Source organism: Hippoglossus hippoglossus, chromosome 9 (genome assembly GCF_009819705.1).
Source record: "Hippoglossus hippoglossus isolate fHipHip1 chromosome 9, fHipHip1.pri, whole genome shotgun sequence".
In the NCBI taxonomy this organism is placed as follows: Eukaryota; Metazoa; Chordata; class Actinopteri; order Pleuronectiformes; family Pleuronectidae; genus Hippoglossus; species Hippoglossus hippoglossus.
Window position 1 is genome coordinate 10,101,351 of NC_047159.1, and position 71,365 is coordinate 10,172,715.

The 71,365-nt window shown below is 45.2% G+C and overlaps 4 protein-coding genes across 6 annotated transcripts in view; 2 read left to right on the forward strand and 2 right to left on the reverse strand.

Annotated features, from left to right (window-relative positions):
* Positions 1 to 1,884: 1,884 nt before the first annotated feature.
* LOC117767978 (zinc finger SWIM domain-containing protein 6-like) lies at positions 1,885 to 45,352 on the reverse strand. The gene is made up of 14 exons (XM_034595965.1): positions 44,888 to 45,352; positions 20,364 to 20,720; positions 18,851 to 18,999; positions 16,640 to 16,790; positions 14,826 to 15,005; positions 14,161 to 14,331; positions 13,926 to 14,072; positions 13,342 to 13,488; positions 12,814 to 13,074; positions 11,781 to 11,916; positions 4,387 to 4,544; positions 4,033 to 4,196; positions 3,360 to 3,441; positions 1,885 to 3,262 (listed from the first exon to the last, which is right to left on the reverse strand). The coding sequence occupies exons 1-14, from the start codon at positions 45,318 to 45,320 to the stop codon at positions 2,397 to 2,399; spliced, it is 3,402 nt and encodes a 1,133-aa protein (XP_034451856.1). The 5' UTR covers positions 45,321 to 45,352; the 3' UTR covers positions 1,885 to 2,396.
* A 3,491-nt stretch (positions 45,353 to 48,843) lies between these two features.
* Positions 48,844 to 51,445, forward strand: smim15 (small integral membrane protein 15). Of its 2 annotated transcripts, none has more exons than XM_034595984.1 (2): positions 48,844 to 48,967; positions 50,674 to 51,445. In XM_034595984.1, exon 2 carries the CDS (start codon positions 50,705 to 50,707, stop codon positions 50,930 to 50,932), a length of 228 nt encoding a protein of 75 aa, XP_034451875.1. In that variant the 5' UTR covers positions 48,844 to 48,967; positions 50,674 to 50,704; the 3' UTR covers positions 50,933 to 51,445. The 2 variants fall into 2 exon arrangements, with proteins under 2 accessions (XP_034451875.1, XP_034451876.1); XM_034595985.1 differs by lacking the exon at positions 48,844 to 48,967 and adding an exon at positions 49,013 to 49,151.
* Positions 51,446 to 51,541: 96 nt separating this feature from the next.
* Positions 51,542 to 66,536, reverse strand: ndufaf2 (NADH:ubiquinone oxidoreductase complex assembly factor 2). Of its 2 annotated transcripts, XM_034595982.1 has the most exons (5): positions 66,290 to 66,536; positions 62,453 to 62,482; positions 55,716 to 55,805; positions 54,664 to 54,704; positions 51,542 to 53,133 (listed from the first exon to the last, which is right to left on the reverse strand). In XM_034595982.1, the coding sequence occupies exons 1-5, from the start codon at positions 66,402 to 66,404 to the stop codon at positions 52,891 to 52,893; spliced, it is 519 nt and encodes a 172-aa protein (XP_034451873.1). In that variant the 5' UTR covers positions 66,405 to 66,536; the 3' UTR covers positions 51,542 to 52,890. The 2 variants fall into 2 exon arrangements, with proteins under 2 accessions (XP_034451873.1, XP_034451874.1); XM_034595983.1 differs by lacking the exon at positions 62,453 to 62,482 and having other exon boundaries at positions 52,109 to 53,133; positions 66,290 to 66,519.
* A 106-nt stretch (positions 66,537 to 66,642) lies between these two features.
* Positions 66,643 to 71,365, forward strand: part of ercc8 (excision repair cross-complementation group 8) — a 12,739-nt gene continuing 8,016 nt past the window's right edge. Inside the window, exons 1-4 of the mRNA XM_034595976.1 lie at positions 66,643 to 67,007; positions 67,686 to 67,781; positions 68,303 to 68,404; positions 68,953 to 69,076. Of these exons, the coding sequence (XP_034451867.1) occupies positions 66,931 to 67,007; positions 67,686 to 67,781; positions 68,303 to 68,404; positions 68,953 to 69,076 (399 nt within the window). The 5' untranslated portion in view covers positions 66,643 to 66,930. The remainder of the gene's footprint in view (positions 67,008 to 67,685; positions 67,782 to 68,302; positions 68,405 to 68,952; positions 69,077 to 71,365) is intronic.

Here is a 71,365-nt window from a genome sequence, read left to right on the forward strand (position 1 = left end):
CTGATACAAAGAAGAAAGGTAAAAAGAAAGGCAATTAATGAGAGGACAGCTGAGCAGTGCAGAGGAGACACTGGCAATTCTGTGGTGGATGGAAGAGAGAACTGTGAATCCAGGATAGATTGAGCCTGTGCATAATTACCACTGCGAGCCTTATTGAGTTGCACGACTGTTAAATTGCTCCGACAAGTGTTATATTACTTCAGCCGAGATATGTCCTTAAAAGCATGTAAGGCTGGACACATAATACATGATTATTTTAACCGGATTCTTCTTCAATTAGCTCCTGTGTAAAGCACATTATAGTTTTTTTTTCCGCCCCCAAAGGATCCAATGGAGAACGAGTGCTAGTACAACAGCTTACATGCATAATTAAATACTTCAAGAAATCCTTTATTGTGTTTTTTTTTGTTTTTTTAAATCGACCGATGTCCTGAAGTAGTCGACCCCCTCCCTCCCTGTGCTTCAGTCAGCAGGAATGAATTTTTCTTTTCTTCGCCGCCATCACCGATTTGACTCAACCTGCATTTCTGACGGGGTCCAGCGTCTCAAGTATGAACACGTGCGGCCCTGCGAGTCCAAAAAGCCGTCAACGCGGTAAAAAGGTCAAGTCCTTCTGATATGTTCTGTTTTTCAACAAAAAGAGGAGAAAAAAAAGAGAGAGAAGACAAAAGAGAGAAAGAAAAGGAGAGCGAGAGAGAGCAAACTACAGCGGCTTCAAGTATTTCACATTACATAGAATACTCTGTATAAATTAGTTAACATATACTTTCAGATCCTCCATATTCAGACATATACTATGGCATATATACAGAGTACAATAAATGCTCGCTCATGTTGGGTCGTGTTTTTGTCTTTTCTTTTTTCCTGTAGTCAGTCGCTCATTTGTTCCGCCTTTTTCTTTTTTCTTCCTGTGTAGAGAAATCCCTGAGAACGTTCTGGTTGACAATTACTGAAGGTTCCACACAATGAACTATAACAGCAGAAAGTCTAATTTCTATGATTCACATGCACAGAGGGAAATGACACTGGCCTCGTCCGGAAAAAAAAATACCGTGCAATGGTGGCTGCAGAGATGAGAGGGTGTATGGGGGGGGGTGCTGACATACATCTTCAGAGTGCATCAGAGCCAATTCTTTTGTATTTGGGGGTGGGGGTGGGGGGGTGGTGTTGTGTATAAGTACCAATGCCAGGGCGGTGACGTACAGCAGAGCCGAGCGCGGGAATCACAATCTCCTCATAACCTTGGTCTCACTAGTGAATCTCTGGTTTCATTAACACTGTCGGCTCATCCGAGATAATAAATACCGTGACAGCCAAGAAAAACAAAACTGGGAGCAGGTTCAGTATCGTGTCATGAGGTAGTCGTCTCCCTCTGGGTGTCTGCTTCAACTATAGAAAACTACACTACATCAGTTTTTTTAGCCAAATTTCAGCTGTTGAATAAAAACCCAGCGGTACTGCATGACATTAATGTAACAATAATACTCAGTATCTGTGTCTAATGTGTCGTCACTGCCTCCCGTCCTCTGTGAAACAGGTTGAAACGGCTACTCATGATGTGGGCGGGGGACAACAACACGAGTCAGCTCAGAGCGTTGTTGTGTCTGTGTGTGTTTGTCTAATGAAGCTAATGCCTGGGACCCAGAGAAAACTAATGGCTGCTCAAGTGCTGTTGCTGTTGCTGCTGCTGCTGCTGCTGCTGCTGCTGTGTCTGAAGAAATGCTGATGCCAGCTTTCTGTCAGTGCTAAACCAAGCTGTGCCGAACCGAGCCGAGCTGTGCAGTGCTGCCCAGCACCCACCGGTGAGGGCCTAGACAGAGGGAGGTGCTCCGTGTGGTTTAAAGCCTTAGTTTCTCTTTGAGGATGTCGAGACGTTTTTTTTTCTTCGTTTTTTTTCTTGTTTGTACACGAGCGCTATTGTAGAAGGGCTTCAGCCACTCGACAACATATAACTCAATATACTCTAAAAAAAAAAAGGGGTGGGGGGGAAAAAGAGGATGTTTTAAAATCATAAAAATAACAAAAAGCCATTTCACTTTTCATTTTCCTCTCGCACACATGTAGAGAAATACGCACAACATTCACAACGTGACAAATTTCCTCTCTTCTGAAAAATAAAAACACTTCTGTACACGTAGTAGTAATAATATTATTAATAATAATAATAGTAATAATGTTTATAACAATAACAACAGCAAGAACAATAATACCGCGTGTGGCTCTGTTGATTTTTTGTCATCTTTTCCTTTCTCTTTTTGCTTCATTCTACAAGTCACATCCCTCTTTTTTACTTGTCTATGTAATAAGTCCAAAAGAAGTTCAAAAGGCAGACTCAAGTTAATAGAAAAGTACTAGAGTGAGGAGGGGGGAGCATCAGGTGACCCCCGGCCACACCCTCAGCCGAACCGCTCCCTCACCAGCATCATTAGTTTCTTTTTGCCCTTGTAGATCTGTTTCAGGTTGTCTATGAACTGCGTGAACTGAATGTGTCCGTCGTGAGCCATCATGAAAGTCTCCCGGGCTTTCCCCAGGAACTCGATGAACTCGCTGTAGTGGCGCGGGCTGATGTGTGTGAGGCGCGAGTGCGTGGTGTTGATGTAGGCCCCGATGGTTGCATCCAACAGCTGCCTGAGCGGCGCCTTGTCCAGCGACATCAGTTTCCCAGAGTTCCTGCGGCTGTGCAGCGCAGACACCATCCCCGGCGTGGTCAGCGTGCACCGCCGCAATATGTCCGAGAGCACGGTGGCGCACTTCACACTCTTGACCACCAGGGGGATGACTGCGGCAAGCTCATTTTTCCCCAGCGAGTGGCTGAGGGCACAGGCCCACAGCACATCGTTGATGGCCGGGTGTGTGTCCTGGTTGTAACTGAGGTTCAGATGAGCCATGGCTAACGTCGCCAGCTTATAAGCCCTCATTGGGTAACCGCGATGCTCCATGTAGCGTGCTATAGTGAACAGCTGCGTGTAGCTCATCCCCGTCGATGCCGCATCCAGTACAATCTGGTAAGCTGTCTCGAAGGCAATGTGGTCCTTTTCACAGAGTGTCAGAGCAGAGAGGGCGCAGTTCTGAGGGTCCTTCATTGCACACTGGAGGGCGAGGGTGCGCGCGGATGAGGCCAGGTTCTCCTGCTGGTGGCAGTCCAGGTGGAGGCGGACGATAGTGCTGTTGGACATGACGGTGGTGGCCACGATACTGGTGGCCTCGGTGGGGGTGAAGAGGGTGAACCAGCTCTGCATGATGCTGTCCAGCGCGTACACACCTGAAGGACACAAACAGGACAGAGTGATCAGAAAGGAACGGAAAAAGCAAAGAATACAACATTTAAAAAATACTGTGAACCATCTGCAGTGACTCACCAACTTCTGTGGCACATGTGACTAACCAGCGCACCATCTCTCTCCTCCTCCAGTTTAACGTGGACAGAGTTATTCTCATCACCTGAGGAAGATGGGACGAGGAGCAGAGGGAACGACAGGTGAGTTGACATTAAACAACATTACATTTTAAAGTAAATAATGAAATAATGGAACATATGTCCAAGAACAGTAATTAATTTTGTCCTTTGTGTAATCTTCAACCCTTTTCCAACATCCAGACAAAAAGAGTTTGATCAGTGCTGGCAGTGTAGACATCACGGGAGTCATGAGGTCTGGTGGTTGCGCTGCATGGCGGGAAAGGGCCATGTAATAAGGAGCAACCTGTGCACCCTGCAGTGCAAACACTGGTGTTCCCAAATTCCAAGACGATAAGTCCATCACAAGTTTTTTCCAAATTAGGATTCAAGAACACCAGAGTCGACCCAAGAGATTTATACATGGCTGAACCGCCGAGGCCTGCACAGGAGACTTCATCCTCAAGAGCTGTGAGCTAATTTCAGGAATTCAAAGAAGTTTTACAGTTGTTTGAAAAGAGAGAGAGTGGGACACACAGTATAGAGGCTTGTTATGAGTAGGATATTAAAAGGAAAGTTGTGTAAATTGGTTTGGTTTTGGTTTTCATTTGTCTGACAAACGCAGATTGTCTGTGTACCTGCAGTCCCAACTCCAGAGAGACTTTGAGAAGTGTGATGTCAGGCAGGCTGTCCATCAGAGTGGCGATCTTGAACGCGTCCTGTGCCAGTTTGAAGATGTGAGACGAGGAGTGAATGTTTTTCTGGATGGATTCCAGGACCGTCTCCAGCCTGCGACTGTCACCTAGAAGAGACACCAAAAGCAGAAATGATTTGTATGCACTTGTTTGTATGTAAATCATCCTCCATGTCACAAAGCAGCTACAGGTTCAATGATCTGAATGATAGGTGTTATGAGTGTGTTGCTTGTGCTATCTGAGAGTTAGCGTTAGTGTACGATGTGTTTATATCGGTTCCTGTGAATATATCTGTACCTTTGGCCGCAGTGAGCATGGTGGAGGCCAGCTCACACTGCTGAGACTCTATGTGGCTCAGGGTGAACCAGCGCGGGTAGCGGTTGGGCACCACCGAAACAATGTGGTGGGGTCGAGAGAGGTCACCGGACGAGGCCGTCGACTCTAACACCGGCAACCTTAAGCACACAGAAACGGAGAAAATTTATTAAACAAATCAATCAAATACATAAAATAAAAGTTGCTCATAATGACTTGTTACAAATAAAACAACTAGAATGCGTGTGTGTGTGTGTTTAGAATGACACTCAGTAGAACACATAGGCCCAACACACTCATAAATATCAGTCCCATAAACATGCCAGATTTTTTCCTTATCAAGATCCATGAATTATGTTGAAAGTTGATGTAACTCACAGTTCTAAAGCAAGTGCTAAACAAATTTCATAATCCGCCCCCCTGATTTTGATCTGCACCATAATTTAATTGGTTCCTCCCTGGGTCATCTCATGCCTCATGTCTCCACAAAATGTCATGGAAAATCAGTTGATTCATTTTTGCATATTCCTGCAAACAAACAAACAAACAAACAAACAAACTAGAAGTAGAACTCAGTAGAGCGCTTACTTCAGCGAAGGGCCCAACAGCCTCCTTAAGTTACATCAAGTCAAATCAAATTTCCCACTCATAGATATCAGTCCCCTTAAATATGACGGATTTTTTCATCAAGATCCATGAATTATTCTCTAAGAACCACACCAGAAGTTAATCCCTGACCCGTACTGCATCTTTCCACTAAGTTTTGTGGAAATCCCTGACGTTGTTTTTGTGTAATCTTGCTTACAAAGCAACAAACAGACCGGGGGTGAAAACACAACCTCCTTGGGCGGAGATAATAACCAGACTATGAAAAACGAGTGGCACTGAAATGAAAATCAGAGAGACACGAATCAGCCACATCACAGTGAGATCGTTTTCTTTCTTCTCACAGAAACAAGCAGACAGACAGAATTACTGTACAGACAGAAAGTCTTCATTATGACGCTCGGTCTGAAAGTGACTTCAAAATGAAAATGACTTCAGTGATCACAGGGGGATTACAGTTAGCCTATCCCTGCAATTTACTTGCAACCTAGTATTTAATCACCTAGAAACCAAGGTATAATTAGTATTTTCTTCACTCTAATTGGTCATAATGAAGTCGGAGCTGTGCAACACCTGCTAGAGGATGAAGGAGCTTCACTAGTTTCTCTCTCTCATTATAATAACACTGACAGGGCCGAGTCTTCGCCGGCACCACGAGCATCACCACCATTACCACTGTGGCCGGCTCATCTCCTATTCTGCTTCACTCCTCTTCCCTGCGCTACCACCTCAGTTTCAAAGGTCTCCTTTCCTTCAGAAGACAGCGCAACCTGGCCTTCTCTCAGCCAATCACAAAGCTAATTGAGTCCACGGGGAAATTAGGGAATTCACCTTCCAGCCCCGTAAGGCTGGACACACATCAAACAAATACCAACACACATGACTGAAAGGAGGCAGTGAGCTCACACACACGCTCAGACACACACACACACACACACACACACACACACACACACACACACACACACACACACACACACACACACACACACACACACACACACACACACACACACACACACACACACACACACCTGCCCTTTTGAAAACACATCAAAGCAGCCCAGTAAAAGCAATGTGATGCTAAATGCCAGTTTCAATTTCAGAGCAGAGTGCATGTGATACTGTTGCCACCTGAGTGAAGGCATGCACAAAAACAGCCTCCTCTTCTCTGCTCGCTTTTTTGCCCAAGAGGGCACGGGAGCGTCTCCGTGAGAGATGTGGCGACAGAAACCCGGTCGAGATGTGCGCGAGTGTGAAAACTCACACTCGGTGTAAAATTGAGATGTTTGGAAGCCCTGGCAACAGCCGCACACATCTAATGGAGCTGCTAAAAGCTTCAACAACACTGGGGCCTTCTGGAAGATTCCTGGGGTGTAGCAAAGCAAAAAAAAAACGGCCCTGGGTAAAGATGGAAGGCTCATCAACATTCCAGTCTTTGTTTGGTTTTCACCAGAGAGCCAGAGGCTTCCATTGGATGGGAGCTTGAGAGGCCTGGCCTGCTGAAAAATAACCTCCTCAAAATGTTGGGAGGAAAATCCATACTGGGCTATTGTTCAGTGAGAAACAAAAACTCATAAATGATAAGAGAAAAAAAAGATCCTCGTGGACTTCTCTGAGGGTTTCAGCCCGAGCACAAGGAGAGAGTATTCCCCGTGTCGGGTGCGTTCACATCGAGCACCTTGTAAACTACAGCTAAACGGTGCACGCTGTCTATAAACATGATCATCTTCTCTGCCAAATAACACTATACAAACTCTCAATTCAGTGTCAAGTGTGCTTAAAACATAAAATTAAAGTCATATTTCTTCACGGCGCTGCCACGGCTGGATATAAATGTGCATCATGGATGATATATAAAACACTAACAGAGGGAGCTGAAAAGAGGCAATCAATCCCCGCAGAGCGAGGCAGCGTGAGGAGGGGGGAGCAGCTCGGGTGTCAAACGGGTCCTGTGGCAGTGTAGCACCCTGTCACATCTGAAAGGAACGCGGTCGTACTCATCGCACCAGAGACAGTCAAGGACAACGGTGTGGAGGGCGCATGGAAGACAGACACCGTGTGGTGAACACCTCAGAGCACATATCTCCTCCCAGGCTCATCGGTCCCCTTATGAAACCACATTTAAATTCATTAGATCCAGATTTTTGTTTGGATCTCCACATGGATCAGTCCCCTAAACATACCAGATGTTTTAAATCAAGATCCACTAATTCTACGCCGGGAAATCAAGGAAAATGTTGAAAAACACGTATATCATTCCTGTTCATGAAGACCAAGTTATTTTGTTCTTACCCAGTCTTACTACACAAGTGTGTCCAATGTCACTCTGTGTGTGTGTGTGTGTGTGTGTGTGTGTGTGTGTGTGTGTCAGCAAGAGCAAGCGAAAAGGAGGTAGAGAGACAAGTCAGGAGAGTCTGAATGAATCACGTTCAGCTGCGCTTTGAAGAAAGATTTGACCAATTTAAGGAAGGCATCGATCATTATGTGGTGATTAGTGTTTTGAGCTGGTGGTTACAAACAAATCACAGAGAAGAGGAAAAATGCGTTTGATTCATAGTGAAACTGCAGCGGGTCAGAGGACGTCAGCTGAGTAGGGGGTCCTTCAATGTGGCGAGGACAACATTCGTGTTCACACTGCTAAAAGAATGTGGACACATGTGGCCCAGACCACATTCAGAGGTGGTCACATCTAACCGATCTGAGCGCTTCACACCTGTACTGAGAGCTGTCCACTTGTGATTGAATCCCAAACACCACATGTTAATACCCGGTGTGTACGGGGCCAAACACTCTCTAACATCTGGCTTTTGTCTGCCACAGGAATGGATACGACTCCCAGGTCACATGACTCTGCAATAGAAACGGGCTTTGATCAGCTGTGATGGAAGGATGACACCCGGGTGAACACCCCAATTTGGCAAGACAGCAAGTTCAGAGAGCGCCTCAGTTTCTAGCACGTTCCTGACGTTGAACTCGACGCACTGGGGAAAAAGCGAAAGGCAAACTCTTCCACTAGCAATAGAAATGGAGCCAATTGCCAATTTTACAAGGTTTACCCACGTTTAAAAAAATGTGTATACCCACTAATTTTGGTGTGAAAGAGTTATTATAGAGGAAGAAGAAAATGTGTGACAGGTGAAAGAGGAGAAGAAGGAGTGAGATGTTGATGAAGAGCAGCCCCTCCATGTTTTTACCCAAACTCCATGGCCCTTTGGATTTCTGGTCAGCATCACCATGACGACTGACCTCTCTGCCTCGTGCTTCTTTCCCCTCTGACTATAAACACCCTTCACTTTTCATAATCCATTAAGCGCACGTCTGTCAGCTAAGCGACACATCCGCTGGAAGACCTCCACTCTATACACAAACTCAAAGGTGGAAACCCTCACGATGCCTGACAGGAGGGAGGTCAAATCATTCTGCACACGACTTATGAGGGTAACCCCCAAAAATGTCAGTTCACTGCTCTTCAGTGCCAAGGATTCTTGAACTGACAGGATGCATTGTTCTCCGCACAGCAGGGAAGTCATCGTCGTCAGGTTGAAAATCTCTACATCCAAAATAGAAACTTTTCAGGGATCTAAAGCTGCATTTGGACCAAATGAACCTAGAACTTAGAGCCACAGGAACCGTTTTCAAGTATCTGAAAGGTGCCTGCAGACGGTTGGTCACCTGTGTTTCCACTGCGATCTCAATACCAGGGGAAATTAGACAAATTAGTCTGGGATTGAATTCAGACCCAGGTTTCTGTGGTTGAAACACATTGAGTCCCTGTAAAGGTTCATATAGATCCTGGGTTAAGTTCCTGTGGTTTAAACGCTGCTAATGAGACTGAGGTTTGCAGGAATTTTCTGGAACTCAGAGGAAAATGTGTTTTTCAATATAATCAGAACACAAACAAAGATTTTAACTACACACACAAATTGCAGCCACTTGAGTATATATTCATAGAGTGATGGTGCTACTTTAGAGTCAATAAAAGTAAATCCCAACTGTGGATTCCCAGCATCTTAATTTGAAAACATTGCTTTTTCATATCAACCTTTGCATGATCAAACAAAAATATAGAAAACATGTTTAGCGAGTATCCACTACATAAAAAGAGAAAATGATGTCGGCTACCTGCGAGTGTCAGTGACAGATCACTTCACTGTCTGAGAACAGCCTCTGACTGCTGCTATGATAAACTGCGCTGTATATATTCAAAGATTATGGATTATGCAGATGATCAGCAGCTGCGGATTACAGCGAGAATCCAGATTCATTAACATTGGAAGATTCAAATCTCATATGAAAATCTCAGATGATAACGTTCTACTCCTCCTTCTTCTTCTTCTGTGGCTGCAGTTGTATTCCGGGCAGCCCGTGAACCAGTAAGCAGCTCCTGTGTTACTTGTGTTGGTTGCTCACACCAAGCCATCGCACGGCACATGCTGCTCTCACACACTTGAATTAACCTCATCCGTGGTGCGTAAACACACACATACACACACACTTAAAAAACACTACTGGATAAGCGCTTTGCGCACGGAGTCAGTCTGACTTCCACTCATTAAAAAAAGAAGAAAAAAAAGAAAGAGCCGGTTTAAGAGCAACTGTGAAAGAGAAGACAAATAGAGAGAGCAGGCGAGAAGTGAAAAAGTATGTGTGTGTAAATGAGAGCGTGAGCTAGACTTTCTCTCTCTCCTTGTATCAATGATAGTGTTATAATAGGTCCATTAAAATAGCCCTGGTTCCTTTACCTCCTCCTCTATATTTAACTGTCCGCCGTCCCGTGGGAGCGGGGAGGTATATGCTATCATATTACACTACGCTACATTACACACATTCATTATGTGCTGAGTAGACACCCCTGGCTCCCAGGAGCACCCATAAGTGGCCATATTATTCTAAATCGCTGGTTTCACACCACAGTAGTGAGGATAGAGGAGGTGAGGGGAGGAAACGGGGAAGGTGAGGGGAGGTAGCGAGGGACGGCGGGGAGCGGTTGGCTCTGGGAAGAGCAGGTTTGGGATGCGAGTTTGGACACACGGCGGCTGGATGCGCAACCTCCAAACCACACCTCTCTCCAGCGAGAAACCCAACCGTGTTGTTTTGGGATTTGTTTCACTTCCTGATTCCTCCTAACTGGTGAACTGTGGGAACGTGTGAATGATGTGTTTGTTGTTCTTTTGTTCCCCGCTTGTCTCTGCAGGAAAAAAAAACTCCCCTCTCATTCATTCACTAATCATTTACCAGTTTTACAGCGATGGACTCAGAGAGGCCTCGCTTTATAGAAACACAACAAACATCCTCCCCACACTGCCCTCTCCCTGATGGCCCTGCATGTGTGTGTGTGTGTGTGTGTGTGTGTGTGTGTGTGTGTGTGTGTGTGCGCCTTCTCCTCATTACAGCCACACTAATTACACTCTCATTAATGTAATTAATATTCACTGATCCAGCTCCCACTAGTCACAACATCAAAACACTGCAGCGCAGACTGTTAAACACACATGCACATGTACACATTGTCCACAGACGAATACACACAGGAGCCTAAAGTGCCCATATTCTGGTCATTTAAAGATTCATGACTTCAATTTGGGGGGAGGGGGTCTACTGAAATAGGTTTACATGCCGTAATGTTAAAAATTATGCATAATTTGTCAAAAACACCACAGCAGATCCTCTTTCCACCTTGTGTCTGAAGCATTCCATTTTAGTTCTTCGCCTACTTCCCAAAAATTCCGTCTTGTTGTGACGGGTCAACCGCTTTGGGCGTGTTGGAAATATGCCTTACACAGAGGAATCCCGATCAGCTGTATACACTGTAGTGGCCATGGTAACAATGATGCTGTTGATGTGTATCAATTCAAGTCAGACTTTTAAAACCTGATCTCTAGAAACAGATTCTGTGAATGTGAATATGCAGAATCTGTAGGTGAAGGACAAGAGTTAGGGGCCACAAGCCTTCTGGGTTAGGTTTCCATTTTGACCAATCACGTTTGAGCAGGTTTTGGTTGCCCTCAGGTAAACAGTCCTTGTGTTGAGCAAAAGAGGTGGAAGACACTGACAGAAATGCATCGGCTATCGGCTTTTTCATTTATCTGCATTCATATACACATAGCTGTTTTCAGAAATTGGCCAAAATGTCATCTTGACCTAAAACACAACTCATTGCCACTGTTTGTGTGGAGAAATGTTCAACTCTTGTGATAGAAGAAACTAGTCGGACAGAAAACAGTGTTCAACCGACAGAAAGCAGTAGCTGATGGGCTCATAGATCGGGATGAATCAGCCAATAGATCTGAAACATTTTCAAGACTGGAGCAGGACATTACACAGAGATACGCCTTTTTGGTGTCGCTTTCTTAAAGTGTATATGTGACATTATAATTCTGTAATCTATCTCTGCCATAGAGAAAAACTGTATGTAGGCGAGGATGTTGCATGGTGGTATTGAAGCTTAGTAGAAAAGAAGACCAGGAATGCAAACAAGTCTTTTCAGGAGCAGTGTTTTAGGAGATAAAAAACATGCAGAGAGATCAGGATCTGATTTAGTATGAGGTGTCACAATAACAAACATTTTTAGGAGCTGGAATCTGGACGAATCTAAACGTGATCCCTCCAGTTTCAGGAGGTTAGAGGTTTTAAAAAGGCTCCATTTGCCCAAACGTTGGATGATTTTCTTAATCCAAAAGTTCAACATTTGAATTCTTCGAATCAAGATCAATCAAATTTGATTCAACATGATTACAGCAGCACACAAGCACGTAAAGGGACCTTACCGCATGGCTCTCAGTGCAATTTTGTACGCCAGTTCAGCGTCATGAGGTAGGAGAGAGGTGAAGAGATAACGGGCGAAGGTGTGCATGGGAACGCTCTCTCTGTGGACGATCTCTCCGAGGCCAGAGTACGGACCAGCTGTTTGAAAAAAAAAAAACAGCAAACAAAGACAAAAACAAAAAAGGGAGAGGCTGGCTTTAGTGACGGAACAAACAAGTGGAAAAAGTTTACAAAAAATCGGTCTCATAAATTCGATTAATTTATGGCATATGCAAAACAAACTATTAACAACAGGTGCCGTATTCTGAGTTGTTGTTTTTCCATTGTGTGCTGTGAGACTCATTTGGTTTGTGCCTTCCAGTCAGGAAGAGGCAAAATCATGCGGCATTAAAACAAACTGTGACGTCAAAAAACCATATGGTCGTGTGTGCAGACTTGGCCTCACGCTCGCTCCCTTCCCTCCCTCTCTTCCTGCACTTCCCCTCGTCTCTGGTGGGTTATTTTAAACCCCAACAGGCTCCGAAGCCGCAGACCACATCACACAGTGGCGCGGCTGCAGCCTCCTGGGGCCTGCGGAGGCCTCGGAGCCTGGTCTTCTATTAGTAATGGAGCCAGAGGTGGGTGGTCGTGCCGGGGCCGAGGCAGGGCTGGGGTTTGGGTGGGGACTGGAATGGAGATTGACTGGGCCAGGCCCTCCAGGATGTGGCACCTCCCTCCTCCCCCTTCTCCCATTTCCATAACCAAGCCCCATTCTGCTGCAGCCCTGTAAATGTACACACTGTTGTGTGCACACGCATGTGTGTGCTGACACAATACCCTTGGTGTAACTGTGTAAAGAGCTCATTTTGGTCTGGCCCAGGGCAGCTCAGCCTCTGTTTGCACCACAAAATGAAAGGATAATAAATACTGAGACAGAGTCCAATGTGTTTTTTTCCGATGTGAGGAGGTGTGTCTATGTATACGTGTGGGGACTGCGGAGATGCAGTGAATTAAAAGGAACAGTGAGCATGAAATAGAATCTCTCAGCTGCCTCACCCTCCAGCAGAAAGACGGCCTGTTTACGGAAGATTTTGACCAGGGTTTCGTCCACTTCCACTTCTTGCAGCTTGGCCAATAGCTGCTCTTCGTTGCGACAGACCTTTTCTTGAGCGTACAGTCCGTCAGGCATCACCCGCTGCTGGCCCAAGCCAATCAGAGCCGTCTCCACTGCGAGAGCCACGTACGATTCACCGTCTCCCAGCAATCGCTGCACGGGCATTCGTTGGAGTTCTGCTCGACTTATAACACTGGAGCAGTCTGCAGAGAGGAGAGAGAAGATGATCCAACAACGATCCGAAATAAAGATCAACGCCTCAGGAGCAGCGCTCTGTTCACTCCTCTGCCTCCTGTGCTATTTCTGGGAGACGCGGAGGCACTGAGGGACCGAGTGGTAGCTATTTTACCCATGTTACAATGTAGGAAACATCATATATAGATAAAAACAAATAATACAGTATGTGGTAAATATAATCAAAGCATATGTGTGAATTTGGTGTATGGAGGATTTTTGTTACACTGCAGTACCTGAGAGGTCTAAGCAGGTGTTGGAGCCCTCTTCTCCTGCTCGTCCCGACTCCGTCAGGGTGCTGAACAGGGTACCGATGGGATCCAGGGGGTGTCCCACCCAGCCCTCCATGTTTGTTACGGAGGTGTGGCCTTTATGGAGGATCTCTGAGAAAGGAGAGGCCAGATACACACATGGTTAAAAGACAAGTGCTGACACTACTCATGTATTTTTTGAATGAATATTTTGTGATTATTCAATGGCCTTCACAAATCACAGCAGATTGAAAAATACTAGAAAATTACTCATATTAAAAAAAGGACTGAAAAATATGAAATGAAATTCTTACATGAAAAGAATGATGACAATGAATGACAAATAAAATGAAATTTTTTTTACAGCCACACAACATTTTTTCTCTTTGCTACTGACAACTTCACCTTCTCTTTTTTCTCTCAGCTTTTCCTGATTCTGTGATGATAAAGAGTAATAATATACAAGTTTTGTATTTATAATAAGTGAACTTGTGAGGATGGTGTGCTTATGCTTGTTTTTTATATTCTGAAACCAAAAGTGAACCTATAATAATATTAATGAAATTAACCTTTCTTGTGCCGACGGAAGTGCTCCAGCTGCCTCTGCTGTTGCCGTCGTAACGTGTTCACCACGGCGATGGCCAATCGGAGGGCTTCTCTTGGGTAACCATGTGAACGCAGAGCATCCACTCTGGCACAGGCGGTTGGGACATGTTCTGAGGAAAAACGCAAAAGGTTAACCTGCGACATTCTCTCACTGGGTACGTCTCCATCCACCCGACGCTTCTATACACACAGACTCACCATGCCACAGGGGCCAGCCACGAGAGTCGAAGAGGGAACCCTCCTGGTTGTCATGGTAACAGTAGTTGGCATAGAGGTCACTGGCGATAATGTGCTGAAGGTGTCGGTCCTGCCAGTGCAGGTCGCAGGCCTCGATGGCCCGAGTGAACACCGTCCTGTGGGGCCGCATCTCTGCAGCAGAAGAAGAAGAAGAAGAAGGAAGGAGGAGGATTTAATGCCCGATCATGTGGTGAGAAGAAGGCAGGTAGGACCCTCATACATGGTCAATTAACAGCTTGTTTGTCCTGCTTACTTATATATCAAATTCATTTTGGAGCATTTGCATAATTAATGTAAATAGACAAAACCATCAACCTATAAGATTGGCAGCCTGAACAGGCTGTGACAGAAAATGTGACAGGATGATTAAACTGAACCAAAGCTTTCAGGGTGTAAGTGCTCCATGGAAAAACAAGAAGCAACCTGTTGATGGTCTTGAGTAAATCAGAACAAAACAGATTATTGAGTTGAAGTGTCAGTTTTCTACACACTATAGGTGGAGGCTTCACAGCTGATGCTTTCAGAAGCTACATGTGGAACCTCTCACCTTCACAGTTGCGAAGGAGACACATTATTAGAAAGTAAACACGTTATTGACAGACATACAAAACTTGTCAATCTCTGACCTTGGTTGCCATGGGCACCCTGAGGCAGTGAGTGGGTGAGGTTGGGCAGCTCGTTGCCATGGTTACCATCCTCCCAGGGGCAGACGTCCACACTGTTCCATCTGCGCAGCTGGCGCAGCCACGATGACTTCTGCTCCGGTTTACAGTGGGGGTTCAGTACGATGCACATCCACAGGGCACCTGGACATAAACAACACACACACACACACACACATCAGTTACCTGCCCTACTTTATAATGTGCGATGATGTAAGCAATGAGTGATGCAATGCATGAGGGTGTGTTTTTCAAGGAGATTTAAAACATCCTAAAATACAGTTATCGTGCAAGATTGAAAGCTGGAGGCAGTTTTCAAAGATGTGCAACATCATAACATTGGTTCTTTTTTTCACATTTTATGCTGCCGCCATCTTGCACTGGAAGACAAAACTCTTTGAAAACAGAGAACTTAACTAGTCCCGAGGCAACACTGACTGCACACACATCATTTTGGAGTAAATTGGAACAAACAGAATATGAAAAGTGGCTAGGTCTCCAGGGAGGAGAGCACATTCAGGGATTTTACTCTCAAGACTGCTGGAGATATGTACACTCCACAGCGAGTGTGTGTGTTTGTGTGTGTGTGTGTGTGCCAGAGAGAGATTGTGTTGTTCATCTGCATGTGTGTAAAGGTACCGGGTTTTGGGAGGAAGGACGAAGACAAGGACAGAGACGGTAGATGGAGAGAGAGAAAAGGAACACAAAAGGTGGAGAGAAAAAAGGAGAAGCAGAAAATGAAATGGGAGTGGAGATGATTTGGACAAGGAGACATGGGTGAGGAGAAGTGAATGAGGCATGGCTTTGTGTCTGGAGGAGATGAGTAGAGCTGCGGCTCAAAGAGGAGAAAGACAAAAGAGGGGCAGAGAAAGAGAGCGAGTGAGCGAGCGGCGCCGAGAGGCAGCATTCACCACACATCAGGGGGAGTGATAAGGACTTGGGAAGAAGGGTTTGAAGTGTGGACTTCAAAGAGACCGTGCACACACTTCCAAAAATACGTGGGACTGAAACAGATGAGATCACGGCGCTGTCCTCACAATGTGCAGAACAAGACCAAAGGGAGAAAACGAACATCATCATCAACAACAACAACAGCAACAGCAGCAGCAGCAGCAGCAGCAGCAGCAGCAGCAGTCAGCGGCGGCGGCTACGGCAGCAATATCAACCAGGACATTAGAGAGAAACAACAAAGACAGGAGGCAACACGACTGCTGTCCTGGTGACGGGCTTGTTGGTTTTTGTAAGGAAGTGTTTTGCTGTAGGTACAGTACGTCTGTCAAAAGAACTACACACACACACACACAACATCAAAATCAAACGGCTGCGGTGGCGAGCAGGACTCTGTCACATCAACTAAATATATAATTTTAGGTGTTTGAAAACATTACGGAGGTCATAATATTTGGGGGTTTTGATGAAGCGTGATGTGCGGCGTTAAACGGCTTCTAATTCACAAAGACACTCGGCTGAGCTGCCAAACGTACATTCACAGAGAAGGGAAGAAACTGGGCTGTCAGCGATGAGTGTGTGTGTGTGTGTGTGTGTGTGTGTGTGTGTGTGTGTGTGTGGGCTTTTATGGAAACGAACGACAAAAAAAACAAACAGGAGAGAAAAAATATGTGTGTGTGCCTTTGTGTCAGTGTCTGGGCTTCATCACACACCTTGCTAAATCTATCCGTGCCTGTTCACATTTGTAGGACAATCGGTAGGTGTGTGTGTGTGTGTGTGTGTGTGTGTGTGTGTTTGTGTGTGTGTGTGTGGTGTGTCTCCCCACTCACCCAGCTCATCCCAGAGCTGTCTGTACTTGTCGGTCATGGTGGTGCCCTGCTGTCTCCACAGTGCCAGTCGAGGGTCGGCCATGAACTGTTCTGTGATCAGTGTTAACATCCTCGCTCCGTTGGAGTCACGCATCTTCAACATCTCCCTCACCTACAGGAGGAGACAGACGAGGGGACAGGGAGGATTTCGGTTACGCACAGGTCTGCGTGCACACACATACAGGTGCACACTATAAACACAAACACACACAGGAAAGACAGGACACAACACTGGACTACACACAAAACAAATGACAGATGCACAAGCATGAGAAATAAGGTAATAAAGTGAGAGCCAGTCGAATCTTTTTTTATTCGAATCTTCCAGATTGATCTAGTTATTCATTCATGTGTTTATTACAAATGTTTTAAGATTACTGTATATTGGATCTTTTCCTCTTTGTTGTGTGTGAGCTGTGGCTCTATGAGGGCAGATGCTGTATGCTGTTGAACTTCCGGGTATAAATAAAGTTTTATTTAACTGAACCGAATGGAAAAAATGCCATACAGGCCTCACACAGAGTGCAACATGCTTTATAAAAGGACAGGCTCATATCGTCTTACTAAGGTTTTATCCATCTCGCAGCTTCTGCACGTCACATGCAGGTCAGAGGTCATTTGTTATTTAGGGGTGGTTAACATTTAACTTCTATATTTGAAAGTGTAAGTGATGAAACTGTGCATACTGACAGTGTGAAACTGTGACTGCAAATGTTTGTTCCTCCATCATTGCTTTCCCTCAGATGTTGTTTTGAGTCCTTTCTCCACCCGTCCTTGCTTTTAGTTTTTTCTTTTTACGACCATTCAATCTAGTATTAGGTCGTCTGACAAGTTGTGTGGTTTCACTTAAGAAATATTCTTTGAAAGTCATAAGATCACAAACAAATTTACCTCACTTAGTAAGTAGAGCTGCATTGCAACTGAATGCTAAATATATATTTTTTAATTACCATTTACTAGTTATTTTCTTGATAAAATACAGAATAGGATTTTTTTACAAAAGAGAGAAAATTAACTTACTAATCATGTATAGAAAACCTGTGTGAAAAACAGACCATTTAAAAAAAAAGAAATTGTAATTTCACTACTTCTTTTTTCACGACCACGTTCTCCTTTTCTCTGCCCCTATTGGTGGATTTTCTGTCCTGTGCTTATCGCAAAACATCGGTGGTCAGCATCTCTGCTTGCAGCAGGAAACACAACCACACTTTAGAGTGTGTGTGTGTGTGTACATAAAATCCAGAGCAACACTGGTTTGAACCAATTTGGTAAAATTTTGATATTTTGATATATAAGAGTGATTCCTAAATGTGCTACACACACTTTCAAGCATGTGCACACAAAATGTTGTGTGTTTTCAGTCTCTCTGACAACATGTTTTCACACACACGCAGGACACAGACACAGGAAGACGTACTGTACACTGTGCATGAATGCATATATCACAGCGTTTGTGCATTGTGGGTGTTTGAGTGTGAGAGTGCTTGTGCAAGTGTATATGCGGCTGCCAGTGTGTGTGTGTGTGGTGTGTGTGTGTGTGTGTGTGTGTGTGTGTGTGTGTGTGTGGTGTGTTGTGTGTGTGTGTGTGTGTGTGTGTGTGTGTGTGTTGAAAGGGATATAACAGGCATCAAAGAGCATGGAGCAGAGAGACATTCTAAAAGCCGGGCAGGGTGGATGATAATGGCCTTGGCTCACAGTCTTTACATAGCATACAGTACATTAATGCTGGCCCTACTCTGGCACTGTAATACCAGGTTACAGAGAGCACCACACACCTCCCATGTAATCATTTAATCGTGGGCAGAGATGAGGAATATTGTGCAAGCTTTCCCTTCTTTCTATACCTCTTTGTCTCTAGTTATCTTAGAGCTTAGAGACTGCATTCTTTTAAATCACGTGCCAATATGTGCAAGTTGTTTTGTCTGGGATTGCTTTGAACAGAGTAGGCCTCTCCTCATAAGGGAATAGAATGTGTAGCCTACTACAGGACGTGAGATTTCGTTTTTTTTATAAGCACAGATACTATTATTCGTGTGTTCTTGCAGAGAGGCGAGCAAACCTAAAGGGAGAGAGAGAGGCAGACCTCGCGGCTGTGGCAGTCAGGGCTGGTATGTTTTGTATGCGTGTTGTTATGTTCTGTATGTGCATGAATGAATGTGGCTGGCTCTTGACCTTGCTGAAGAGCAGGTTGAGCTGCTTGCCGGAGCCATGGTATCCTCCCTGGGAAAGGAAAAGCTTGACTTGCTCCTGAACCTGCTCCTCGTCCAGGTGCCAGCAGTTCTCATCGTCCACACTGGCTCCCGCTGTGGGGTCCGGGGCCCCTGCACACAAACAGACACATACAGATGTGTTACAGCAGGCCACTGTGTTCCCTTACTGTCACTGGTATGGAATAATATCTTTTTGTAAGATAATGTTTTTACAGCAACTTATTGATCCTGCAATTGATTTCTATTCCATCTTTGAAAGGGTCACTTTTCGAATACAGAGACTCGCCGAGCTTTTACTCTCTCACTGGTGCTGCTCACTTTATTTTAAGCAACCACAATTTAAACCTTATTCTAACCTGTACAAAAAAGACCAACCACTTCCTCTTAAAAAGCTGCATGTAAAGAAAGAGACTGGTCTTGGACAATTTAACTCCTTTTCTGTATCTCTGAGGACATTCATGCATGTCCTCAGAAGATTATAGATGTAAGAACCGTTTCCTGAGGCGAAGCTGCAGCGTATCATTGCATGGAGTTCAGTCTTGATGAACTTTGACCTGCGATATTTGCATATGCTTGACCGGCCCCTAACACTTACTACAGACACATTCTACCATTTACTTTTACGATTCTAAGAAATAGCTTAAGCCTTTTATTTATAAGCATATAGATATAGAGATTTTAGAAACACGCAGGAAAGCTTCCCACTCATTTGATCATGACGCTGGAACAAATCTCAATTTAAAATTAATATTATTGGACTCATTTGGACAACATACTTAATGTGTGTGTGTGTGTGTGTGAGAGAGTGAGTGAGTGAGTGAGTGAGTGAGTGAGTGAGTGAGTACACCTGAACTGATCAGATGAATAAATCCAGCTGATATATTTTAGTTAGCATTTCTCACGTTATTGATGAAAGGGTGACACATCAATATCATGTTAAAACAACAACAACACGACCTGTCTCTCTTTTTCTCCCTCATGAGGTGCTTATTTATTTCTGTCCTCAGAAGCTTCTATCTCTGTCTTTCTCTTTGATTCCTCATTGTACGACTCCATTTCTCATGAACAAACACACATTGGTGCTTCTTTGCGCCTTTACCCCACCCCACGCAGCCATCGTGGGTTGTTTTACCTTCGGTCCGTAAGAAGGTAGGAAAGTATCGATAACAAGAGATATGCTCCTTTCTTTATCTCCCGGCTCACCTCTTCTTCTCTGTCTCCGTGTCCTTCTCTCTTTCTCAGAGGTAAATAACAGGTCTATAGTGTTGATTACAGGCACACAGTCTCTCCTTTACTGTCTGGATCTCACTAATGAGTAACATTGATCCCGCCACACTTTCCCTCCATCACGCAGTCGATACATGTATGCATGTAGCAGCAGGAAAACACACACAAACCCTGCATGATCTTGTGGGTTTAATCATGCCCGTGATCTTCTTCACACACACCCCTAACACAAACACACATTTCCTCACCATGAACCTGGTTGATCTCCGAGTTCTGTGACAGAATCTCGTCGGCCAGTTTCTGTGCTGTGGGCAGCACCTCCGTGTGGTGGACCGAGATCAGATACTGGACGAACTTCTGCAGCTGGTCTCTGCTCATCTGAAACAACGTCTCTGAGATAGGCAGGTGCAATTTGACCTGCTCGGGCTTCCGTACTCTGTAAAGCGACAGCGCCACTACATGGGCACAGTAGAAGATGTCTTTGTTGCCGCAGGTGCATGTTACAGCTGTGATCTTGCAGCGGTCAAAGCTGACGCTCACGCTGCACACGAGCTCCGGGGTAGAGGGTGTGGCGGGGTCCGTCACTGTGCCGCTCAGATGAAAACCTGAAAAAGATCGAGAAATAAAATAAGGGTTCATTTTCTTAAAGGAGGTGGGTACAATTTCATCTCGATTATCAATAAGTTGATCAACAGAGACAAACACTTAAAAAAATCCCTGACTGCAGGTTTAAATAACTGCTAGTTGATGGGATAAATATCATGCCATATTCCGCAACTGAAAAAAAGGCTTTAAGGTGGAAACTCAGTGTTTGAGAGCTTTAAATTTATTAAACATTGTGTGGTATCTTCAAATCTGCAGCACACTTTTTACAGTGATTCTCCAACAGGAGTCCCAAATTTGTCAGTTTCCCAGTGTATCACTGGTGGTCTGAACACTAGTGCACATACTTAGTTTTACTCATTTAGACGTAAATTAATAAAATTTTTGTTATTAAGTTCCAACCTGAAAAACTGAGTTAAGACAAGATAGTTAAGATAAGATCATAGGTTTAACCAATCATTATTATTAAGCCCAGCGATAAGACCAGGCATCTCTCGTCTCCAGACATAGCCAACAACAACCTCGAGGTTTGCCTAAACATTTATCAAATGAAAATCGGATGACTCATTGAATGTGCCCTTTAGTAAATGACATTATTGGGTAAATCTGTACAAATGAACGCACGCAGGACAGTCTAACAATTATATGAAACAGACTCAGTGGGCAGCAGTCACCTGCCAAAGGCCCCATGCTCTCTTATCATGAGAGCATGATCAGGCCCAGCTGCAGGCCGCTGCTATGACTCAGAGACTGCTTTCAGACATGCACTGAAGTGCGGACATGCTCCTGAAACTTTCCAGAGGGGCTGTATGTGAGAACGCAAATGCCAAAGTCAGTGGCTCCCGACATTTTTAAGGAGATTCTTCTTGCTAGCCCCCTTTAAATGCCCCAAAATGTTCAGAGTGAGCCCAATGCGAAAACACAGCAGGAATTCACAGCAAAAGAGTGGCAGAGTTGATAAAGTTTTTACCATGCGACAGACGCAAAAGTGAAAAAGAATACAAATATCTCAGGATGAAAGAGAGGTGCCATACACATGAAAGACGCCAATGAAGATGTCAACTAGGAAAGAGAAATAATGGCCAACACCAGTGTCGGTGTGCTGAAAACAAAAACCCTGTGCTTTCTGCAGCGGAACTTTTACGTCATGTCAACACGTCTAACCAGTCGCTACTCATCGCGTGAATGTTCTTGACATTTTTCTGTGGTTGTGAACATGTCTGGATTGGATAATCTCCTGCTGCGTCCTTCTTATGTGAAAGGCAAACTCCAGGAAAAGGCCGTACCCAAGTTCGTGTCTGAAAATGGCTTGAGAGGGCGTAAAGGAGCCTGACAGAAATCCAGATGCAGGAACTCAGTTTGGCAACTTACTGCAAGAGGAACTGGGACAGAGATGAGGAAGCGTACAGTGAGTGTGGCTGTTGCAGTGCGAACAACACGGCCCCTTGTTGGAATATAATGTTTGATCTCATCCTGACTGCTATCCGGAGGCGCGGCTGGTCATTATGCACAGATGAATATGAATGAGTGGGGCGGGGTCCCCAGCAGTGGCCTAAAACACACGGTGATGAGCATATGAAAGAGACAAACGTGTAGGCACACACTAAGCCGCAGCGTGAGATCATGCATTTATTAATCATGGGAGTGGTTAGGAGAGAAGGAGAGTAGCTTATGAATGCATTTATGTGCTCAGAAGAGAGCTCTGAAAATGCATGTGGACCAGCCAAAGACATACATCTCTTAAATACGTTTATCAAAGGGCTGAGCGCACGCATCGCTGTGATATCAAGCATGTATTAACGCAGATATCAAAGCTTGGGCCTCTAGGTAAGACGGGAGGGGCCAGAGTTGAATATTTCATGGGATATAGATGGAAATGGGTTGAGGGGTGCACAAGCAAGTGGAACAAAGTTTGAGTCCAAGAAGCTCTTCTCCCTCCTTGATGGTTACGGGGTGCATTGAGAAGGCAGGTGAAGTGGAGTAAAAATAGAGGTAAACCGGGTCACAACCATTGTCTATAGTGTTGGATGTGCCCCAGGATAAATATTTAAAAATACAACAAGCTGGTTGTAGAGGCCGTATATTCCTCCTCCACAGTCCCTCCACAGGCAGGTTGTTTTAAATACCACAAATTCAAAACGGATGTTGGAAACCAGCGCAGAAATAGCTATATTTTTGTTATTCATGCTCTTATGCTCAACATTATCTTGCAGAACCAAGTGCTGGCAGCAAATATCTAACAATGCAGAGCTGCAGAACATCGCCATGGAGATATGCCTTTCCGTGAAAACCAGCTGGCAGAGGAAGTACAAGTTCGTTAACAATATCCACAAAAGAGGGGTATGGATCAAATATGGAAACCACTCGCATCAGCAGCGATGAAAGCTTATAAGTCTACAGCTGTGGGTGTGTGAGAGAGAGAGAGAGAGAGAGAGAGAGAGAGAGACAGAGAGAGAGAGACAGAGAGAGAGAGACAGAGATACTGAGTCACTCTCAAACGAGACAAAAAGGTTTACATGGTGCAGCTGGTTGTAGAATGGCGAGCTAACATATTTAGCAGTGTAAAAGAACACAAATGAGTAATGGCTTTTAATACTTGCTGATACATTTAGTGTGCATGAGTGTTTGCACGTGTGTGTGTGTGTGTGTGTGTGTGTGTGTGTGTGTGTGTGTGTGTGTGTGTGTGTGTGTGTGTGTGTGTGTGTGTGTGTGTGTGTGTGTGACATGAGCTTGTGTTTCAAGAGTGGCCCCTGGTCCAGAGAGCGCAGAGAGAAAAAGAGAACATCAAAAACATGTGGGTCCGAGGGAGCTCAAAGACAAATCAACCTCTGATTCTCACACACATACACATACACCCACACACACAACCCCCCCCCCACACACACACACACACACTTATCAGGCTGTTGCAAAATCAGCTGCATTTTCTTTTGCAAATGTTTGTCTTTTTTCACCCCATCGGGAAAAATTTGTATGGGATACTTTCATTCCTTAATTCAAACCACATGGAGTATGGGAAAGTAAATAGAGATAAAAGCCTTATCCTGGTTTTAAGAGCTAAAGTCTGTTGTGATTCTGTCCCTTTTCTTCATAGGACACTCTCACTCTATTGCCTTCCAAGCCCTTTTCATCCATCCCTCCCACCATCCACATTCCCACAGCTCTTTCTGTCTCACTCTCTGACAGATGGGTAGGTAATGAGTTTCGCCTTACCCCGTCCAATCGTCTGGGCACCAAAAACTGCCCCCCACGCCAAAAATGCCCTTTTAATTTTGCCAAGCGCTGAGTACAGGGATATTACTGTTTAGGTACACACACACACACACACACTCACGCACACACACGCACCTCCCATGACTCCTGGTTGGGTGGGTATGAAACCTTCAATGTCTCATGTGCTAGCTATTAAAGATCCTGGTCTCCCCCTCACCCAGTCCACCCAGCTCCCCTCCCTGAATGGTGCTCAGGGCTCTTTTCTTTGCATGTTCAAGAGGCCAGGGTTGGCTTTCAAAGTAACCATGGCGGCCATTTTTAGAACAAGGCCTCTGTGAGGTTGCCCTAGAAACCCCTTCTGACCGCCCTAGTGAAGTCACACTTGGCCCAAAGTGCTGTTTAAAGGCAGCGAGAACAGTGTGTGAAAGAGTGAGCAAGAATGAGCATATGTATATATATGTTCAAATCCCACAAAAGGCCTGCAGACCACCCACACTCTTTGGGGGGGACCCACATCAAAGCATTCCCCCAAAAAGCCCTTCGCTCTATCTTTCCCTCTCGTTTTTGAAATTGTATGAGTGCCGATAAGCCAGCTAGGGCCACTTCTGTCTATTCACCAACAAGGGGCCCCAGAAATACTGGACTCCTGCTCTTATTTCAGAGGAGGAAAGTCCCCAACTAAGACCTGCAGCTCCTTCAACATACATCTGCTGCCATAGCAAGAACGCCGCCTTTATATGCGCCCCACACAACACGATTTAGCTTACCACATGAAAGCAATCTGCGGTGATCAGGGCCGGGCCTGAAAGGATTGCTTGTCGAAGCACAAAATCACTGGAGTAAATTAGATTGAGCAACATACATACATTTCCACAATCAAATTAAGATTCCAAGTCAATGTAGAAAATTCGGACCGAGCAGTGGGAAGGTCATTAAGATTATTGGCTGAATTGGTTCATGAGTGACTGTCACCTAAATCTAATACGGCACCGTGCGGTCCGAGCTGCACTCATCCGTCGCATCTGTGTGTGAATTTGTGGTTGTGTGCGAGGATGATTCTGAATACATGATTGATTTTAGTGCAGAAAGAAATTTGATGAACCAAATGGGCTGGTGTGAAAATGAATAAACAAAAGCAAAGAGGGACAAACAGCGAGAGCAAGATATTTAAGGCCTGTTCACTTGTGCCAGTTCACTTTAGCCTTGCACATTAATCAAATTACTTCATTAGCTGCAGACAGACAGAGAGCAGCACCTAAATCCAACTCTGCCCTGCTTGAGCCTCTCTGATCCAGAGAGGACCACCTGCAGTAGTTGGCGCTTTAACGCAGGGATTCTACTCTGTGTTGACCAAAGATAGCCTGCTAAAACTGGATTGGAATTCAATCCGTTTGGTTGTATTGAACTGAGAGGCCCTGCTGAAAGAGGATCTGAAGGAAAAGCTGGGCTCTACAGCAGCTCCAGGTAGGGTCAAGAATTACTGGGCAACATCCACCTCTAACACAACCTTCGTCCCACCCACAGCTATATGGAGCCGTTTCCTCATTGCGGCTTCGCGAACTGGCCCAATTAATACAACTACAAAGACAAATAGAAGGCCTTTCAGCGTCTTACAGGGCAGGACCGCGCGAGTAACAATGAGTGCATGCGTGTGTGGTCCTATAAGGAAGCACTCATACAGAGACTATAAACAGAGATCAATGCCATTCTGCGGGAGACCTTGCTCTAGGCATGTGTGTGCATGTGTGTGTGTCCTAGGTGTGGGTCGGGCTGGAATAACACAGCTGAGCTCCGGGGGCGGCCATATTTATGCCTTAACCCCTCTGTTGGACCAAAAAGCCCTTCTCTCACCAGTTGTGTTTTCATCACGTGCACACCAACGCACACTCTCACAGTCTGAATGCTTATCCCAACAGACACAAACGTGCACGAATTACTTTTTTGAGATATTCTATGAATTTCAATGCTTTTACGTCCGCTTGAAATTCTGACAGCAAAATCTGCACGCTAATCATAAAGACGGGGAGGAGACGTACATGTGGGTACGTGTTGAAATGCATGTGTGCGTATGTGACGGTTGTGCGGGTGATTGGAGTTGTCATCAGCTGGCGGTTGAAATGACAGTCGACTACTGGGCCGCTGCCACTTAGTTGCCATGCGGTACATGAGGAATGACTTGCAATTTTCTAACTATCACTTTCAAAATGGATTCAAATTTTGCTGGATCGGGCCTGTCAGGCAGAGCTGGTGTTACTGCAGCGCTGACTGATCCCAGAGGTTGGCTTTCAGAGCGCTGACCAGTGCAGGCAGACAGTGAAGCCTCTGTTCGGGGACGCGATCCAGACAAGACAAAAAAAAGTGTGATGAGAAAAATGAGTTCTGTTGGTAACAGATGGAACAGAGCCGCTTACAAGAAACGTGAAATCTCACCAATGCTATATAACACAGACTCATGATCCTGGCCATTTTTTTTTATAGGACATTATAGTCATGTTTTAACAGAATTTATGAATCTGCAGCTAGCTACCAGGTTAGCTTAGCTTAGCACGAGGGGACATCAGCACCAATAGCACCTCCAATACATCATATATTTTTTGTTTAATCTTTGAAAAACCAAATTGTAGAATCAACAAGTTGCGGTTTTACGAGGGTTTATGTGCCAGACTCGTTTTTCCTTCAGGAGAACTTCCTGATCTCCTCGCTAGTAGTTTAGCTAGCTAGCTAGTTTTATAAACATTAAACAGAGCCCGGCTAGCCACTTCCTATTTTTCAGTTAGATAACAAGCTAAGCCAACTAGCTTTATTTACCTTATGAATACTGTAAAAGTGATATCAATCTTTTCAGCCAACAAATCAGTCATCTTTTCCAAAAATTAAATGTATAATTTTTAATGTAGATAACATTGTTTGCATAATAGCTACAAATCTTAATCTCACAACTATTGATAACATTAAAAAACTAAAAGCTTTGTCCAACACAGCAAGGCTAAAAATGAAAAAGCATTTCTTACAACGCAGAGTATCTTCGTGGTGCTTAACTATTAAACACCTTGGTGTAAAATTACAATTTAGTGTAATTTCAGAATGGCACCTGTGTGAACGGTGGCTTTAGCGGCTATTCAGGAAATGTCACTGGAGAAGCCGCTAGCCTGCTAATACCATCTCCCGGCTGTACATTAACTATACATTATCCCAATCCATGTGCAAGGTTCATTAGTGTGAATGAAATTACAGCTGGCTGTAAATGAATGTGTGTAATTAGCAGGGGTCTGTCCCAGTAGAGCCACGCAAGCTATAGACGAAGGTAATGGGATCCATCGAAAACCCATTGTCTGCTAGTTCAGGGCTTGAGTATCTTTCTAATGACAAACCTATACAGTCGGGACATTATAGCACCAGCGTCCTTCTTCCTAAGGAGTCTAAGAGTCTAGGTATAGGTCAGCCGCTCTGCGTCGGTCGGTCAAATAGACAACACAGAGGACGTCGTAAAATGGATAAACAAAGAATATGGCGATGCATGGTGGTTTTGGAACAGGAAGTGTTTGTGAGGCGAAATCTGTGTTTGTTAGCCCGCACGTATAATCTGCACACAGAAAGTGTGCCAAATGACACTTGCAGTTCCTGTCAGCATCAATTATAGATGTGTTTCTCTTGCTTAATTTGAACTTCGGCCTAAAATCCCTTTTGTGATTAATCTTTTTGATAAAACAATTTTGAAAATGTGTCTTGACATCAAAGCTCAGAAACAATAAAAAGGTTAAAAAAAGAACAAAATGCTGCATAAAGATTCTGTAAAGATAGTACACCACACTGAACAAAAACTGTGGAAGCTAACGTGGCAGAAAGTGCCCAGAATTAATTTGCATATGAAAATAGTAGGACACTAATGGCAGTGGACTGAAAACTACATCATGACTGTGCGTGCACATGTGCAGCTTGTATGTGTTTTTGGTTTCACTAATCCGTGCCAGGAAATAACCATACACTCTTTACTCTTCCTGTTTCATTTGGAAAGTCACACATGCACACATGCACACGCACACACACAAACACACCTCCCCCAGCCTTCAACATACACCCATGGTGCCTTCATGCATGCACGCATACTGGCTTCAGTGACTCTCTGCAGTCAACCTCCTTCTGCTCACAAACAGCCCCTCCTCCTTCCTCCTACTCCGTCCAATAACCGACTCCTCCCCTGTTCCCCCCTCCCATGACACACACATGCACGCACACACACGCACGCACACACATACACACACACGGAATGCTGCCTAGCCCTAAGCTGACCCGTTGTGTGTACTGACGTCACACACTAGACAAGGGGAGGCATCATTCCAGACAGACACACATACACACACGTGTACACCCACACACAAACACACACACACACACACAGGCCCCAGCCGAGGGGGAAGCTGCATTCCAGCACAGGCACACAGACACACAAACACACATCACCACGCCTGGCGGTGGGAAGCATGGGGAGCGCTCAGCTGTAGCGGGGAGGCGGGGATGAGGGGAGGAGGGCCGGGGAGGCAAAGGGGGGAGTTTCAGGGGAGGGAGGAGGGAGTGATGGCTCTGAGCCAGTGTTCCTCTGAGCTCAGCACTTCCCCTTTCAGCTCCAGCCAGCCGCCAGTTTGCGTAACGCAGCCCATGCAAGCCCTGCCGGCTCGTGCTTAACCCCTTCCTTCCTGGAGTCACTGAGGTCACACTCACTGCTCTACGTTCAGCAGCGCATGCCACATCCTGGTGTAAACCCACCCCCTGCCCAACATCCCCTGGCTCGCACTGTCCCATTATAGCACTGAGCACACTGGCCCACAACTCATACTTCCACATTATTACCTGACACAGATGGGAGCAGATACACACACGTGTACATCCACACAAAAACACCACAGAGAAATGAAACATTCACCGAGAAATAGGTTAACCTTTTAAATGGCGCTTTCCAGGAGTGGCATCGCAAATAGTGATGTCTACGTCTCTATTCTACGGTACAATGAACACAAGCATGCATACAAATCATAAAAGGTATGGAGCCTGTCTGAGAGGGACCTGGATTTACGATGGCATCTCCCTTTGAAGACAAATACAACACAAAAGCACTGCAACCACATGTAAATACACACCAGTTAATTAGCAATTACCAAGCAATTATGATTGCCATGGGCAAATATGCATTTCGCACACTAACCACATTAAGACGGACTCGTTTGAAAGATGACATTTCAAAGAGCAAAGCACACGTCACGTGAAACAGGTATGGGACGTGTTCTGTAGCTGCGTAGCTCTGGTGACCTTCCGAGAGCTTTTGTAGGCCAAAGTGTCCACTCTACCCAGAGAGATGTGAGGCCTCGTACATCAGACGTGGCACCTCCACCCCCTAAAACCCCAATGAAAAGTGTCATAGCTCACACTAACCACAGCAGACACGGTCCGTGGCAGAGGTCTGGGCAGAGCAGAGGGAGGAGTGAATGAGGGAAGAGGGGGTGGCTCTCTCACATTTAATATCACTTGACACGCGTCATCCAGCATCTCTCAAACAGCCGCTGAGCCTGTGTCAAAGCCGCAGCTCTGCCAGAGACGTCGTGCACGCGTATACACCTTGTATACACACGCAGACGCACACACAAAACAAAGGTAACCCAATGAGAAATATCTCAGCCACCTGGCACTGTGATGGACGGGCCGCTGCTGAGAGCAGGAATAACCGGGATGAAGACAAGTGAGGGAAAGAGGAGAGGGGTGGAGGGGAGGGAGGTAGGTAGGGGGAAGGCAAGAGAAAGGTTGAATACGTCTCTGCTGAATCGTGGTGGTCGATTCTCTTGCCTGCGGGCTATTCCTGTAAATATTGACGTTGATGTTAGGACCACTCTCTTAAGGATAAGCTATAAAGCAAAGGGGGTTAGATTTACTCTGTGCAAACTGTAAGCATCTGAAATCACATGCTACGTTTGGCCTTCCGCGAGTGTGTGGAAACAGTAAGAGATGGAGTGAGGAGCTGCGAACCGCACAAGGGAACTGAGCCCTCTCAGTAGGTTTACAGCTCGTTCCTCGTCCTCTCTAGATGGTTTAGGTTTCCACTCTCAAGCTAAAAGCAGACAGCTGACATCAAAACCTTCAGAGAGACCCCTATTTCCCAGAAACAGCTTGTTTCATGTAAATAGCTGCCTTTCATGGCTCTATTGAGATAAATTGCACCCTGCTGGACAAGTGGGAGACAATGTTCACCCTGTAGCCTCTTTTGTTGACATCTGTATGTGTTGCCATGACAACACGTCTGTCCGGCGTGAGCGCATAAGTATGTTGCGTGTTTGCAAATCGGGGGGAATTGAGTTTGCAGGGGCACGTATGAGGGAGAACGCAGATGAGACACATGGCGAGGCGGGCAGGTCCACACACATACAAAACAAAAAATGCAAATACCTTTCTCATTCTTACACACACACACACACACACACACACACACACACACACACACACACACACACACACACACACACACACACACACACACACACACACACACACACACACACACACACACACACACACACACACAAAAGACTAATACGCGAGCGTGACAATAACACTGAATCAGGTTAGACTTGCTTCCAACTACCATGTCCTCGTGGGAGGCTGCAGGCAGAGAAGTCTATTACTAATCATCGTCACGTTAAAAGGAGCAAAACTAATCAAACTATGACAGCACCTTTTCCTACAACCTCCAGAGGATCCTGTGTGTCCAGTCAGCTGGGAGTTAATCGGCTGCAGGAAGGCAATGATGCTTGAATTCATTTTTAATACAAGGGAGTTAAAAGATGCAAATCCTCCTATGGGATCGAGTCTCTGTCCAACTAACATTGCAAAAGAATTACTGTGATTGCACTCGAAAAGCATCTCCACACGGTTTGATCAAACTTGCTCAAATTAGCATTTTCACAGATGACAGAAGAATAATCATATCTGTATGCAATTACGCTGATTATGTCTCTTCGGAGACTAGTGAAGTGAAGGATTATGTCACCTCTGAGACCACATGAAACAAAGGCCAACTGCTTTGTTTATATTTTACCACGTGTCCGCACTTTGAGATCCTCATTATGTTCATTTGGGATGTCATAGTGCAGAGGGAGGCACGGACAGGGGGTGCGATGGCAGAGATCAAGGCGGGGTTGGAGGGCACAACTGAGGGGGTACATGCCCAGCGCCATAGCAACTGTACAATATGCTGCATATTAATAACATGGATGGAAAAGAATGCGTGTGCATGTGTGTGTGAGAGAATCCCCTCCCGTGGGCAAAGTCAGCATTCACCCATGAAGTAGGTCAGTGAAATTTGCCCAAATTAGGTCAGTGGCAGTCAATGGGTGCCATCCTGGACAAGAGGAAGAATAAAGGGGAAAGAGTGAAGGAGGGAGGGAGTCTGCAAGGTTAGGGGAGCAGAACCAAGCGGCTTACTTCATCTTAGCTTTTACACTTAGTTAATTACTAATGCGCTGGTCCATGCAAAACACTCCAAACACTCCTCTGAGTGAGGAACCAAAGCAGAGAGATGTCTTTACAACTTTACAACCGTCACATTTTCTGCTCTCAAACATCCCGGGTATCAGAACCAGTGCACATCAAATGCCCGTTTTGATTGAAAATGCTTTTGAAAAGCAGTCCGAGTCGGTTACAGTGCTTTGGTCTGATTATTTAGCACCCTTCCTCCTCCCTCTATACCCCTACAGCTGTTTGGATGGTACCGTCTTTGTCATCTGCCTCTGTTTCTTCCAGCTTATTCCCCTCCCTGTTTTGAAGAAATCCACACAGGGAGGGAGGTTGTTGTGCATTGTTGCCAATAAATGGCGGAACACAGGGACCTTTGAAGTCGGTGGCACGTTGTGATTTGCTTTCATCGTCCCGCATCTGTCAGTCAACAAGAGAAAGCGTGACTCCAAAGGAAACTTATGCTGCTTCTTTCCCCACCCCCAATTTCCTCTCCACACACACACACACACACACACACACACACACACGCACACACACAAAAACAAAACAACAAAAAATGACAACAAAGACATGAAGCAGGAATGACAAAGGCTGTACTGGGCATTAGACAGACAGGGAGTGGGCTGAATAATAATCTGTGCAGAGCTGTGAGGTTCTGATGTTGCTTCAACTGGAGCAGACTGACTCTGCTTCTTCCTGCCCGCGCTTCTTTGGCACACTTCTGCACAAAGGGAATGAGTGTGTGAGTGTGTAGATGTGTGTCTGTGTGTATTCCGCCGTAGCTGGGAGTTGCTCTGAACTATTCCGTCAGACCCTCTGTCGCTTATCTCAGCATAGCTGGGCGTCAGAGAGGAGGAAGAGTATTGACAGGTGTCTTCTGTGGGCACCGTCTGTTCAGAGAAGCGCAGCTAGAACCTCGGCCTGCACCTGATCACACCAGCCCGCAGCCTTCCTGTGACATCCACCGAGGTAGGAGAAGGGAGGGGGCAGGGAGAGAATGGCTCTCCTCCCTGGGCAGCGATCAAACCCGAGCCCCCGGCTAGCCTGGAGATGTGACAAGGCCCACTTCCCCTTTCGCTACTGTTCCCCACCATCCTCCCCCTGCTGCCAATCATGTGTCATGTGCTTCACAATCTCACGCGCGCCCGTGCACTTATAGCGTATGTGTTTGCGCTGGTGCGGAGCCTGTCTACACAAGTTAAAGAGATGTACAGAGGCAAGAGACGAGGAGACAAAGACACACATGAGGAGTCGAGGAGCTTTTACGGGAAGCGGAGAGCCAGAAACAACCAAATGTACAAGCTGAACGTGGCTCGGAGTAAAGCAAGCCACAATGAGTTACAGTGTCTAACGCTCGTAGCCAGAGAGAGAAAGATGCCTGGCTAGAGAGGCTGGGTATAGGAGCCAGGGAACTGAACTGCAGCCAACCTGGATGAGGCCTCCGTCCAGATATGTTGGGACAGTACCAGGGGCCCCGCTACAGCCCGTCAGAGCGGGGCGGAGGGATGGGGGGGCAGAAAGTGAATTAGCAAGAAAGACAAAGTGAAAAAACAGTAAAAGAGAAAGGGGCAGGCTTATAGGCAAAACAGAGAGAGAGAGAAAGAGAGGGGTTTTAAGGCTTTTCAGCTCTGAAGTGGGATGGAGGGGGATGGTTGAAGGGAACCGCTGAGAGTCAGGCAGTATAGAGCCGAGGCTCAGAGCGGGGCCAGGGCTGAACTGAGGCTGCTGAGAGAGGAGCCAGGGCTAGAGGCCAGAGGAGAGAGGGAGGGAGGGAGGGGAGCTGAGAATAGGAGGAGGCTGTGGCAGAGCTGGGGCCGGGGCCAGAGCCAGGGGCCCCAGCTTTAGATTTAGTCAGCTGTTCCCCTGGCCAGCAGCTGGAAGGGCGCAGGGAGAGAAAGGGGGGGGGCAGCAGGGGAGGACAGGGAGCAGACTTCGGGGAAGAGTTTTAACAGGGAAACGGAAAGTGAGAGGAGATGGAGGGGAGCAGGAGAGGAAAAAAATAGCATGGCAATAGAGAGAGGGAGAGAGGAGGAAGAGAAGAGAAGGGGAGATGGTGGTGGTGAAGGCTTGGAAAGAGGACAGTGGAAAAGCCATTAGATTCCTATGAGAGAGAAAACAGCGCTGAGAGCAGACAGACTGACAGAAGGTGGTTAAGGCTCACTGGCTCTGCAACCACTATTCCTTCCCTCCCTTGCTGGTTCTCCTGCTCCCTCATTCCTCTCCTCCCTCCCTCCGCCCAGCCATCTCTCCATCCTCCTCCTCTCCTTCCGTCAGTGCTGCGCTATTCTCTGGCTAGCTCCCTCTCCGCCAGTTGTGCTTCGGAAACAGCCCTGCTATTCATTACGCACGACCTGCCGGCATGACCCTAAACACACACCAAGATCCCAAACAGGTGCCCACACACACACACACACACACACACACACACACACACACACACACACACACACACACACACACACACACACACACACACACACACACACACACACACACACACACACACACACACACACACACACACACACACACACACACACACACACACACTAGCATCATAGGGAGTGTAGAGAGAAGGACCGAAGTGAAAAGAGTTAGCTCTCTCCTTCGCTTCATGACAAGCACTGCAGTACGGACAACAAGGAAAGAGGGATGGGGAAGAAGAGAAAACACTGAAAGGAGGCGGACAAAAAATGGATGTAATTAAAGTAGAGCGTACGCACACTTTGTTTCTATAAAAGTGGTGAAATGAGATTTGGAGTAGGGGAGCAAGGGACAAGGGTTTGCCACGGGGCAAGCAGCCACTGCTTGCAAAGCACTTTATGGCCTATTATATTCCATTCAAATGGACCAGGCGTCTGGGATAAAAGCATTTAGTCTGTGCGTTAGTGAGTGACTCAGCACTTGGAGCCTTCGCAGGTGGACCCCATCATAACTACACAATGCATATCAATGAAGTAGCCCACTCACTGCATATGGATCACTCACTCCCACACTTCTGCCACTTTTCCCCCCGTCCATCCTCCTCCCCCTCCACCTACGCCACCTTTTCTTCCTCTGCCTTTCACACCTCCTTCCACTTTACCTCTCTGTTGTTTTATCCTCTTTTCTTTTTTCAGGTAATTCCACCTGCTCTCCTCAAACAAAAGGCTTGATAGGGGCAGCATTCGAATGAAGCAGGGAATAAGAAGAGGAAGGAGAGAATGAATGGTGGCGGGCACGGTCTGAAAATAAACAAAGGAGCCTAACAAATGCATCCCATGCTCATTTCTCATTGCATTTTTCTTTTATGTGACTTCTCAAAATTAGGGGGAGAAATTTCTGTGCATGGCTGGAATGTCTGACCCTCCCTCTCTCCTCCCTTTCCCCCTCATTTAGTGTCGAGGCGGCAGACAGCCCCCTCTCGCAGCTTCCTCTCCATCACTCTCTTGTCTCTCTACGGCTCTCCCTCCACCCATCTGCCCTTTCTTCCTCGTTCTACCTCTGTGCCTCTCCATCCCCTTTTCTCCTCCCCCCGGTGGTGGTTAATGGCACAGGGATCCAGCGTGGAATATAGATCAGTGCGAGATGGATGGGGCACCAGGAGCTCCGGCCAGTCCCGTAGGTCCCAGACCAAAGATTAACTAAATATTAGCTGACAGGAAGAGAGAGAGGCAGGGACACAGCTGCAGCTGCTAGTGCCACTGCTGGCAGAACAAATGACAGAGACTGTTTTTAACCCCCTTTGCTCCTGGGAGGGAGAGAGAGACACATATGCGATAAACACACACGAGATGCAAAAATACACACAACACATCGGGGTATACATACTGCTGTGCACGCGTACGCACACGATATCAGCGGCACCCTGGGAGAAGAAGTACACTAATCACATTCTCTCCTCCCCCTCTCTGCCCTGCCAAGGCGGATGGCGAGGGGGAAAAAAAGGAATAAATCTTTATTAGGCAATGTGTCCCTGCTTTATCGATCGCTTCGCTCCTTCGCTCCCCTCCTCCCTCTCCACCCCCTCTTTTTCTCTCCCCTCCTTTTGTTATTTTAGGCATGTGTCTGCCATCCAGTCCAATTGAGTCAGGCTGTACATCAGAGATGACCATTACCCATGTCTCCCTGGGCTGGGCTGTCACTGGCTGTGAGGGAGGGGTGGGTGTGGGAGGTGAGGTGATGTAGCCACCCAAGAGGGACAGCTAGCCAGGGAACAGCTAGCGACACAGACGGGCAGACAGACAGGCAGCCAGATAGTCGTTTTTTTTTTTTTACAAGAATGCAGACAGACAGGGTGGCAATAACAGAGTCCTCAACAATGCCAAGTAACAACAATGGTGGATCTGTACTTCATGCGAGTCATATGGTTCTATGAGCGGAACGTGGCATGGCCTGATTTATGGTACTAATTTCCCAATAGCCACTAATGGTCAACTAGGGTCATAGCTTTTTAGCTAGGTCATAGCTTAAGGCAGTGGATGGACCACAGAAAAGTCGAGTTAACCTAGCAACTATAAGGCTCTGTAGAAAAAATGGACAGTATCTAAGGATGGACGACACAATGGTTTCACAAACGTTTGCCACATGGTGGCTGGCTGCAGTATAGGTCATAAATCCTGCCTCCTCCATGTTGGGTGTATATCGGGTATATATTGGGAGGAGCTGGAGACGCGTTGTTCAAAACATGCAGCTGGGTATGATATTAAATGATCTGTTAACAATGCTGATACCCTGAGATATGAAAGCAATTTTTGATGTCTGCTCTTGATAAATAAAAGGCAGGATGCTCAACAGATCGCCTTTTTTTAAACAAAGATGTTAGATACTGTCTATAACCAAGCAGCCATACAAGGACTTTGTCTATAATTGGCAAGCATTTGATTTAAATCAGGAGCTATCTGATCAAAGATTAAGTAAACAAGATTATGAATTGGTCCAGACATTTAATTACAACTTTGAGGTACCTGACCCCCCCAACAACCAAAAGGAATTGAAAACATCAGTGTGAGGATCACAGAGACACAACACAGCAAACAGGTCAAGTCCAGTTCCTCTTCTAATTCCTGACAGCAGTAAACAGAGAGCTTCTAAATGTAGAAACAGTGATAGCCCCTGAGGTCTGGATGCAAACTGCTCACACTGAGCACAGCAATGAGAGCAGGAAGGCTAGCTAGCCGGCTAGTCTTCCTTTGGGAGTTTAGACACAGGAAGCACGATGGAAACATGCTGTATCTAGATAGCGGCAGTGTAAATAAGATATGAGTTTCTATTGCCTGGCTTGGGAAATGAAAATGGAAAATTGAGAAGGGGAGAAAAAGAGATGATTAGAGCTTATAAACACAAGGAAGGAATGCTCGAGAATGGAGGATGGGCACAGGTATGGAGCCATAATACGAGGAGGGGAGCAAATAATAGGAAGATGAAAGGCGTAAGAAAAAAAAATCAAGAAGGGACGGAAATGAGCAAGAAAGAGCTCCTTCAAGACCAAACTCTTTAGAAGGGCAAACTAAATTCCATGGTCAATTGAAAGCCTTCATCTTGTTCGATTTGAATGTCTCACATTCTCTTTCATTGTCTGACTCCGTCTCTCATACCTGGAGAGCCTTTCTAGCTCTATTCAGCTTCAGTGAATGCATGTCTCACATGCCACACAGCCACGACATCGCTGGACCAGGCAAAGCCGGAGGCACTCTCAGGACCGCCTCCTCTGCATAGCTCACACAGCACTTGAGCCTGCCGGGCAAGAAGAGAGAAGGGGGTAAACTCCCTCTCTCAATCTGGCTCAGGTTCCTAATTGTTCCACTAAAAGGAGAAAAAAAAAAACAATGGGCCGTATACTGTGTCCCCTCTCACACCGACCTCTCCGGTCAGAAACTGCTTATTGGAACATGCAAAAACACATGCGCACATTCGATCAAGCAGGCGGGGTTTTCGTTTGGTCAGGTGCTATTTATTCGAAAACAATAATGTGAGCACAGGCCCGTCTTTCAGGCTTTGCAATCAGACACTCAAGGGACAGTCTGACCAGATTGACCTCTGACTTTTGGAAATCCCTGCGGGTCAAGGAGGGAGGTCAACATTGGGCCAGCTCAGTGCTGGGGGGGAGGGAACAGTCGATGAGTAAACACCTTTTTGTGTGTGTGTGTGTGTGTGTGTGTGTGTGTGTGTGTGTGTGTGTGTGTGTGTGTGTGTGCGTGCGTGTGCGTGACTGAGCGATAGGGGTCAGCAGCAGGTAAACCCTCATCCTCTACTGTTGTTTATTCTAAGGTGCCTAGTCACTGGCGCCCTGGCACTGTGAGGCGAGTGTGTGTGTGTGTGTTTGTGTGTGTGTGCAGGAGTGCGAATGAGATAGGGTGGGAATGATGACAGATGGGAATGTCATCCACCCTCTTATCATTTACATGCCTCACCTACACCTCATCCTGACACACACACACACACACACACACACACACACACACACACACACACACACACACACACACACACACACACACACACACACACACACACACACACACACACACACACACACACACACACACAAATTCTAACATTACTTGTAGTGCTGAGTAAGTATTTTGTGGTGCACATTCTTGTCCATCTAACAGTTTAAATGAACAAATCCACACTCTGCTCGTAATCCAGCAATCATTTGCAATGATAGTAAGAGGCTAAATGAGTTTGTAACAACACAGGAACATTCTTGTTAGCTCTTTCCATCAGGCAGGGTTTTACAGATAAGAGTTGGTTCAATGTAGATCAGTGTAATGTAAAGAAATATTTGTGCCAAAGTCAAGATATTCTTTGCTGCGCCCTGCATTTTTGTCTGGGGAAGATTAAAAAGATTGCCCTTAATCTGGGACAACAGCAGGTAACTTTCTAGTCTCTACGCAAAGTATACAATGATTGTGCACACACACACACAACACTGTTTGTAGCCTTTGGGGTGATCTAAAGCTGTTCTGCTTCTGGGGGAGAAACAGCTGTTGACCAAACTGCACAGAGAGGCTCTGTTCTGTAGCAACAGTGGGAGCATGTGTACTCTTTAACACGTATTCTCATACTTGCATAGTAAATGCACACACATGCACACACTCTCATGGGGTATACATATACATTGAACCTAACACTGCAGTAAGCAGAGTCTTGTACTGCTTTGTGCTTATTTCAGCAGCCCATTGGTGCAAAGAGGAATTCATTAAAAAGAAAAAAAAGTGAAGGGGAGCATCAGATAGGAGAACGCTGAGTGCTGCATTCCCCTGTTGTTATTATTGCCAAATCGAAGAGAGAAAGGCGGCTGGTAATAAAAGTCATTAAACGAAATAGAAAAAACGGCCTTTAATAGGGCCTTGTCACTGTGGATTTAGTAGCCTTTCTATCGCCCCCTTCCCTCCGCTGCGTTCCCTGTGCTCACAGAGAGGAGAGGGGCAGGAGCTCTGTGGAAGAAGGACTGGATTCCTAGACAGAGTCAGCCAGCCGAGGAACTGTGCTGACGCACACCCAGCAGCCACAGTCTGGGACAGGAGACAAGTCAAGCTGGAATTGGGACTCGGGCAGACGTTAGGGAGCTCATGCTGGAACTTTATTACTTTAACTGGTTTATTTTAACAAGGGCAATGCACGCTGATCTTGTACACACAGCGTCTCTGAAAACGTGCCAGTATTAGCATGCGGGGTAATTTTGAAGCAAGATGCTTGTGCAGCTTAGTAATAGGACCGGGAAGTGTGGCAGACGCGAGGCGGCTGGGGCTGGAACTGGGGGTGGTGATTTAAGAGGGGCAGGGAGAAAACAGCTATGTCTGCGATCAGGAATGGAACTGGGAGGGGAGGCTGGCTCCGGTCAGGTGGAAGAGCTGGAAAGCAAAATGCAGACGCTAGTACGAGCTTAAGATGGCAGAGGGACTGTCTAATGGTACGTATTGGTTACAGTCTTGGAAACATGCAGAGCAAGACACAGTTATGGCTGGGTGTAGAGGACGGAACATGGCTGGCTAGGAGAGGTTATGGTCTGTGGTGGGAATAAGCTGTCTAGGGGCACATCTGGGTATGGGAATGGGGTTGGTTAGAGTTTGGACCTGGGGCTGGGACAAGCACTGGGACCGTCTGGAAACTTCTGGGAACATGACAGAGCCAGCAGAAAGGCCAGTGGTCATCCATCACTCCACGAGTACAGCACAGCAATGTTAGACTCTCCTTGAGGGGTCCCATCCTCGAAGGGGCTACCCAGACTGGAAACTGGCTACTGACTGTCCGTAAGCGATTAAAGGAGGAAGCTGAGCATGAGCTGAAACTCATTATGAGCTAAATTAGAGTAATCATCACACAACACTTATGCCACCGTCACTTTACATGGACGACGCTCAACTTAACTGGAGATGGACAAAGTTTTAATGCACACCTGTTCAGGCCCGTTTGAATGCAAACTCACAAATAGAGACTGGGCTACCCTGTTTCCATTACACAACAGCTGGAATGTATCCTATCTCCTTTCCATTCAACAAACATAATGGGACAAAGATCTGGAATCTGCCTTTCTCAGATACACACATTCAGAGAGAACCCTTTTCCTTAAGACTACATGTCTCTTCACATGGATGCAGTTGCTGCCCCTCTCTTTCTCGCTCTCTCTCTCTCCCTCTTGGACAGCCAGATGTTTACACTAGCTCCAGGCTCGCTCAGGCATGTTTCCATGACGATACAAGCCCAGGGTTAGTCACGAGACCAGGGTTTGATCTCAGGCACCGAATCCAAGATCACTGCTCCTTCGACGTTTTCACCTTAGAGCTGGGTCCACAAATAACATCCAGGGTCAACGTTTTGTTGGAACTTCTCTTTTACTTGGTATCTAGAGAAGCCCTTAAGTGGGGGGTCCAGTATCTTTTTAAGTCCTGAGTCACAAGTACAACTTTACAAGATGCTGGTTTCACGCAGACTAACAGCCTAATCGGAAGTGCCCCGTCTCTCCCCTGTGTCTTTGGTGGTGTAGGCATGTGGGCTTATTCTCCACGGGCATTGTAAAATGATAAAGGAACTCTCTAACCTAAGAGGAAAATAAAACCAGATCCACCCACATGAAAAGAAACAGCCCACACACAAACACAGAGAATCGGCCCTCACCTACCGAAAAAAAAGAAAGCCCAGCTTGGCCTGATAGCGTCTCGCAGATGACATGCTCATGCAAGATTTATGTTTCGCATCTTAAATTCTGCACCTTCGTGGACAAAATGCCTGAAATGTCGATGTGGGTCCTCAAGAAGCCCTTTGTATGGCCCTGTGAATTCTTAGTTCAAAAGAATGCAGAGTGTGTGTGTGTGTGTGTGTGTGTGTGTGTGTGTGTGTGTGTGTGTGTGTGTGTGTGTGTGTGTGTGTGTGTGTGTGTGTGTGTGTGTGTGGTAATATTGTCCACACATGCTCAGTGTTACTTCACCTTTGTAAGTGGCACAGATTTCTGGCTTACTGTTTTGTCACACAAGCAATAATGCAAATATTCTTTTGTCTTCTCTGCCTCTTTGTTCTCTGGGTGTTATCTGTGAGTCTGTGCGTGTTATTGTTTTAAATTATGCCAGTTAGTGCCACAATTCTGCCTGAATGCTAAGCACATATGTGATTTAATCTTAATAAGAAATGATATACAGCTCCACAGCCCCTCAGGTTGCTGCACCTAAAGCGCGCTTTTTAGGGGCTTAAACATTAAGTTTAGACGAGCCTGTGTTATGATTTTCACCATCTGCGTTACAAAGAGGAACAGGTTAAAAAAAACAGGGAACCACCAGCCTGGTTGTTATTTCACCGTTTCATTGACATCATGATAAAAAAAAGAGGGTGAGAGAGAGAGAGTAGATGACGCAGAAACCTAATTAAGATTCTCCAGAGCGTGAACAAATTAACCTGAGTTATGAGCATGCAGAAGCACAAGACCAACACACACACATACACGCACTCACACACACAATTCGTCTCTGGAATAGGTGGAGCAGAGGAGGATGACATTCACACTCAAAAAGGCATGACCGCCATGGACATTCAGTGATATTTTAGGCAGGGGAAAGGCAAAATATTATAGGCTATCTAGTCCAACAACACCACCATGGAAAATACACCAAAATAGGCTACAGGATATGCATATCTACTTTCATGCTAGCTGAATTTAAAGCAGCCTCTGCAAAGTGTCCACCTCATCACTCAGATTTGGGGCAGCAGCATGAGAAACTGACGTGTAGCTTCATGTGAAGAATTAGCCTAACAAGGGGATCGGGATAAACAGGCTGTAGCATGTAGCCCACGCTAATGACATTGCAGAGAGCGACATATGCCAGGCATCAGTATGTCTCTCCTTAGGGACATGGGGCTTACGGTAACAGGATAGTAAGAGTGAGGTGGTGGTGTGTGTGGTGGTGGTGGGGGCTATGAATTTTTCTTCTTCTTCTTTAACTCCTCTGGCACAAAGCCCTGGAGGCAGACATGGGGGGGGTGGGAGTTAGAAACACACGGATTAGGGGTCAGGGGGAGGAGGAGCAGGACAGTGTGTGTCATATGTGAATGAGTGAAGAGGGGATGAACTTGACCCAGACTGGAGGACTAAAACAGGAAGGAGGGTAATGAAGTGCAAACATGCTTTGTCATGCCATGTTAGAGCCATAGGATTAGAATTCTATAATTAGAGGACGGGGGCACCATAATGTTAGCCTTCGTTTCAGCACGGTGAGTCTAAATTACACAAGGGGGGCTGGAGAACAGATGCTGAGACGTGAGCAGGCACCTTTGGAAGTTTCCTATAGCTGTAAATGATGCTCGGCTACAGCACGGTGCACCGTGATTGACAGGCTGAGGAAAAGTGAAACTTGGCAGACCGGTGAGATTTATCGATATTTCTTTGATCTGCTCACGACAATATCACTTTTACCACAGAAAAGCATTGTTATGGGTCTGTTTTCCAAAGCAACATGCATTGTATACATAATTAGATAGTCTCCTTCTATTATTACACCTAGAACCTTTTCGTACCAGGTTGTGGTTAGATATGTGGCTCAGAAGCTGACAAATTCATCACTGGTCCGACGAGTGCAAGAGGGCCGGAGCTGGGCTGTTGCAACGCTGCCATAAGCGAGGAGCAGCGGACTGCTAGATAACACTTGCATTCATATATGAATATTTATCTCAAATGCTGGCACTGGAACAGATGAGCTCGCATGGGAGAAAGAACAACCCATCCATCTCACTCTCTCCCCTTCTCTGCGTTCATTCTTTAGTTTCATGCATCCCCTTCTCTTGCAATCACCATTTCAATGCCTCGCTCCTCTTTTGCATTTTCCACCCACTTTTCCCCTCTAGGCTTCCCCTCTTTTTCTTGATATCACCCGATCTATTGCTCTTCCCCTTAAACGCCATCCCCCCTATCCGCTCTCCTCTGCCGCACTGATGTATGGAAAGGGATGGAGGGGAAAAAAGGGAAAAGCGTGTGATTAATGTCTTTGAGAAAAAGATAAATAATCACAGGAGACTGGGGGCTGGTAGTTGGCCTTAGGGGAGTAAATATGGAGAGTTTTATAGCTGCTCACTTGGGAGAGAGGGAGGCAGAAGAGGAGATGAGAGGGGGAGGAGAGGAATACAGCGACAGCAGATCCATTCAAGTATATTAGCTTTTCCCCCCATACACAATAACCTCCACATCTATTCTATCGCTCTACTGTCTTTCATCATCAACACTGAATCCCATCCCACTGACAGCACACACACAAGGAGCCACACAAAGCAACACACACACACACACACACACACTCTGTGCACCGACATACACACCCTCACAAGCACCATGCACTTTTTTTCCAGGCCAGACCCACTGTATGTGTTTGATGGGCCAATGCATGTGGTGTGTGATGTGGCTGACAGCCCCCTCCCATGCTACCCTGCTTTTAAGCCCTCGTCCTCCAGTGGCTGCCTGTCCCCTGGAGTAGATTGCATCTTTTATTTATCATTTTCTCTTCCTTGGCTTTATTTTACCCAGCTTACAAAAAAAAAAATCTTGGCCGAAAATTGTAATCAGCATAACATGCCCTCCTACTGCTATGCGCTCGCCTGTCATCCTCCACTCTCTGTGAGCATGCAGGACGAGACTGACAGCCCGTGCAGACCAAGACACACACATGCACAAACAGACGCATGCACAATCCCCCCTCTGTGTTTATCAAACCCCCACACACACACACTGACTCTTTCTCTTTCACACACACAGAAAAAACACATGCACAGCCACAGAAAATGACCCCGTCACCCTCTTCGCCACTCTTTCTGACTATTTTCCAAAGTGCACCCACACACTGTATATCCTTGCACTTTTTCACTTCACCCCGAGCTGAGTGTTCAGCTTCCTGAAGCCCCAAAAGAGCGAGCACATAAATGAGCCTAATGCTGGGGAATCTGGTAAACAGGCCAGAGAGGGAGGGAGAGCTGCCTGCCTGTCTGCCTGCTCCATGGCTACTATTGTGCACTGCACATTCTCTGAGCCCACAAGAGCTGAAGCCATCTCCACACAGATTCTTTGGAGGGATAGTAAGCCAAGACTGGAGAGAGAGAGAGAGGGAGAGAGGGAACAGGGGAGAGAGATAGAGAGGGCGAGGGAGGGAGGAAGATCATGCATAAAATCTTGTTTGCAGAATGCATTAAGATTCTGATGAACTGGGGAGGGTAATGGGATTAGAATCCTGAACCGTTTCCAAGGGTGGGGAGTCGGATTGACAGCTGAGTCTATTGCACTGACGAATGCAGTGAAATATTGTGGCTCAGGCGAAGGCAGGCAGCCAGGCAGAGAGGCAGAGAGGCAGAGAGGCAGGCAGGGGGCTGCTGAGCCTACAGCACCTCTGTTTACTCCCAGCTTTACCACAAATAATGCAGCTGAGAGGAGAGAGGGAGAAAAAATGAATATTTGCCTTTATCAGCTGCACATAGCTGGGGCTTTGACTGAATATTGGGAAGGCACAAGAAAAGCCCTCTGTCTGTCTCACAAAGGTGTTTGGCAAACAAAACAGAAGCGCTGTGGCTTTAAATCACCGTCCCTCCCACCCTGTCTAAATATCGTCTATTTAGCCAGCGGTGAAAAGATATAGGGGGCTTTTGTCTGCGCACCCATCGGTGGGGGCACGGAGAGCTGGAAAGACACAAAAAAAATAGGAACAAAGTGCTAAGCTTCCAATTGGGATGGCTCTGGGCGATTCACTGCGCTCAGCTCAGTGGGCAAAAACAGGGAGAAGTGGGCTACTATTACGGGCTCGTGTGGAAACGAGCTCCTCTCGCACGGCTCACAGAGTGAAATACCCCGCATTGTTTATGATAGACGAGGCTACGGGAGGCGAACACAAGCCCCTTTAAAAAAGTCCTGCACGGCTCCATGGCGGAAAAAAGGGCAAACAGTGCGAGTTGGGCAGGTTGTTTTTGTTGGTTACACACTGTTATGGTATCGTTATAGTCCACTCACCGACTTGCAATACGTTGTCCACCCAGCCGCCCTCCAGCAGAGTGACACCCCGCAGGAAAGGCAGCTGGCTCTCGTCATTACTGTCCCCGCTAGTTCCACTTTCCTCTCCCCCGGCGTTGAAAGAGGAGTACATACAGATCTCCTTCTCGCTTCGCGGAAACGACCAATACACGATCCTCCGCTGGACGGGCTCCGGGATCCGCTCGAACCGCTCCTCCACCCGCTGGAAGGGCCACTTCTCCGCGACTCTGCGCGCCGCGATGTCGAGCAGCGACTCGGGGTTGTGCGTTTTTCCGTTCCCCGACCCTCCCGGAGCGGACCCCGCGCCGCCACACAGGACTCCTCCAGCCCGCTGCCCCTGCCTGCACGCCGGGTTGTAGCCGGGCCGGCAGCAGAGCCGCTTGGCTGGGGGCTGCTGGACTCGCTCGGCCATGATCGCACCGCTTCCAACCTGAAGCGCAGTTCCTCTCCGATCATATAAACGGGATAAGGAAGAGAAAAGGGCAATCTCGCACCGATTGTTTGCCGTACATGGAGAGGCTGCCCTTATTTGGAAAGGTGGGCGGCGCATGCGAGTTCCGTGAAGTCCTTTGTGTTGTCAAAGTAACCGGGGTGGGCGGGATCCTGGAGAGCTGCCAGCGCACGAGTGGCGCTATAAAAGGAAGTGGAGGCGGAATTCCCGAACGTCGGCAAATCCTTTGTGAAGCCGTCAGGGAGCGCGAGGGCGGAGCCCCGGCGGCCGACGGCCTTTGATGTTTCCTTCTTATTTGAGTTTAAAGGCGGGGACTTAATCCAGGGGCGGCCCCGGAGTTTCCCACAGGGCTAAAAGGGGGCAAGAAAACTGACTTTTTTTCCTTTGGTGCCTCTGCTACCACCCCGGGCTCTGGCTTCTTCAGTAACAACGTGATGGTTGTTTTCCAGGCTTGGTCCAAAGGACTCTCAGCTGTCAAAGGCAGAGAGGGCGTGGGAGGAGGAACATAAAGATATGGAGCTGGACATGCTTGTCCTCTGTAGTCGCTAATCAGTCATTGTGGTCCAGCCGTAAGTGAGTAGCCAAAAGGCTTCTTACTATGCTGCAAGCATAAGGACAAAAGAAAGACAGGCTTCCTCTTTGTCTCTCACATTCTGAATATTTATCTTTATTTTAAAGGGACAATCCACTTGTCACAGGTGTCCAGCAAGACTGGAATGAGCCCCAGCGGCTGAAGGTCAACTCCAGTTTGATTAATCACAAATTTTATAGTAATTTGCACGACTGAAGTTGGCTTTTGTATCCACTAGGTTATGATTCGTCCTCCATATTGTGAGTTTGTATCAAACTGTAGTAAACTACTGGAACTTTTTTTTGTTTATAAAGTGGTCATTTGTTTTGTTTTATCAAATTGCTTCCATTTTTTCTGTATGTCATATAGTTAATACACATAAAATCTCACTAGTAGTAGTGTTGCATCAAAGCAGATATGTCACGCCACAGCCATCAATTACTGTCGCCAGTGGATCGGACAATTCTCTTTAACCATCAATTGACTTTCCAGTGTGTGACATTTTTGCTCAACAGTAGGTTCACTGGTAGATTTCTTTGTGCCAGAGGAAATAATGAAACCGTCATGGGTGTCATTGTGTTGAATTGGGATATTAAAACTTTAAACAGAAACCTTGCTACAGACCAGAGTTTGAATGGCGTGGGCATTTGCCTCTTTAAAGACTGTGTTTGATCTGTGTTTTGGAGCTTGACCCATATTGACTTTAGATTCAGATCTTCGGTCCTCGAATCCATCAATTCTGACCATTCTTTAATCGTGCAAGTCTCCCAACTTTGAGAGAGTACAACTCTGAATTGCTGGAGGACCCCTTTAAGACGTCTGCATCTCATCATGCTCTCTGCACACATGCTCCTTACTCATTCTAGCAGTTGAGTCTACTCGCAGCAGAAAAAACCCCAAATCAAAGGATATTGGTAATTCCTTAAGGACTGGCCAGACGAGTGGTTTTTCTTGTAATCATTATGATTCACACCACTAGTGGAGCTGGTTAACTATAAATTGTGGTGCAGTAATTTTATGGATGGTCCCCCCCCCCCCCTCCCCCCCCTTGTCTGTTGATAATGTTAGTTCCGTAGCTGTATCATGAAAAGCACATGGGAGATTTTTGCCTCGAAGGCTTTCTGCCAGAAATCCTTTGCACGTGGTTAATGTTGTGAAAGGGTGTATTTTAATCCAAACCATGCTCTTTTCCAAAAACCTAATCAAATGCTTTTGTTGCCTAAACCTTACCAAGAAGTTTTTGTTGCCTAAAATTAAGTAAACCGCGACTGAAAACCGAAGCTTCTGCCGGGAAGGATTTCTGGTAGGGAGCCCCAAAGGCAAACTTCTCCCCACAGCTCATGAAAAGGAGGCGTAGGAGGGGCTAGGGTGCGGCTGCGTTGCCCACCGTCCAGATTCTCTCAGCCTGATGAGACATGTAGCAGAAGCTAATAATTATAATCGTATAACGAAAAAGCCACCAGATTGAGGAAGTTTGTCTATAAGTGTTGACCAAAACTATGCTGGTGAACCAGAATGTGTGTTCACAATGTGTCTGACTTGTGCGTGTGTTCCCAGCTGCCCCTGTCCTTCCTCTGTGAGTAGGTCTAAAAGGCTGGCCTTTGAACTGCTCTGAAAGTGATCCATGCCGTATGGACAGAGCAGATGTGGCCTAACCTGATTTGGTTTCAATACTTCCCCACAGGAAGTTCACAAAGCCAGCAGGTCCTCCTTTGTTATGTTAGTCATCTTTCTCAGAGGGCCAGTGGAGCCTTTTGCTGTTCTTTCGCACACTGATCGTTTGCTTTATTCTTCAGACAGAGCGGTTGTGCACACATGATTAGAAGTTTCAGCAACACTGAGATGTGGTCGGATTCTTTATCCAATAACAAACTGGACAATGTTGTGTTTTTTCAACAGAACCAACATTTGACTTTCATCATGTCTCGTAGACATGGTTTTACAATGGTTCACTTATTCATATTCTTTCTTTGGGCAAAGGCAAGGGTGTCTTATCCTCAAACCTTTACAGATAATCAGTGTTTCAAGTAACTGTCCGGTCCCGTGCAGGTCCATTCTGTTGTTGCCAAAATGGATCAAGATACTTCAAACACATTGATTTCCTCACAAAGACACGTTGTTTGATTACATTTTTTTTTCCAATTTTCCACCTGTAATAAATCAAAACAAAATGCAAAATGGATTCCACAATAATTCAGTGCATGACTCGCCTGACATCTGTTCCTATTTCTAAAATACTTTTATGGATAAAGAGGTTATAGGGTTAAGAGTAAAAACAATTAAATAGTGTTACCGCCTTATCGATAGATTAGAGATATTTTAGGGATCATGTGAGCACATAAATGACGCTCAAAGTCATGTATATATTTGCAAAGGATAACTACTATTTGGAAAAACTACAAGCCCCAGATTTACCCTGTATCATTTTGGTGTTCATAATTTTAATAATATTTTTAAAAAATGTACAGTACCAACTATGACAGGTCTTCCATCCTCAAGCTGGTCTTGTACATGAACTCTGTGTCAAGATCTCGTTTTAAAGCCTGAACCGTCGTTTATATTGAGCTAATTTGTTGTATAGTTGTGTTGCCATTTCACATCTGTGTCAAATAATTAACATACAGAAAACCACATGCAGGGAAGTATCATCATAGAAGTGCTGTAAGACTACAATTAATATTTTTAATTTTCAACCAATCTGATCATTATTGTATTCGATGATCAATTACTTCTTTAGAGAATAAAACGTCATGAAACGATGAAAAGTATCTATAATCACTGTCTGAAGCCAAAGGTTAATTTATTAAACCCATTTTTGTCCAAGCATCGATCAAAAATTCGGATTTTCTGAGTTGTGACGTTCAACCAATCCAGTGTTTGATACTAAAGGACTACATTACCCGTCTTGTAATGAAAAGCCTCATATCCAATCAGGGGCGAGGAAGATTCAGAGGCCACACCCGTTTCACTTCCCGGAACAGGGAGGAGGAGCTGAATCTGATCGTCGTGGATAAAAACCGCTAATCACGAGACTTTGGTAAGTTAACTCTGATTTATTGCGTTTTTACCAACTCGAACTGACACGGAAAGATGGATTCGTCGTGATGTCGCTTTCACGATCGATATATTTGTGCTGTTTAGCGGAGAGTCAGCGCGCCGGCTCCTCCGGCCCGTTATGGACGTGCAGCGGGTTAAACTAGCGGTGCTAACGCTGGTAGAAAGTGATTTCGTCCACAGGCGCAGAAATCCAGATTCAATCCCAGTGGCAGACAGAGAGAATGTGTTAACTAGAACTGGTTTGTTTGGAGCTGCATTCAGGTTAACTGGTTTGTTATGCTTAACCTGTGGATACGTGTCACGCTAGCTAGCTGTTAGTCGATCTGATGCTAGTTAGCTAGTGGTCGTTAGCAGGTTTATGAGGGACGAGCAGGAAACGTATGACCTTTATTTAGATTAGTCGTGTTAGTGAATATAAAGTTTCTACGTTAAGTGAACTAAATAATCAGTTGTTATTAAGGGTTTATCAACCACTGGACTTGTCACCGTGTACAGTTCAAAAGTCTGAGACCACTTCCTCTTTGTATCTGACAGTATTTTGTCCTAATTGAATCAACCTGTTATTAAATCAAGATTTTTCCCAAAGGATATCTGAAACGTTCAAAATATCAAACCTACTAGTTTTATATTTAAAGCAGACAAATTGTCCCAAATCATCATCAGTTAAACAACTCATTGTTTCAGTGCTTCTCCTTATTTCCATATAATCTCTATAATCTAATATCTCCTTTATAAATGGTTTAACCCAAAACAGGACAACCTTGTGAATATGCTATACTATACTAGTAATGTTATTCCTTTTAATATTTCAGTGTGTTTTAAGGTCATTGTCTGTCTTGCTGCAAATTACTGAGCTGGATTGTTTTATAGGAATGTTTTTTTCTTGCATCAGGGCGAGTATTAAAGTATTAAATCTGCTAGAATGTGCATGAAGCTGTTGTGTATCTGATTTATTACAATGACTAATATGAATCTCTGTTTGTGCTCGCTTTTTTTCATTTATTGTTTAGTTAATGTAATGTCAGGAAAAAGTGAAAAGCATATCATTTTCATCGATGGCAATATGACAAGAGTATAATGTATATTGATATAATGCGTATGTATTGTCAGCGAGGACGTTTAACACGTAATTGATCTACCTCAGATTAGTAAAATGTTTTGCTTTTTATTAAGTGTTTGTCATTCTCTACCCACAGAGGAATTTAAAATCATAACTTTCACTCAGGAGCATATTTATCATGATAATTTTCAATATCAGCTGTTATAAACATTTTTATCTTGATGTATTTTCTGTCTATATCGTGCAGCCCTATTGTCAAATTATTTAGTTTTCTTTTCTTTTTATGAAACCATAGCTGAGTCTAAACCCCAAAGATAATCAATTTACACTGATGCAAGAGGAGAAGAGCAGCCAAGCATCACATATGAGAAGCATGAGTCAGCAAATGTTTGGCTTCTTTCTTTAACAGATGACTGAAACAGTGACTCAGTGATCATTTCCAGAAAATCACATGCTTTTAAAGTAGACTTTGTCAATCAACTTGGCCACTCTTACAATCATTATTGGAAGAGTATCCTACGATTAGTTATATTTATTATTTATTGACACATCACGTAGCCCTGGTTATTCACTCCTTTCTCTTCTGATACATCCCCCCCCCCCCCCCCCCCCCCCCCCTTTCTCAGGTCCGACTAATCCTCCTCGTTCCCGAGCAGGATGATTGACGTTCGGGCATGGGCAGAGTACGTGGTGGAGTGGGCTGCCAAAGACCCCTATGGTTTCCTCACCACTGTCATACTGGCTCTCACACCTCTCTTCATTGCCAGTGCACTGCTGTCCTGGAAACTGGCCAAGATGATTGAGGTGCGTGACCGGGAACAGAAGAAAAAGCAGAAACGTCAGGAAAACATAGCCAAGGCAACCAAGAGGACCAAGAAGGACTGAGTCTGCGAGGGTAGGATGGGGGCATAGAAGAAAAAAATAAGGAGGAGCACCCACCACGCTCACGGCCCTCCTTATTCCAAATAATGACATGGTGCCCTTCCTTGTCCCAGCCCTACCGTCAGCACAGGGCCACCACGCCTCATGTCCGTGGTAGGAGGAGGGACATTGGCCCCACAGGCCTAATAGTGCTGAGACGGACAGTACTGCCTGGAGGAGGCTTGTCCCGGTGGGACTTAGGTCAGCAAGAGCGCAGTGGTTATCTGTATGATGTGTTTTATACAGAAATCCGCTGATAATATTGTGCAGCTGTTGCAACACCTTGCATTCCATTGTTGGCATCTCTGTTCTGCTGAATTGACGATGTAACGAGCAAACTGGAACTTTTTCTCCACGTCACTCGCAAAGTATCCAAATTATAACTTTTTAATCAATAAAGTTTTCATGGTTGATAAGAACATTTTCTTTTTTGTGGAATTAACACAAGCGATTTTAATTAAAACTATTTAAAAAGTATTCCCCCCCCCCCTCGTTTTGTGTGACAATAAACCATATTGCATGCAGTCAGGATTTAATGTACTGTCAGACACAACCGGGATTATTTAGACCAGGTTTTACTGTTAAGCAACAATAATCGTATGTTTATTCACTTTCTGTTCTTAACATAACTATTTGCATTCAATTTGAGTCGTCTTCTGTTTATTAGTCTAAAAAATGGTTTTACATTCACTGCGACTCAGTGTTGTACAATAATAAAACATTCAAAAGTCCAGTGGGATGAATAGTTTTTATAGGTACTGTAATTCTAAGCACTCGTGAGCCTTTAAAGAAGCAGTTAAAAGCGATAATTCTGAACACAGACAGGTGGACAAATGCACATTTCAGCATATTCGTTTTCCCCTTTTTCTTCCTCATTAACTTTTATTCATCCCTGGATGCATCTCCTGAGAGCATTTAGAAAAAAAATGTACATGTGTAGGAAGACGACCATGTTTTCAACTGTTGGACTTTTACAAGTCCTCAAGCTTTCTGTTTTAAGCTCCTTTCTTCATCAGCTCTGTAGCCAACATAAAGTCTGACCTCAGGTGAAAGAGCTTCAGTTTACTGTTAACACTATTCATGACTTTAACTTGTGATTAATAGGCCTGGATTTAAAAGCAGTGGACACCACCTTCATAATGAACAGAACCATTAACACAGCATTTATTGTAACTACAGTCTCATTACACCATGGACTGGACTGAACAGATTTCATTTAATTTCACGTGTTCTTTAATCTTTCCCACAGCGTTTTACTTTCCCACCTGCTTTCACCACATCTCGTTCTACTCATCTTTACACTTCAACCCTTTATTTTCTGAAGGATAATTACATCTGCATCATTTCTTTGGACATAGCTGAATTCTTGATGTGTAATTAAAACATTTTTGATTTGCCTCAGTACAGATGTAATGCCGATTTAATTAACAATTATTTGTTTCAGTATCCCTGAAACATTTGTAGCCGGTGTACTAATGAGCAATTCCAGTGTTTTTCTTCACTAACAAACCTTTCAACTACATTAAATAACACATCACTTACACATCTCAGCTTCAAGATGATGTTGTCTTTGTGTATATTCAATATACTAAAGGGACCAGAAAAATAGAAACCTCTTTATGATGTAATACAGACCAATAAAACTGCCTCGAAATAAACACTTCCTCTGTGAAACATAATGCAGGATTATGTGAGACTGACTCCAAGATGAGCTGATCAAACTGGTCCTTACTGAGGTCATATGTTTGTGTGCTGCTCACTTGCAGTGGATTATTGTGAATGATGTTTCCAATTTAAAAAAACAATATCAAGTCTTGACAAAAATTGAATATCACTTTCACAAAGGCAGTGTTTATTGTGGGGCTTTTCTGTTAGTTCACATTATACTGCATAGCAGCTTCAGTGTGTGTGGACATCTCAGTCTATTTCTTGGAAGTGGGCATCCAGGAGCCAGGCTGAAAGGTGTTTGCCGTGCTGGTGGGGTCCTCGCTGATCTCCTGCTTCCCGAAACTAGTGGCGGCTGCATGACCTTCAGCCAGAGTCCTCGCAGGAGTCGCCACCAGCCCTTCTTCATACTCCTTCGCCTGCAGGGCCAGATCTTTCTCCTCCACCTCCTTGGCCTTCAGCTTGATCTGCGTCCTGTAAGACTCATTCTTCACCAGCTCCTATAAAATACAAAGGTGGACACACATGTTTATTCTGAGTTTTTAAGACATTTTGTAATTCAATGTAACCCTTTTTTCATGGTTTAGGAAGGATGGAAAACCTTAAATAAGGATATGGCCTAGAGTTATTTATTATTTATTTAAGTAAATGCATTGACAATTGTTGACATTCATGTCATATTTTCAAAAGTAATTCCCAACTATATATAATAATAATCTTTTCATTAACTCTGCAAAAGTGTGACTGCAAAATAACTTAATGGAACCTCCACAATATCCTGCAACACCAGACCAGCTATGATTTTCCCTCCTGAATCAACCACCTCTGTTTTGGAGTCTTGGAGCAAAACATGGAACATCAGCTGCTCACTAGTCAAAAGTAGAAGGGATGTCGAGTTGCACTCAGCAGCTTCCAGGAACAAATGTGTGCATGTGTCGGGTATGAAGTGGGACATTTACTAGGAAAAGAACAAGAGTGTTCAGTTAACCTATATTGGTCCAATAAACTCTGGTTAAAAATGTAGCGCTTGGAACGGCTCGGTAAACTAACGTGACAGGAGGCATCTGTAATACAAACAACCATTCCAACTCATGGAAACAATTAGATTCTGAACTTGGTCCACCAGTGGAATAGTTACCCACTTGAGACACAGCTAGTGTCCAGTGATGTTAGCCTCTCCCTAATACGGGCAGCCAAAAAGGAAGGGAGGACTGGGCATAATGATGTTGTGTGTTGGCAGAACTGAGGGACTGGAAAAGAGAGGGGGAGAGACGTGGCCAAAAAGCCCCGCTTTGGGGAGAGAGACAAACATACTGAGCTGCTTTTCCAGCCTGTTAATGACAGGATTTAATCCAATCAATTTATGTCGGCTTGGACCGGGAAGAGAGGGAGCGTGACAAGGGGTAGGGTAATGTGCTGGGAGTAAAGCCTTGGCCACATCAACACTGTCCAGCTGTCGATGGCAGCTATTGGGCAGACGCAAGGCAGAAAATTGGAAGAGAATGTTCTGGCAATAGAGGCAGGGGATGGCATTGGCCACTGGCAGGGACAGAGGACAGAGAGATAGAAGGAGTGCCTGGGTATTGGCCTTCCAAGGGATTTCCTATAGACCCACATTTTGCCGGCCAAATAATTTCCAGCATTCTCACATTATAAGAGCAATAAACCCAGTGAGAGGTACACGAGGGGAAAAACTGCACTCCTTCACCATTCCCATCTTGGAGACTGCCAGAAATAAAACACAAAAAGCCGAGATGCAGGCTTCTGTTGGAGAAAAAAAAGAAAGTAAACTAGGACATGGTGTCAGTGAGCCCCTTGTTCGGAGGCTGTCTTTGCTCTCACTCTCACCATCAATGCACTTCTGCTGCTGTTTATTTTAACACCTGTCCCCCAAAGTTCCTGGATTCAGTTCGAAACTGGAAGATAAAACAAATCAAAGCCTCTCTTTTCCATCTTTCCCTCCCATGTAACCAGTCCCCTGGAGTCCAACCATCAGCGCAGCGGGGAAGCTGGGTGGGGGGGAGACGTACCTCGACGGAGGGGGGCTCCTTCCGTCTGCCTCGGATCCAAGCTGGAGGAGGAGAGAGGAGGAAAAAAAAAGAAAAAACAGAGTGAGAACACCCACACAAACATACGCTGCACAAACAAAACCTGCAGTCATATTTAAAGGCTGCAGCTACGGCGCCACTGAGTTTCAGGGCACTACAGTAGCTCAGTGTGAACTACCGAGTAACCCAGCGTGTAGAGGGAGTGCATCCAGGGTTTGTTTTGTTTCATTCCTCTCAGCAAACTATGGGGGAAAACAAGCGAAACGGTGAAACATCCGAGCCACATATACGCACAATGAGCTCAAAACACTAATGCTGCATTAGTCGAGGCAGAGCAGGGCCACTGAGTACTGCGTCTCAGAAGAGAAAGTGTGGATCCGCTCTGATCTTGGAATTTGAAAGTACACACTCTGTCATTCTCCATCAATACCTCTGTCCTTCTTTCTGCTCCTGAGCAGAACTGTGTCTGTCTGTCATCTCTCTATCTCTTTTTTGTTTTTTTGAAAGAGCTCTATTTTGGCTGAGCTGGCTGCACAGCAGAGCAGGTTAAAGGGAGCCAGAGAGAGAGAAAGAGATTTTCTAACTCTTCCTTCAGCTAGCACAGGGATTCTGGGCCTCTTTTATCCCTTTCTTATTTGCATCCTGATGAAAATGCATGAGGGATGGGGCGAAGCAGGATGAGGGGTTTAAGGTGGATAAAGCCAGTCTGAGACAGAGGGAACAGTTTGTATCCAGTTGTAAGAAATTCGAAACACTATTTTATGCTACGGTTGTATAACACCAGCAGAAGGCGTCTTTGATAAACTCATGAATACGCTTTTTCCCCAACCCCCATCCCACAGTATGAAATAAAAAATAAATTAAAAGAAATCAATGGATTAGCCTAGGCCCCAATAGATGCAGTCGTGAATTTGTTATTCCATTTTATTTGTGCGGCTCTTTGTATACTCTGCTGGGTAGCTCTTTTGTTAACATTGTCATTTATCCATGTTAGTGATAAAGTGTGTTACAGTGATGATGCGGTCCACACTTACCGTCCCACTCCATCGGTATGCTGCCTTCTATATATTCGTATTCTGTGGGATTGGCTGCTTCTACCATCCGCTTGGCACGGACATGTCTTCCTGGGAAACCAAAAAAAAAAAAAAAAAAAGACAGTGAGAGGCAGCAAGAGTGAGACAGGAGATGCTCGACAATGATGCATACAAAACGCAAAGGAATACAAACAAAAACACAAAGAGGTGCAGACACAATGCTCTCAGGCTCCTGCTCACTCAGACACACAGATACAGACAGACGCACAGACACACACAAATACACAGAGGGATGACAGCGCTGTGACAGGCCATGGATGATTACCTCGTGGCCCTCGGGCCCTTCTCCTCAGATCTCGCTGAGTGGCTCCAAATCTGGGCTAAGCCTTTATGCAAATGAGGCTCCCTTTAACCCAACCAACCACAGCCCCCCTCGCTGACAACCCTCTTCCAATCACAGCGCACTGGCTAACAATGCCCTCCAAAATCAACATCAAGCCGAGCAGGAGACAAAAGAGGTCAGATATCACAGACAACAGGAGAGGTGCGAGCTGCGAGGAATATTAAGTGCTCCTTTCCCCTATCTGTATACAGCACGACGCTCGCTAGCAGCAAGGCCACCGCCAATTATTTTTGGTAGAATCTGCTGATTAGGCAAGTTTGGCATGGCACACAATGACATGAAGACGGAGGTACAGAGGCTGAGGGGGGCGACGGAGAGTGATATAGACAGAACAAGAGAGAGCAGGAGAATTGAAAGAAGGGGGGGAAAAAATGAGTCAGTTGTGTTGTTTCTTTGTGTGGCGCTGCCGAGCTTCATACAGCGTTCACGCTAATGACGAGTGCTGCGTTTTCATATAGTTTCTCCTCCTTTGCAGGTAGCCGGGATGTCTGTCCATCGCCTCCATCCCTCCGTGAAATGATGAGCCAGGGAAGGAGGAGGTAGAGAGAGAGAGAGAGAGAGAGAGAGAGAGAGAGAGAGAGAGAGAGAGAGAGAGAGAGAGAGATGATGCATGGCAAACATGGCTAGGAGGAGAGAAATGGATGGGCAAGGAAAACAACACGCTCCAAAACACAGACAATCTGTCAAGATTCCATCACCGTTTCTCCGCAGCTGACTGGACATGGACAAATGGAGGCAACCGACTCCACACAAGCTGCAGACTGATGGCCTTAATGTTTACTTCAGCCATAACAGATAGCTATGGCACAGGGATGGATGAATGATGGCACTCAAAAGAAGCACCGTGTGTGTGTGTGTGTGTGTGTGTGTGTGTGTGTGTGTGTGTGTGTGTGTGTGTGTGTGTATATATAGAGGAAGTTGTGTTATTGCTCAGCTTGTGGCTTACGTTTATTAGTTTTAAAAACTTATTCCATTATAGACAATCACGCCTTACAAAGATGATTCCTTTCCATACTTTATCCAGCCTGTATAGTAATCAGGTCAGCTAATTAGGCTAGCATTGCTTTGGTTCTGCTTTGGTTCCCACTAGATTGTCACTAAAGGGCCTCACAGGCTCCAGCTCTGCAGCTTTTTAGTTTTCCTGATATCAAGGTCTGACGAAAAACACAGCCCTCGCTCCCACTTTATCTTAAAAACACATTTCTATGATCCTCACATTTGTTTACATGTATATGCCTTAAAGTGTCTTATGAGAAACGGTTTCCTAGAAACCAGCCCGCAATGAGCACAACAACAACAACAACTGCCGGCAAACAAAAGGCTATGTTCTCTAGGCAATACTAACAAATACATTTAACAGATATGCTAATTATAAACAGATCGTATCCATATTTGCATTGGGTGTGGGTGGTGGCAGAGCGAAATGGTACAATTATGATACAGTCCCCACAAGAAATGTGCTTAGCTACAGCTAATGCCGAACTAATAAGCATAAAGAGAGGCACCCACTTTTTTCCCCTCTGTCTCTCTCCACTAGGTTGCATCTCCCCCTCCACTCTGTCACACTCCAACATGGCTCTCCTCTTGTCTTGTTGCTTTTGCAGCATGACTAAACCCCTTCCACCACGGCTTTTATCCTTGGATTTGAATACCAAATACAGTATGTACATATATTTATGAAACACGGCTGATCCTCCCACCACATACACATTGGGAGGAGGCTTGTCAGTGTGATTGGGGTGATTCTCGCTCTCTCTGTAATTTCTGATCTGGGACAACAGCGGAAAAAACATGCAGGCCAAGGCTGTTCTGTTTTTACAACACAAGTACAAAGGAAACGCACCAGCTCTCTGAAAATGTAATTACCTGACAGGGACTGATATAAGAATGAATAAAAACTTGTGTGCGAGATAAACAATACAACCACAACAACCTTTCTTGTGGACGTTGAGTTTGTTAAAGAAGTAATTGCACTGTGTAACGGCCTAATCTTCAGCAAATGTAGCAGAACAGAATTAACTGTCCTGGCACATTGTTTTTGTTGTGGTTTCAATTTAAGGGGCTGCATTACCAAGTAATCTAGATTTTTTTGCTTAGCATTTTTATGTTTATTTTTTTTTTTTAATCAAACCTACACAAACACAAGGACAAAAACAAAGACAGACATCTATAGATATAAAACAAACATAGATTAACAATGAGTCTTACTCAAATTAAAAAAATTTCATTTTCTAAATGACTAAAATTATGTATTAAAATTGCTTAGTTTGTCTGTATTTTTTAGAATGGATTTAAATGAGGAAGATGAAAAGTAAGGAACCCTAAACATATAACAAATGTATAAGCTGTCACTAATAAATATTGCAGCATACAATCATCAAAACCGTTATATATTATTTTTTCAAATTAACAAATTAATTGTTTAGTCGCTGAAATAATGAAACAACAAAAAAGAAAGTGTCCATAACAAGTTACCTGAGTCAATGTCTGAAAAACGAATTATACATATTATGTAATATAAATAACTCCACTTACTGTGTATGTATTACTAAATGTTGATATGTTATAATTTACTTCATGTACTGTCGTCTGCACTTGTCACAGACTAGTCATCAAACTGGTTGTAAGCCTTCATTCTGTTTCACAGTTCAGACCCGTGCCCTCTGTCTCCCCCACCTTGAGAGGGAGTGAGAGAGAGGCAGAGAGAAGGAGGGAGAGAGGGATAGAGAGGGAGGAGGGGTGTTAGGAGCTCTCGAGCTCAGCAGGCACCCTTGTGACAGGTCTGCCTTCTCATCACTCACTAGGGGAAACCTACTTACCAGTGTCTCTCACACACACACACACACACACACACACACACACACACACACACACACACACACACACACACACACACACACACACACACACACACACACACACACACACACACACACACACACACACACACACACACACACACACACACAGGCTAGAGAGCAGGCAGATTAACCTGAGGAACAGGAGCGAGGACACTGCCTCTTACCGTGAAGGACAAACGCAGCACTGCGTTGAAGAGGGGGAGGGGCCAGCGGCAGGAGGAATGAAATCCCACCACATAAATATTCATGAGCCATCTCACCTGTCTGAGCACGACTCATCTGTGTGAGCCTGGCTGTGGAACCGGGGGGAGGTTGGAGGGGAGGAGACAGGAAGGCAGGATGGGTGAGGGGTTGCCGTGGCAGCGAGACCGGGAGCCAATCAAACGGCAGGCACGCCTATCCTCTCCCTTCGTTAGAATAAGACGTGATGCGCTCTGAGGGTTGCTCTTTGAACCCTGAACACACCCCGCTAAACTCCATCACCTGCTTCAACACACACACGCATGCACGCACACGCACACGCACACACACACACACACACACACAATCTCCTGACTTCACACATCAGCTCCCAGGTGAGAACGGCTGGGGGCGACCCGAGAGGTCTTTCACCTCCACAATGTCATTCCAGGCATCTTGTGCTGCATGTCTCTCTCACAAAAGCTACCACTTGCAACTCCATCTCTCTCACCAGTTTTATACTCAGTCCATACTAGCGCGCCTGAAAACGCATATCGTGTGACCACTCACGTACATGGAGAATGCACGTGCCGGAGTAAACATCAAGCATTCGGTTGGAGAATTCTCGCAGATTGCTCGATTAATAGCTTGTCTCCTACACATGTAAACAGTGGTATCATTGCAAAATGCGGAATTTAACTGCACAACAGCTGTTAGCAAAGACAACAGGGTCAGCAACTTGTAATTAATCATTCATGTTGCGTTCTACATTGGTAGCCGAGGCTAGTACTGGTCGTTTTCTTCCTGGAGGGGGAAATGCGGTAAGAGTCGGTCGAATCAGCGAAGGGTACGTTGTGACCAAAAAGACCCAATCAGCAAGCAATAGTGTCAACGTCATTGTCTCCAAAACTCTCAGTTTCTGCCCGTCCAGACTAAAAAGCAGCCCTGGAGGTTTCAAACTAAAAACGGACCAGCAACGTTTCCAAACTTCTCTGCTTTAGCCATTCTAAAACTCCAGGAACTTCCGTAGCAGAGTTGATGCATTTTCAAATGGCAATGCAATAGTGCGGTTGTTTCTCCTATAGTCTTCACGTTTTGGGTCTGACATTGCAGTGGAACAAAAAGTCATCCTGAAGTAGCGCGCTCACCCGCCTGTGTTGAGCTGAGTTTATTCCTCTCCTGCACACAGCTCAGCAGGGGAGGGATGCAGGGGGACCAGCACGTGCATGGTAATGGCCAGCTTTATGAAGACGGAGTGATCCGATAAGCATCAGTGATACAAGGGCAACCAGGTACCAATACTGAAAACCCTCACCCCGCTCTCCCTCCAATCTCTTTCCCCTGAAAAAAAAAAAAAGCATGGTGAGGATGTGTGAGGCCTGTAACCATGGTTACCCATTAGCCCTGAGTCTTGTGATGAGGTTCAGAGGGAGAAGGCCAGCCGTTGTTTTGCATCAGTTCTGGTGAGAGGAGGAGCTTAGAGACACAAAGTAGGCCTGCTGCTGCTGCCGTTCTGTTTTTTTAAATTTTTTATTCAGCCCTCATTCTGTTTGTCCCTGTTGCTGTCGATCCCGCTGAGGCTTGAGCGACTCACGGCAGAACAGAGGAGAATAATTCATATAGAAGTAATAACATGCTGAAAAGAAGACTCTGATTTCCCCTGTGTGTTACTTTTAACTAAACGCAGGCGTACTTGAGGGTGGGAAGGGATACTTTAGACCCCTCCGCCTAAGACCACCCATCCTCTTGAAGTCTCTTCCCTGCCCGATGGGTTATAGAAAAGGAGCGTGTTGAGCCAGGAAGTCGGCGTCCTTTGTGCGGCCGTGGAGCGGCGTGAACCCCCACCACCCTTCCCTTTTCTCCTCCCCGGCTCCTCTGAGGCCTGTGCATGTGATGTCCATACACCAAGCTGTCCACCCCTTTCTATTTACCTCCATCACTCCCATCCAACCCCCTTCCATTGCACCTTCAGTCTCCCCCCTAACTCCCTCTCGCCATTAACCTACCTCCACCTTCTCTCTCTCCCCTTCTATCTGTCTGCCTGTTCCACCCACTCATTTCACCCTCTTTCTGTCAGAAACCCTCCTTTCACGTTCACTCTCTCCATTCTTCCCCCCACTCTATAATTTCACCCCATATGTCAGCATCCCCCTTGTTCTTTGTCACTCACTTTCCATACCCCACCTTCTTCTCCACCCTCCGAGAGTCTCCCCCGGCCTTATCTTTCCTCCCTTATACTCCTAGCCTTATTTCTCTCTCTCTGCCTGTCTGCGTTATTAAAATATTCTGAATTGAATAAGCAGAGGAGGGCTCCAGGAGATGTCTGCTCGTGCGTCAGTCAGTCTGTCAGTCTTCCTAGCTGAGTTTCTGACAGACACGGAGCCCTGAGGTGTCAAAACACCTCGCTGGCCATCTGACCAAACAGAGACATGAATGCACCGGACAGTGGATCACTTTGAAGCCAAATAGAGAAATTAATTTGATGAATTTGTTGTCTTGCCATCACCAAACAGCAAATCAGTTCGCAGGAGGAAGAAACAATAACATTCAATTAAAATGTGTAGGTTTTGAGACAGATGGGAGTCTGAAATTTAAATATAATATAGAACACTATAGGCCTCCAAAACGCTTAAACCACCGATCCTGGAACTAGGCCAATGTGAAATGTTCTACCATAGGAAATAAGTGTGCCTGTTTCTCATTTCAGCATCCATCTTTTCAAATGCCTTTTTAATGAAGTAGTTAAGCCACTCCATGATGTTCCACCACACGCACACACAAACACACACTTGGCACCCACAATACAGCGAGATGAGCTAAAGCCACTTGGTTTTTCCTATAATGATTAAACAACCTTCATTTAAACCCCATGCATTGCAAAGCTGCTGATCAATTAACATGATTTACTGTGGCGGCTCCGGACATAGCTGCTCCGTGGTAAACACCGACTTGGTGTCCTACTGTAGGATAGACCTTCCTTCATCACACCCTGGGGATGACTTGTGGCAGAATAAACAGCCATTTGGACCCTCGACTCTCTCCGCTGTGACTCTTTTCATGGAAATATGTGGCTTGAATCAACGCTCTGATGACACACAGCCATCTGTTGTTGTGCTAAGTGTGTTAGGGCATGAAGTGGAGAGAAAACACACAATCGCGTTTTTTTCCCCTTCTTTTTTAAGAATACAAAGCAGATACACACACACTTTACTGAGAATGTGAAGTTTTGTGCCACACGCATACATGTATACAGTCACAGATGCACACACTAATGCAACAATACACACACACACCTCTTTCCTCTGTCCCAGGAGTCGCCCATCCTGAAAATAACAGAAGTGAGGCCTTTTCAGTTTTTCACTTCATAGAACAGGAGCTGGGGAATCAAATAAATAATAGACAAAGAGAGAGGGATAGTGATAGGACGACAAGTCAATGCATCTTTTCTCTGTAACCACGTGGCACACCTCTGAAGAACCTCTGAATCCCTTCCATTCTCCACACAGTGCAGAGGACCAATAGATTAAAACTGCATGGCACACACTGTTAAAATGAATAGCGCTAAAAATACATCCTTTTCACGGAGACATGAAAGGAAACTGTCTTTCCCCTGTCCAGTATTGAGCAGCCATTGATTCCAAGACAAAGGCTACATCTCCTCAAAGAGGTAAGAAAAATAGCAATCATACAGGCAATTATTTTCAAATGTGCCTGCAGCGGCCGATAATGTCAGTGTGCCTCTCTTCCTAAATAAAGGGAGGGAAGGCAGGCGTCAAAGCTGCGGGCCCACTGCCGAAGACGAATGAGCCCGTCCGCAGAATGCTTCGCTTTCATCTGGGCAGCATGACATGGCGCCCCATGCAGTGTGAGGCAGAGCCGGGGCCTGGGGGACAGACGCACACAGAAAGAGAGGAGAATATAGATTCTTTATTCAGCTCTATGGAGCCAAAACCAAGGCAAAGACCTTCTAAAGACCACTGTCCAGATTGCCAGTGGCTTTTCTCTTGTAGCCCTGCTTGTAGACAATAATCAGTGCAACTCCATGGCCCAGTGCAGCGCACAGTAGGCCTCTGTAGCTGGACCTATTCTAAAAGGCGGAGACAGAGCTCCTCTCTCTCTCTCTCGCTCTCTCTCGCACTCTCTCTCTCGCACTCTCTCTCTCTTGAGGTGTGTACTTCAGACCCGGGCCTTTTCATTTTGATGTGAAGCCGCATTGGAGTAGCGAGGGGCGTCCTAAGCTTTCTGCTGGGTCTAGCTCTCCACACTAATGAACCGCTCCGATGTTTTGAATATAAATCTTTACTGGACTGGCTTCAAAGAAGGAAAATCAAGAGGCAGCAATGAAGGGGAGGGGCAAGGGAAGGAAGGACTATGTGAACGCAAAAAAAAGGGGCCAACCTACTAAAAGACCACTGAAATAGGACAAAACAAAACCTTCTAAGACAAGGAGATCCGACACTACTCAACAATTATTATCAGTTATTTTCATTATAACAACCTGTCTGACAGAGCTTAAATATGACAGTTAAGCCCCTGTCACACAAACGTGAATGTGAAGCGAATGCAGCAGGTCAAAATTCACTAAAGTTGAACTCCATACGAAGCCGTGGTGCCAAATGCTTCGCCACAGGAAGCAAATGTTTTATTCGCCTCCTTGCTCGCACAGATTGGAAGTGAACGGGAGGCCAAGGTTCGCCGCTGATACATTTGTGTATGTCAGGCAGGGCCTTGCACAACTGTTCCTATTCTACCAGTTCCTAGTAACCATTTTATGTAAAAGGCCTTGAGATAATGTATGTGGTGATTAGGGGCTATACAAATTAAACTATAGTGAATTAAAGTTAATTGCGTTGCTTCCTTTTAATTTTCTGCCTTAGCGACCATTAACGTCCTCATATGTGGCCCGCCGCATGCAGAACCGCTTATGCCCCAGTTTTCTAAAGTTAACAGATTGAAAGAGGTAGAACACGGGAGCAGCAAAGCATGGCTAAAGGTAGAGAGGGACGCACTGAGCAGTAGGGATGGACAAATAAATAGAAGAAGCGGGCAGGGATAAGAGAAAAAGTGAGAGACACAGAAAGAAAGGAAAAAGACTCCTCACCTACTTCAACCACTACTCATGTGCTGCAGTGGAAAGCCCTGCGGTCCATGCCTTGAGGCCCTGAGCCCACGCTTGGCCTATCAGTTTAAGATCAAAAAGAGCCCGCTTTAGCAAGACATATGGACTGAATAATGCATCTGCTTTAGTTCCACAAGGCTGGACAGGGTGAGTGGAATAAAAAAAAGGAGACAAATGTTTGCACCATATATTTCCACGTGCTTAATGTATATTTAGACTCCAAGCATGTGCATGTTTGGCATTTATGAGTGCGTCTGCTTGGAACAAGTGTTTCTCATTTTTTCTGTCATTGTGATCGGACAGTGAATGCGGTAGCCTGTAGCGAGCTGGAAAACGGGCTTCTTGTGATGACTCATTTGAATAGTCTGACAGCCAGGGGTGGAGGAACAGCCTTGTAATGAATTATAAATATAAAGGTGGGCACGAGTTTTCCCGAAAACTGCAGAGAAAAAGGTGAAGCACAAAGTCAAGTTCAGTGAGAAAGAAGGCCACAGCCTGCCAGAGGTGATTCTCTCTACGGCAAAACAAAATAACCAAACCGTTTGGTTTCATGCTCTCGGAAACGCAACTCTAAATGTAAATATACTGTAGGATATCTATTCAGGCTATGCAGGTCAAAGATAAACTTTATCTGGCTTGTGTAATGTGGCACCAAGAGAGGGAGACAAACACAAGAATGTGTAGGTGGGATGAGATTATCTCTACATTACTGCTGTGTTGTGCTCTCAGAGAACACAAATGAAATATCCGGAATAAATTGGAAAAAAACTCTGCTCAGGCACAATAAATCTGGCAAATATCAAGAGACATAAAGCTTTGTGACCAATAAGCCAAATCTCCGTGGCTTGTTAACCAAGAGGTGTCATGTCTGGAGCAGACAAAGGTTGTGCTCTTCAGCCTGTGACCCCTGACCTGTGGCCTATAGACTGAGTGGGACCCCTGCTGTTGATGATTTAAGGTGGAATGGGGAGGGGAACGTGGGATATCTAGTCTGGATGCTGCTAATGAATTAAAGTAGGAAAGGACAGGAATTGTGTGCCTTTAATTCATCAGGATGCCCCCCCCCCATTGTGGACATTTCCATAACTTTTTTCTATTTCTTCCATTTATTAAAAGCAAAGTCTGGAGTGACAAGCATGACTCACCATCTTCCTCATCCAAAGACACCTCTTTAGGATGCTGAATGAGAAAGACATGGCAACAAGAGAAGGACTCACAGTAAGCCTGGGCATCAACTTTGAAAGGACGACAAGCATGTCCTTGACCTCCCAGCCAGCCAGCCAGACAGACATGGTCCCTGCTATCCCACCATGGTTACGCTTGATGACACAGATCTACTTGCTTGGCTTGAGCATTGCGAACTGTTTGCCACGTCTCAGGAGGGATATGTGACCTCCTTCCAAATCCTCATCCTAGACAAGTAATCATTTCATCTGTGAACAGTGGAGGAGGAGTCCTTTTCTGTCCGAAGGCCGGAGGCAGTGGAGCTGTGAGGACTGCACCACATTCTGCCTCCCCTACAAGAACAAGTTATTAAAAAAAAAAACTGCAGAGAGTTTCATCAAATATAAAAAGAAGTTATCTTATAAAAAAAAAAAATGAAAAGCCTTTATTGAGATAGTGTCGCCATCTAGGGCCAAGCTCATAATACTACAAGAGTGAAAGGAGGTATAGATGAAGACGAAACAACACATTAAGGAAGAAAGTTGATAAAATAAGATGAGATTCAACTTTTTCATCCCCACACCGGGGGAATTCAGATGCTAGATACAGTGAAGGACGCTGTGTTGTCAAACAAGGGTTTGAGCTAGAGGTCAGTAAGAGCAGCCATTTGTAAACAAGAGGTGCGTGCGCATTTAAGTAATATATATATACAACATATTACGTGTAATATATGCAATAACTGCTTGGAACAGGCATTTTAATGAGTCTACAGGTGTTGTTAAACGTTTTCAGGAGAGGGGAAGGAGGGCGGGGGGGGCTAACTTTAGCACAACAATGCTACACCTACCTGTCCATGTCTTCTGCTCCGGGACAACATAATATCTATTCCCCAGATGATCCGTCCCGACGTGCTCGCGTACGATCCCAAACGTCCGCCGGAGAGCTGAGGCAACCCGGCTCATGGTCCCGGGGGACGCGGAGGTGTGTTATCGGGGGGGGGGGGGGGGAGCAGTGGTTGTGCGTCCCTGTTGAAGTCGTGTGCCCCTTCTGCCCTCTCTCTCTCTCTCTCTCTCTCTCTCCGGTGTGTGCGTGCAAGTGTCCCGCAGCCGGGGAGGGAGAAGCAATAACCTACTCCCTGATTGGACGGCTCAGATCCACCAGCCAATCGTCGCATTTGTCATAGACTAGACGTTAGGTTTTCCAAAATGGCCGCCCGCTGAAGCGATGCTACCACAAAAACTAGCCGACGTTGGTGTAAAAACTAACAGAAAACACCAAAAATAGTATTGCAACGATATTAAAATAACATATCGAAGCACCGGGTAGTTTACATTAGAGTATAATGCGGTGGCAGACGCATGGAGATTGATTTATGGATTTAAAAAAACCACATCGTTGTAGCTAACGAGCTAGGTTAGCCAACGGTAGCATAGATTAAAAGTAACCTTACTTTAAATTCAAATAGGTTTTTATCTTCACACTGAAACGATGCTGGGGTTTCTGACGGCGAGGCAGACAGGACTGGACGATCCTCTGAGACTGCGACGAGCTGAGTCCACGAGAAGGTGAGAGACAACGTTATTATCTCTACCTTTATAATAATGTATGGATGATAATGGTATTATCTCGTTAAATACAACCTCTGTTATTATGCTGCATATGTTCCCAGTCTCCTGTGCATACATACAGCTAAATGCAATAGTCAAAGTAGAGCTGGGTCATGTGGCAAAACATTATATCAAGATAGACATGTTCATGTTCATAAATGTCACATTATTGCTGGTTTTAAGTTTAGAGGCTGATTTCTTGCTCCTGAGTGAAGGTTGTGTAGTTTTAAAACGACAAACACCTGATAAACAGCAAAACATTTGATAAATCTGAGGTACATCATTTATGTGTTGTCCTCTCTGCACAAGCATTTTATTGAAATTGGGCTTTTGTTATGTTGCTGTTGATGGAAATTATATTTATGTGATCTTGATATTGTTTAACAGCCCAGTCATCGGTTTAAGGGTATGCTTTCAGGAATAATGCCTGTATGGATTAGTTATTTTAATTTGTGCAATAAACAGAATTTTGGGCAATATTTGCAGCTTTAGCTAAATTATTTTTACTTTAAGTGACCGTCACCTTTTTCTGCTCCAATATTTAGATCTTCCCACACTCATGTTTCTAAAAAGATTTTATATTGAAAATGTGTGAATCAGTGATGTAGATCTTTTCCTCTTCCTGTATCTCCGAAGGGTCCTTGGTCTGGAGTTGAATCCTGACAGAGATGTGGACCGAATCCATGGAAATGGCATCAACTCTATTGACATTGAAGCAGTAGAGGGCAGATAGTAAGTCTTGGTTCACCCCAGATCTATAAATGACCACATTACTATAAAATACGGACTCATCAATTTCAAATGCCACATGTCACTGAATGGGACACTGCAAAAATTGCAAGCTAACAACTGCAGTAAGTTGTTTCTATACCTGGGAAACATTTAAAACATTTTAATACATACCTGTGCAAACATTTTTAGGTTTGTTTTTCCATATCTGACCCAGAAAACAGTAAACACAAGTTTGAATCAGACCAAGCCTTCTGTTATGTTTAATCTGTAACAGATTATTGCAGATGTTTTCTTTCCTACAGATAATTAGAGGTCTATCATTGTCTAAAAAATGTCTAAATCATTGTCTAAAAAATCAATGATAGACAATGATATTGTCTATCATTGATTTTTCATTGAAAAACTCCATTGCCTAACCTTTCTACAGTGTTCCAGACACAAACATTCACAGACCTCAGTTATGAAAAGCTGTGTGAGACAAAATAATGCTACTTGTGAAGTTCACCTATTCTGTTGTTTAGCATGTTATCTGGAGGTGCAGATGGAGTGATCGTTATCTACGACCTGGAGAACTTCAGTGGGAAACCACAGTACACCTGCAAGTCCGTCTGTACAGTCGGCAGGTAAATGTTACTCCATTTTCTCATTCTGTCCACTAGAGGGAAGCATTGCACTGACTTAGTTATTCTAGGACATGTCTTTTCACTATATATATTGTAATGTTCATAGAGGTAAAGTGAGCTGAGTAAGATTTTTTCTTCACACACCGGTGACGTGTCTGTTTTTAATGGCACCGTAAACAGAAAACACCATATTGAATATGTTTTTGTCCACATTAAAATTTTTATCAAAATATCCAATCCATATCAAATGTGGCCTCAGTCTGAACAGTCATCAGATTTTATTTGTTGTTGCTCTATGAAACATTTATCTTGGAGACGTGCACCAACGTGGCTGAAAAGAATGTACAGTCCACACAGGACACATTTGTTTGTTCTTCAACATTTCGCAGTACTTAAATGTGCTGCCACGTTATAGTACTTAAATTTTTAAGAATTAAACAGGAAAAGCAGAGCAGATTTTATGAAAGAATCCGTTTCAGTTAGGATGTCTACATGGGTAATTTTCTGCTTACAGTTCATCCCTTTTTCGTTTTTTTTTGCCTCTGTAGGTCTAGCAGGTATGTCCACAAATTCAGTGTCGAGACAGTTCAGTGGTATCCTTACGACACAGGCATGTTTGTCTCCAGCTCCTTTGATAAGACCATGAAGGTCTGGGACACAGAGACACTGAAGGTAAGACACGTTACCTACATACAAGTTTATTCCATGGTTCATGTGAGGGATACATCTGTACAAATACTTCTCCTGCATATAATATGTAAAGCTGGGATGGAGAAACTTTACTTTAAAATATGCTGCAGTCCAGTATAAACACACACCAGAGAGTTAAATCATTATCTCTTTACAGTGTCAACAAATATACAGTGTCATAACACAAACTTCCTAAAGGTAGGATTTACTGCACAGCAAAGGGATTTTATTGCATTCAATTGTATGATAATTATTGTTGCAGGTAGTCTATACACATATCAGAGGTTTTTTATTTTTTTTACAGCTTTGCCACCCTGTCTTTCTTTTGGCTCTTTTCACTATCTCTTCCCCTCTCTTTCTTATTTTCTGCTTCATGCTCTCTACCTTTCTGGGCCACATAGTCCCATATGGCAGGCTCTGAGCTGTGCTAGAGTTACACTGGCATCACGGTTACCTCAAAAGGTCAGGCAAGGGACAGAAAAGAACCAACCGACCTTTCATTTGTTTTACTCTCTGTGTTTCTCTTGCTCCATCCCCACAAATACACACACATACATACATACATACATACATACATACATACATACATACATACATACATACATACATCAGTGTTTCCCCAGTGTTTTTTTTTTGTTTGGATGAATCCATACCCCTTCAGTAGAAGACTTTTTAACAGTTGTGACACAAAATGGTTACAGAAAACATTTCATGCAGACTTTTTTTTTTTGTTTGGATGTGGTAAACTGGAGCTCCCAGAGTGAATCCACACCCCTTCAGTAGAAGACACGTATATGCGTGTCCTCATTTAAAGGAATAGCATTTCTACCGTTTAAAGAATCTGCTCAAAGAGGAGAAGAATCTGGACATTCTGCCGTTTTTTTTGGACATGTGGCTTTCCATAGAGGCGGCGATTCTTTTCTCGACCTCTGGTTCTTTTCGATAAATGGAAAGCAGCAGCGTTTCTGGACAGTCCCACATCTTACACAGGTCCTTGAACACGGCCTTGTGGAGGACATTGATTATATCTGGGGACATGTCTAAGTCAATGTCTTGGACTTCGGGCCATGTTTTTTCAAACAGGTATTGAGCGAGGTGTATTGATTCATCACACAAGTTCACTTTGGACTTTGCATACACTCGAGTGACGAACTGGTCGATGACGAGATTGACATACATCTTTTTGCGGGGCTCTGCCCGTTCCGTTGCACTGTTGATCTCTGAGACCGGAGATCCTACGATGGGCTCAATCTCCATTAAAGCGGAGGTCACCCTCTTGGTGTAGTCACCGGCCTGTTTTGAGAACCACCAGTTCATCAATGGCAGGAAATTGATCACTCTCTCCTTTATGTCCGCGAACATCTTTTTGTGGGACTTAGGAACAGACACTTTCGTGACTTCAGCTGGACTCCCCACTGAAATGTCAGTTGTGACGTACCTATAGAGGACATCGGTAAGGACAGGGGCGTTTGCAGGTGAAACTCTGTCCTTGGTCTCTGTCAGAAGCAGAGACTCCACACTATCCATCAGAGACTTGACTGACTCACTGCTCGGGACTTGGCTCTCCTTACTGAACTTCTTCCTGACTTGTGTCCCCATCTTGAGCATCGATGCTGTGGCCAAAAACTTTGCAAAAAGCTTCTTGATCCTCTTCCCCACTCCTTTCCAAAACTTCTTGTTGCTCTTTGAGGATTTGGAGCCTCTACTCGAATCAGATGATCTGACGCTCTCCTCTTCACTAACTATCTGATAGATTTCATCTGCAGCAGCTTTAAACTCCAGAGAAGATTCAGATATCAGCCCACTCAGGTCAGATTCGGACATTTCGTCCATAAAGGGCTCGATGATGTCGCTCACCTCTTTCCCGATGATTTCCTGGACGGCCTCACTTGTCCTATAGTCACTGCTGCGGACTGATGATTCTGAGGATGTTCGTCTGTCAGAGCGAGAACTGGGTGATGAAGAGTCAGTGCGTGAAGAGGTTGGTTTCCCCCTAGGGAACTCGTTTATCAGCTCAAATGTCTTTTGACTGCGTAGTTTCGGCTTGAACGAGCCCTCGATGTCGCCGGCAGATTTCTTCAACACTTTGCAAACACAATTGACCATTTTCTCAAGTTTGTTGGCTGTGGTCTGGTGACACTGTGGCAGTCTGGTGGAGCATCCGCTGGTGGAGCATCCGCTGGTGGAGCATCCGCTGGTGGAGCATCCGCTGGTGGAGCGCTCAGACCGGCGGGAATTGACCCTCTCTGTCATCTCCTCTGCAACCAACTC

Coding starts and splice junctions, on each gene's coding strand:
- LOC117767978 (XM_034595965.1), bottom strand. CDS start 45,320: ATGGCCGAGCGAGTCCAGCAGCCCCCAGCCAAGCGGCTCTGCTGCCGG. Junction 11,917..12,813: donor GGCCGTCTTTCTGCTGGAGG/GTGAGGCAGCTG, acceptor TTTTTCAAACAG/CTGGTCCGTACTCTGGCCTC. Junction 4,197..4,386: donor CATGCTCACTGCGGCCAAAG/GTACAGATATAT, acceptor TGTCTCTTCTAG/GTGACAGTCGCAGGCTGGAG.
- smim15 (XM_034595984.1), top strand. CDS start 50,705: ATGATTGACGTTCGGGCATGGGCAGAGTACGTGGTGGAGTGGGCTGCC.
- ndufaf2 (XM_034595982.1), bottom strand. CDS start 66,404: ATGAGCCGGGTTGCCTCAGCTCTCCGGCGGACGTTTGGGATCGTACGC. Junction 62,483..66,289: donor GGAGCAGAAGACATGGACAG/GTAGGTGTAGCA, acceptor TGTTATTTTCAG/GATGGGCGACTCCTGGGACA. Junction 53,134..54,663: donor AGGAGCCCCCCTCCGTCGAG/GTACGTCTCCCC, acceptor TGTATTTTATAG/GAGCTGGTGAAGAATGAGTC.